Raw genomic sequence first — 72,089 nt, 5'->3', positions numbered from 1 at the left:
TCATAATTTACTAAATCTCATATGGGTTTGAAGCAACATGAGGGTGAGTAAGAGATGACAGAATTTCCCTTTTGGGGTGATCTATTCCTTAAACATGATTTTCCAGCAGGAAAGCGTTGCTCCATCACTGCAGCACTTCTACAAGGGAATTTGCACACAACTAATTAATTGCTGAATATTTCCTGTTTGCAGGCTGTGTTTAAATCTCCAGTCATTTCACATGGACGGCCCTTTCTGGAGTCTGCCATATTTACTATCATTGTGCTGCTCCCGGCAGTCAAGCAGTCATTCGCTCACTCGAAATCCCCTAGGCCTCGTATGGAGCTAATCCAATCTCCTCCACCATGCTGTCACAGCTGTGAGAGGGAGTGGACCAGCAGATGATGGTGAAGCAACAGAGCATCCACCAAACTAACACCTGCGCTCACCATGTCACAGTGTACACCTGCTCCACGAACAATTACAGCGGGCATTACAGCATGGAGAGCCACTCCAGTGATGGACCTTTGCACATCATGGATAATTACAAAAGGAGTGATTCATGGAACGATATGACTCTTGTACCCTGTGCAACTCAAGAAACGTGTGAAGTCATAATGGGAGAAACAGAGACCCCATTAACACCTGGTTTCAACATTCATCTCTGGTGATCCGCTTACAAGTGGTCAGCGCTAAATACAGGTACAAAACGGGTCAAAAACATTTGAGTCAGAAATGCATGTTAATTCTAATGCATCCTGATGCGTCCCAGACAACAGTGAATGACCGCCTACTTGCCAATCAATCATCTATTGCTCTTAAACAGGGGTTGTAAAGCTGAAGTATGTAAATTTCTGCACCACTAGCAGCACCAAACGGAATTGCAAAAATACGTATACATTGTTTTCAGACAGCTTTCTCAAATACTCCCAGAGGTGGGTAGAGTAGCAAAAAACTGTACTCAAGTAAAAGTACAATTACTTTAAAAAAAATAATTACTCAAGTAGAAGTAAAAGTACTAACATAAATAATTACTTGAGTAAGAGTAAGAAAGTATCCAATTAAAAGAGTACTCAAGTAGTAACTCATTACATATTAGACGTTTACTCCCCTATATTCCATTACATAATACACATTGAACATGTATTACAGAATTATTATTATTATTATTATTATTAATGGAAATTCTGTCATCATTCACCATCATGTTGTTCCAAACCCATATGACTTTCTTTCTTCCATGCAACACAATAAAGAGATATTAGAAAGAATGTTTGCATGAGTCACTATTTACTTTCAGTGAATGTTTTTTTTCTCCATATTTTGAAAGTGAATGGTGAGCGAGACTGTCAGTCCCTAACATTCTGTCTAACATATTTTGTGTTCCACATAATACAAAGCGTCACACTGGTTTGGAACAACATGAGGGTAGGGAAATTATGACAGAATATTAAATTATGGCTTTAAAATGTTGCCACCCATTCACTTGCATTGTATGGACCTACAGAGCTGAGAAATACTTCTAAAAATCTTCATATGAGTTCAGCAGATGAAAGTCATACACATCTGGGGTGGCATGAGGGTAAGTAAATAATGAGAATTGTAATTTTTGGGTGAACTATCCCTTTAAGGGCTCTTGTCAGATCTGGATGAATTTATTAATGAGAAGAGAGGTTTGGAAACATTTCTAGTAATTATTACAGTGAAAACGTGAAAATGTCCCACAAGGACATTATATATAATGCTGAAATATAAACCAAAGCAAGATCATGTTATATGAATGCCTACTTCAGCTATTTAATAGCTTTTAAAGTCCTGTGTGGATTCTTATTTCAATGTAGTTACAGTTTTCAGTGTTGAAAGAATTTAGATCATAACATGTAGAGAGGCAAAACATACAGATACATTTTAAAATGTATTCTTTATTTGATAAAATGTGTTTACTCTTTATATTAACACACAGTATATATTAAAAATGGCAATCAGAATGAAGATTTATTGTATTAATATATTATTTAATAAGAATAACAAGTAAGGCCCAAATATTTTAAAATTTCATATGTGACATTTCTGCAACAGCCCCAGAGCTCTGGCACTTGGTGTATACGTCAGCATCCGAATCACTCACTCATTTCGTTCACTCACTGCCGAGATATAGTGCACTAACTGCCATTCACTATATAGGAAATAGTGAATGATTGAACACCGCCACTCTCTTCGCCATACAATCGCCTCGCGACAGCACATCTCACACGCGCGTGCCCCGTGCACCTGGCTGTGCACGTGCAGAAATGCTGTCTGTTCGCACTCCAGTTGTCAATCACGCGAATGGCAGAGCAATATTAATTTATTTACACTCAACTTGGATGTTTACATGGATTTATACAGTTAATCCGCCTGAAGTAGCTGCGATAATTTCCAGTACCCCCGCAAGGGCGCAGGGTAAATGCGTAAATACTGCTCATGACATGCGGGACGTGGGACAAAGCGCACTGATATATTGCTGCACTGATTTAAAAATGTACACTTAAAAACTGATGTCATAAGAGCCCGGTTACATTATCACCCTCAAGTACTCAATAAAAATAACAACAACAAAAAAGTTTGTTAAAAGCATCACATTTGTGGTGATATGAAAATTTAAATGTATTTGGGAGAAATGGTGCAGCAATTTTTTCGTACTTTCAATATGCACAAATTTAGTCACGAATTCAGACACTCTCCTCAAATCTGATGCATTTGTAATGCATGTTACTATCAGGTGTAAACAGTAATCTGTTTTGGCTGACCACTTGTGATTAGCTCACCCAACACAGATTTTCAAGTTTCAGATAGTGTGAGATATTGATATCGTTGGATTTCTCCAACTCAATGAACCTCTGAAAAGAATTGTATGAACATAAAAAAGAGAAAGTTCTTGAAAAATGAGTGCTGCTGGTGGACAGATGCAGGCAATAAAACTGTTCAACCAGCCATGTCGTAAGTTCTGCAACTGAGACTCTTGTGGCCCTCTTTAGAATTGATACGTTGACTGTATGCAGTTTTCTGGAAGAGCTCATGAGTTGCTGCTGCTCAATGACTCACTGAGACAGCTCCACAGACCCCAGTGAGACTTATATAGAGGAAAATGGGAGTACATTATTTTGTCTGTGTACTTCAAAATTTGTCAGCTTGTTAGAGAGACAGATGAACCATTATGGAAACATGTTAAAATGAGTTATATATCACAAAGCTAAGCAGAAAACACATGTAAGAGATATGTCTTCTTGACACATGGTTCCTGTTCTGATTTCAAAACAGACAGAAATCTGTTAAACCATTTTGCCATGAAAATAGCATAGACCTTAATCAGGGTAGAGACATGCACCAAAATAAGGCTATGAGGGACAGAATTACAGTTCCTGTTGTGTAAAAGGGTGTACTAGGATGTCAATAGTTTCGCTGACAAAACTTTTAAAAACACCAATTTCCAGTAGACTAAAAACTTCAGAAAAACTTGGGTTGTGAAAATTAGACATGACTTATGACCTACAGACAGTACTACATATTTTATGCACTGTACTTTCCTCCTACACATCCTCATTTTCATTAGTGTCAAATTAAATTCTAAATTAAACTACCCTGACTGAAATCTATGGTAAGACAAGCTTTTTAAATCTATTACAGTGTCCATGAGTGTTTGTACATCAGAAACAATCACAGCCCTGCCAGAAAACAGCTGAACTAGTCAGGCTGGTGTGGTTTGCTGGTTTTAGAGGGGTTTTAGGCTAGGAGAATAGGCCAGCTATACAAGCTGAAGATCAGGTTGGGCAGCCAGCTTAAGCCAGCTGGTTGATCACCTAAACCAAATGGGAGACCAGCTGAAGACCAGCTTGGCCAGGCTAAAAGACCAGCTTTACCAGCTTAAACCTGCAAAGACCAGCAAGCTAGCTGGCCAGCCACCTAAACGAGGTGAGCACCAGTTTGGCCAAGCTGAGAGACCAGCTGAATATCAACTTGGCCAACCTAAGCGACCAGCTACACCAGCAAATTAGCTGGTTAACCGCCTAAACCAGCTGCACACCAGTTTGGCCAGGCTAAGAGACCAGCTAAACCTTAAACCAGCTATACCTTATATTTCTTAAACCAGTAAAGACCAGCCTTTTTAGCAGGGAAAACTAATTTTGTATGTACAGTTACTACTTTTAACTGCTATCCACTCTCTACTTAAGCATCTCAGCTGTTTGGGAAATAATCATGGTAATGACCTTCTCACTGATATTTCTCTTTGACACTTATTTTTCTCCTGGCACATTGTTTTATGTGTTGCCAGGGTACCCAGGTGTGCAGCCTGAAGAGCCCAGCTGTGTGTGCTCAAGCTTCAGTGTTTTTAATCAGAGAAAACCTCCCACTGTCACAGTCTGTCACAGCCCACAGGAACCTCAGCAAGGCGTGCAAGTGAAGAGCTTTCCTCGACATGCATCACTGCCACAGGCTGGGATATGAGTACTTTCCAACTCTCACCAAAAGTTTACAGGCAGCAGCCCACTTCAGTCACAATGGTGGAGTTTTTCAAGATATACTGTATATATAGAGAGTTTTAGCATAAGCTGTGGCTGCTGTCTTGGTTGGAATTGTATTTTAGGTCGAATGCATTAGGTACTGCAATGACACACTAGAATTTCTGTGTTTAAAAGACTTACATGGCTGGTCATCAGCATGTTTTGTATTATGAATGCTGGTCCCAACCATAGGATGCTGGTGTGCTGGTGTCCCTAACATGCTGCTTAATTTGCTTAACGATACTGCCTTGTTCAACCAGCTTTTCCATAAAAGATCATACTGGTATACCAGCTTAACCAGCTTCACAAGTTTTACTAGTGAACAGCATGGCTATGATGGTCCATCAAGAGTCCATCAAGACCAATAAACCAGCCTGGACCAGCAAGGATGTTTTTTTCCCCCAGCAGACAGACAGACAGACAGACAAATAGATAGATAGACAGATAGATAGATAGATGTAAAAACAGCATGCCTATTCCACCAGCTACACCAGCACCCAACTAGCACAAACCAGCTAAAACCAGCATAAGCCAGTATAGACCAGCATGGAATTTGATGCTAGTCCAGGCTAATCTTATCAGCAGGGTTGTTTTCGATAGAGGGATGTAAAAAATAGTATGGCTATTCCACCAGCTAGACCAGCAACAAACCAGCATAAACCAGCCTGAACCAGCATGGAAACTGAAACTGATCTAAGATGATCTTGTCATCTGGGTTGTTTTCAGTAGAGCAAGATAATTGAGGTTTATTTCATGCCAAGCAGTTCTCTAATAAAGGTAATAACTATCTTTAGAAATAACGTGAAATGTAGACAGTCTCCAAAGATTATTGATATGAGGGACAATAATAATCTGTCCTTAACTCTAGAAGTCTGTTCGCTTGAATTCTGACATTTGATTTTATGCAAAGAAATTATATTATAGTAGTAATAAATAACTTTAAAAATTTCCTCAAACTCTGACATTTTCCAGATGGAAATGATATTCCAAAGCTGGCGGGGGCAGCAGAGATCATGCTTCTCCACATCGATAGATGGCAGTACAGCGTCTAACACCACTGTCGTATCGGTACTTAAAGTACACAAAGAAGAGCAATGCTAACGCTAGCTAGAGAACTATGCCCCTTTAAGCTGTTCTTTTCCTCAGGGTTGTTTTTAATAGAGGGATGTAAAGACAGCATGGCGATACTAACCAACACAAACCAGTCTGGACCAGCATAGAAACTGATGCTGGTCTAACCTGATCTTTCTTTTTTTTTTTTTTTTTTTTGATAAAGGTGTATAAAAACAGCATGGTTGATCCACCAACTACACCAGCACTGCCCAGCATAAATCAGCCTGGAGCAGCATGGAAATTGATGCTGGCTTAAGCTGGTCTTTGTTAATTAGAATGGAAATTGATGCTGGTATAAGATGATCTTTTCAGCAGGGTTGTTTTTGATAAAGGGATATAAATATTGTATGGGTATTCCACCAGCTAGACCTACACCAAACCAGCACTAACCAACAAAAACCAGCCTGGGCCAGCATGGAAATTGATGCTGGTCTAACCTGATATTTTCAGCAGGGTTGTTTGTGAAAGAGGGATTTAAAAACAGCATGGTTGTTCTACCAGCTAGACCAGCACCAAACCAGCACTAACCAACTTAAACCAGCCTGGACCAGCATGGAAGTTGATGCTAGTCTAAGATGATCTTTTCAGCAAGGTTGTTTGTGTGTAAAAAAAAAAAAAAAAAAGCATAGCTAGATCATCACCAAACAATCACTGCTCAGCATAAACCAGCCTGGAAGTTGATGCTGGTCTAAGTTAACCTTTGCAGCAGGGTTGTATGTAAATGATAACCATTGATCCAGTTATACACGTCATAGAGTGTATGCCACAGAGGGCCTTTACATTTGTACCACAGTTCTTAATAATGAAGCCAGTGACCAGAACAATGACGGTTGTGTGTGGTCTCCCACTCTGCCTTTTAAACTCATATGCCCCTTCAGTATATATCTCCTCTTTTCTCATTCTCTCTCACTCTATCTCTCCTTTCTTTTCGTGTGCTCAGCATTCATAGAGCTCAGTGGTGCGAAACTGGAAATCTATTTGAAATTCAACCTCCGCACTCCATGTTGTGTTGGAATGACCCATTATTTCACACTAGGGCAAACTGTGCGAATTCATAAATATAAATAAGCAGCTTCACACCCCTGCCTCTCAAAGCAGCACGCCACACACAAAGAAGGCCTGATGAATTCAATCACGGAGTGAAAAATACTGGGGCAATTATACAGAGGGCATGTGATGGGCAAGGGGCGACTGTAACTCACTTCGCCCACCAGACCTGTGGGGCGAGAGTTAGAACTTGATATTTTATTCAAATTTAAGCATCTTTAAATCATATCAGGTGTGGGTTGCAACTTCACCAGCGGAGAAGTTTGAAGTCAATTAAGGGTAAGGTGTCTCCTACTGTTAAGCTTTATCTTTGTTTAAGTGTGGAAGAAAACAACTTAAATTAGCATAAAATGTAAAATAACTTATTTTTGAAGTTTAAAAATAGCTAGAAGCTGTGTAAATTTGTACCTATGACATTGACAGTGCAGAGACAATTAGCTAGTAATTTCTGTAGGCAAAGAGTGGGGACGATATCAAATTGTTAATTCCGTCACGCGTTATGACAACATCAGAATTTTAAATAATCACATTTGTCTGCCAGTAAGAAGAATGTGCCCAAAATTCATCACTCCCCAACAGCTGCAGAATGGTCATTTGATTTGTCACTCAGGGTATTTGAATAAACTACAATCAGTTAATGTTGGAAAAATCCATTAGTGAAATATGCCAATCTAATTATGCGCGGGGATGGCGAATTAGCGGGTTGTCCTGGTAGCAGATTACCTCGTGCATAGACACATCTTGACTCATCATATTGCACATTAAATCTAAAGTAATGTAACTTACAAAGGTCAAGCTGTTTTGCCTGATAACACTCATATTCTGCACATAAATTATGATTCTCTGTGGCCAAAACAATTATGGGTCTCTCTCTTTCAGTCCTTCCTTAGTCAAAGTATGTGTGTGTATATACACGCACCAGCCACTTTATTAGGTACACCTGTACATCTACTTATTCATGCAATTATCTAATCAGCCAATTGTGTGGTAGCAGTGTAATGTATAAAATCATGCAGATATGGTTCTGGAGCTTCAGTTAATGTTCACATCAACCATCAGAATGGGGGAAAAAATGCGATCTTAGTGATTTCAACCGTGGCATGATTGTTGGTGCCAGACCGGCTGGTTTGAGTATTTCTGTAACTGCTGATCTCCTGGGATTTTAATGCACAATAGTTTTTAGAGTGTAAAGAGAATGGTGCGAAAAACAAAAAACATCCAGCAAGCGGCTGTTCAGTGGGCGAAAAGGCTTGTTAATGAAAGAGGTCAGAGGAGAATGGTCAGACTGGTCCAAGCTGACAGGAAGGTGACAGTAACCCAAACAAACACGTGTTACAACTATTCTATGCTGAAAAGCATTTCTGAATGTACAAGATGTCGAACATTGATGTGGATGGGCTACAGCAGCAGAAGATCCCTACAGGTACCTCTACTGTCAGCTTAGAAAAGGAAACTAAGGCTGCAATGGGCACAGGCTCACCAAAACTGGACAGTAGACAATTGGAAAAACATCACCTGGTCTGATAAATCTGGATTTCTGCTGAGGTACACAAATGGTAGGCTGCAGCCTCAGTTTTCTGTTCTTGGCTGACAGAAGTTGAACCCAGCGTGGTCTTCTGCTGTTGTAGCCCATCCGCCTCAAGGTTCTACATGTTGTGCATTCTGAAATGCTATTCTGCTCACTACAATTGTACAGAGTGGTTATCTGAGTTACCGTAGCCTTTCTGTCAGCTCCAACAAGTCTGGCCATTCTCTGTTGACCTCTCTCATCAACAAGGCATTTTCATCCACAGAATTGCCACTCACTGGTTGTTTTTTGTTTTTCACACCATTCTCTGTACACTCTAGAGGCACGTGAAAATCCCAGGAGATCAGCAGGTTTAGAAATACTCAAACCAGCCCATCTGGCACCAACAATCATGCCAAGGTCGAAATCACTGAGATCACATTTTTTTCCCCATTCTGATGGTTGATGTGAAAATTAACTGAATCTCCTGACCCATATCTGCATGATTTTATAACATTACACTGCTGCCACACGATTGGCTGATTAGATAATTGCATGAATACATAGATGTACAGGTGTACCTAATAAAGTGGCTGGTGAGTGTATGTGTGTAAACAGTGGCTGAGCACAGATCATGGAATGTGTTGAAACAGTGAGAAGCATCAAAACTGTTAAGTCCTGTTTAGCTTGAAGTTAAACACACCCACAGGCAAATGGTGTACAAATTTGGTGTTTCACAATGACATTGGAACATTGTTACTAATGTGCTAATTAACATGTCTGAAATGAAATAACAACCCACTATTTTTGCAGTGAATCCCAAGCGTTCTGTAAAAACAGTTACAAAACAGTTGGAGACCTGTGGAACATACTACTATACTGTGTTGTGTATCTAATACTCTGATTTATCATTGGCCTTTACATAGTTTTAATAAAGCAGCAGTTATAGATTGACAGATGGATGGACAGACAGACAGAGAGATACAAAGATAGATAGTTAGAGCCAACACTGAATAATACACAAGAGGAGGTGGTGTAAGAGTACTGTGAGGAGTGCAATCTAAATCAGTAAAATATAAAGGGAGGTTCCTGAGTAATCGGAGATTTCATTTACAGTATGTGTATGTATGTACAGTATGTGTGAGTTTGTGTGCCTGCGAATGACTGAAGAAACACAGTGAGACAGAAATGTCTGCATCTCTTACATCAGTAGAAAGGCTAAGTAAATGCCTCAGACCATATCATGAAACAATCTGCACAGCCGTCCAGCCAGACCAAAGCAAGCGTTTCAGCAAAGCAGCATGAAATAGGGCTGGGGTCAATGGGAAATTTATTTTCTGTGCTGAATCTACTGAAATGCCAACTCTCTTCAAAGAGTCACACTGAGGAGGAGTGGGGTTTGTCTTGTCTGTTCATCACAGATAGTCTCTGTCAGGGGATGTGTGAGAGAGGACTCAAAAGCAGAGGTAACAGTTTGATTGGATTTATTAATCAAACACAAAAGGTTCTTCAACAAAGCAAAGTCAAGCCCGGGCGATCTTTCTCCCCCAAGACACAGGCAGAGGCCAAGTAATCCTCCTCCACATGAACTGGGCACCGAACTGGCAAAGGTGGTGGCAAACGTGAACAGAAGGTAACTCCACTTCTGAAACTAAACGACAGCCAGCTCCAACTGCACAAGAGTTCACAGTTAACATAGACAGTAAACAATACCTTCATGCTTGACAGTAACAAACACAACAATGATCCGATATCGGATATTACACATGCAGGGATTTAAATAAGTGGGCAACAAACAAGGGGCAGGTGTCGCTCACAGCTGTAGGTTGTAATGATCAGAGTTCCCATGGAAACGCTGATTCAGCACGCCAGCGGCACCTGAAACACATAAGGGCAAAACGTAAACACGCTTTGACAAAAACAGACAGGGAAAGATGATGCCACGGTCCTCATCAGGCGAATCACATAACCTGGCAAGGTGCCAGGACTGTGACATCACCGGAGAGCGCACAGCGGTAACACGCACATGGCGGTCCCAAACAACCAGACCTGTGCGCTCACACAAAGGGGGTACACACAACACTGAGGCAGGCCGATACTGCCACGTCCCATCAGGCAGAACCCCAACCTGACAAGGTGACCGAACCATGACAGTCTCGGGAGAGGGCTATAGAGTTGATAGCTGGAAGAAAGGAGAGAAAACCAGATACGAGAGCAACATGATTAAAGATTAAAAACCCAACATCCTGGGCCCTCACCTTTTTTAATTATTAAATGCTACATTTACATTCTTCTATACCAGTGTTTCCTATGTTAGTCTTACTTACACCCGCAGCCCCATCAGTAAGGCTACATTGACAATAAACCAGAAATATGTTCCTTTTAACTCATAATTTACATGATAAATTGAAGTTGATCCTTACAGGTATAGTTCAGCCAAAAATAAAGATTCTGTAATCATTTACTCACCTTTATGTTTTCCAAACTCTTAACACTTACTGTGGAACACAAAAGGAGTTGTTTCTTTATTCTATACAGTGACAGTGAGTGTTAACTGAGGCTGTAAGTCCCTATCATGCAGCCTAATATATAATTTTGTGTTCTATGCAAGATATTATGTCATACAAGTTTGGAACAACATGAGGGTGTCTAAATGATACCACAATTTTCCTTTTTGGATGAAGTAACCCCTTAATATTATAAAAATGGCCATTATGACAATGATTTGTACCTTTAAACTAAAAACAATCAATACTTTGGGTGAAAAACAGACTCACTATGTACCTTCCGCTTACTTTAATATAACACCCAAGCTAGTTTGTCACAAATTTTGACAGTTCTAGGGGTGCAGAAACGTGAAATATAAAATGTCACCTATTAGCGAATCAAACCCATTACATGCACATTTTATTTTATTTCCTTAAAACGAAAATAAATGTGTTAAGGCAGTAACTACCAAAACAAAATATAAAATCACAAGATTATTTGCAATTTATTATTATTAAGTTATCATTATTAAAGATTAACTTTTGATAGCCCAAATATCACCCTAAAATAATAATTAGGGCCATCAATAATGTAAAGTTTTTTAATCAAATGAATTACATTAGATGCTGACTGATAAATTAAATCATAACAAATCACATACATCAATCTTTGTTGAGAAAGGCCCCAAAGTAAAGAATTCAATATCAAATAACCAAAACATTTATAAATATGGTAAAACTTTACAAAAAGGTTCCATTCGTTTACATTAGTTAATGCATTAGGTATCATGAACAATGAATAAAATATTTTTACAGAATTTATTCATCTTTGTTAATACTAGTTAGTAAAAATACAATTGTTCATTGTTAGTTCAAGTTAGTTCATAGTACATTAACTGATGTTAACATATACAACTTTTGATTTAAAAAAATATATTACTATATGTTGAAATTAACATTAACCAAGATTAATAAATGTTGTATAAGTATTGTACATTGTTAGTTCATGTTAACTAATGTAACCTTATTGTAAAATGTTACCAATATAATATATAATACATTTAATAATTGTGGCAGTCGTAAAAGCATTGATTAGATAACACAAAAAATGGCTTTACAAGTCAATAATAAAATAAGTTTTAGAGGTTTGAAAAAAAAAAAAAAAAGAAATCAACATCTTAGCAGATACCCAATTGAACCCCCTTAAAATACCCGCTGGAACACACGTACCCCTTGGTTGAAAATCACTGTTCTGGCCTGCTGAGTTACTCTTGCTGAAATCCACTCTATAACACTACTCCAAATATAGTTTGGTTAAACTCGACACTTGGACATTACGAGCTGGCAACTGTATGAGTCTGCTCCCTGAATAACACTTTGTCAGGATTGCCTGTGGCTCTTCATCGATTTATTTGTGAGCTGTACGAGAGCCCATAGTGTACTGCAAGCGGCGAGACCGATCAGAAATGACTTGCAAAGAGTTTAAAGGATGTATAGAAATTTTTGAAGACTGAATACCAACTCCAATAATCAAGAGAGGTCTTTTATTTGTTTTATGAGCATTGATTGAATGGGGTGGGGGTGGGGAGGTGGGGGGGTTGAGAGAAAAGAAAAATCATTTTTCAATTTTCTCTGTGACGGAATTTAATTAGACTGTGTATGAGACAGACAATAGTATAATATTCAGCAGGAATGATTAATTTGAAATATGAAGTATGATTCATTTGCAGTCATTCTCATTTTACGGCCCTGTTCATGAATGGTATTCACTTACAGATTTGTGCTTTCTCTAACAGACAAAATAGAAGAAGAAAGAGAACATATGCTGGATTTGTTATTATAATTACACATAAGAGATGCTAATGACAGCATTGCAGATCAGGAAAATGCCTTGGGGGTACAAAACACAGCCAGTAAAATTGCCACTAAAAGCTGGCGCTGACAACATAAGCTATGCAGGCCCTACATTGTTCAACATATATCTGCCTTCTCCTGTCCCAAACTGAATGTGATGGTCTTTGAATCAAGAGCTTGGAACCAAATTCAAATTGCGAGCACCTTTCATCCCAGGGGGCATTCGCTGTGGGTGAGATCCTGTGAAGGAATGTTTCCAGCTGCTCATGAATTCATTATTCACTCTGTCACCTCCTCCAGGTGCTGCAGAGATATGGCACTCGTTGACATTCTGGAGCCGAGGTGCACCATCAATTCAGTAGACCTCTGAGCGGCTTGCCAAAGGAGAGAAGACTTCATACGATATTGAAGATGGGTAAGAAGGAGTTGGTATGGTTCACTCACCTTGTTATAACCTGACCAGGGGCCATGGCTTCCTCCTGGGAGCCATTGTGAGCTTCTGTCACATGCACTATGAAAACTATAAATGCATAAGGCCGGATATGTTGGTGAGAGAGGGCTTGCAGAACAGTACAGGAATTATGAGAGCACAGTCAAGGTCACGAAGCAGACATGTTCAGTGCCAACGAGACAAGGGATCTATAGAGGACCGTATATGAAGGACACATGTTGAAATTGCAGCGGGCTGAGATGTTGACATATGCTGCATGCATGTCAAGGAGGAAGCAAATGAGATAAAAAAGAATGGCAATGCACACACATGGATAACATAAGCTTGCACAGAAATAATCTCTGCCTCACATTTTAGTCTCGCACAGCCATAGTAAAAGGCAAAAGGTCTGCTTGACATCGCAGTTTATTCTGGTAATAAACAGCCCCATTTAGACTATAATGTTTTTAGCCACTTTTCCACCATTGGGGTGAACATTTCTTTTTGTGCAACCCTGCCATTTTGAATCGATCTGGTCTCGTTGGTACAGTTTCTTTTCCATCATGGTACAGCGAATCGTGCTCATGGGGAAATGCTACTGGAACCGTTACTCACCGTGCTCTGAACCGTTCCGGCCTGATGGTGAAGTGCTTTCTGTGTGCTGTTTAGGGGCAGGATTATCTGAAATAAATTACACCACAATATACTGACCGACGGGAAAATTTTTTATTTAAATAAATGCACTGTAGTCTACATGAACGGTTGTAGAGAGAAAACAAGGAAAACAGCAGGAAAAAGTGTACAGACTTCTAGTATAGATCAGAATCTGCACCCATTCAAAAGTTAGTTCAAAGTATTTCACACACATCCTCGGAAAACAAAGCGGAATATACACTCACTGAGCACTTTATTAGGAACAGCTGTACACCTGCTTATTCATGCGATTATCGAATCAGCCAATCACGTGGCAGCAGTGCAATGCATAAAATCATGCATATACAGTTCAGGAGCTTCAGTTAATGTTCATATCAACCATTATAATCGGGAAAAAATGTGATCTCAGTGATTTTGACCGTGGCATGATTGTTGGTGCCAGATGGGCTGGTTTGAGTATTTCTGTAACTGCTGATCTCCTGAGATTTTCACGAACAACAGTCTCTAGAGTTTACTCAGAATGGTGCCAAAAACAAAAAACATCCAGTGAGCGGCAGTTCTGCGGATGGAAATGCCTTGTTGATGAGAGAGGTCAACGGAGAATGGCAAGACTCAGATAACTCAGATAACCACTCTATACAATTGTAGTGAGCAGAATATCATCTCACAATGCACAACATGTCGAACCTTGAGGCGGATGGGCTACAACAGCAGAAGACCACGTCTGGTACATTACTAGGACCATAGTGTTCCTAATAAAGTGCTCAGTGAGTGTACAGTTCTGCTAGTGGATCTAGTTAACTTGCTAATAAGTCAGTCAAATCAAACTCTTAATATCTTTCCCAGATTTGATGGCACAAACCTGGAAAACGTTGGCAAATCCAGAGATTATTTTATTCTTAAGTGCTCATTGTATCAACCTTGTAAACACGACTTTGTTTCCAGGAGGACTGATGAAACACTGCATGCCCTTATAAAGGAAGCATAAGATCAGCCAATCAGATGCGAGCTTGCCATATTGAGAAAGTATTTTCCATTTTTGTGTGGAAAACTGAGGCTGACACTAGCCACACATCTACCTCAAATCAGACAACATCCATTCCTTTTTATAAGTGCATTATATGAATATATAGCACTATTTTATGATACAATTCTAATACTCCTAAGGCATATTCATTTTTCATCAGGATTTATGAGTACTCAGCAGAGAGAACATATTAGAGCATTTTGACTGGCACAAGCATTTTGTTTTTATTACGCTGTCAAAATGTCTGATGACTCAAAAGTGTGATGAGTTTCCTATCTGCTGGATATATGCATTCATAAAACAAACCATTTCCTTTCAATGTTTAATGTCCATTATTTGTATTTCTTTCAGGCAGAACATTAATTCCACATTTCAACTTACAAAGATTCATTGGTCAACATTACAAGAAGCACACGGTTAACTGTCAGACAGGATATGGGTAGCCTACAATGAGGAAATCATCATGGCATAAAGGAAATTTTCTAATGCATTTTCTTTGGACGTTTAAATGATTCTCTCTATACTCGCTGGCCACTCATCAGTCACTATGTTGATTGATAACACAGTCATGCTGCTCTCCTTCATCCAAAAGAAAAAAAAAAAAACATTCAGCTAATACTATGTAATTTCCTCAGGCTTTTTGCTTCTAAACAGAAGAAATGGGTATGAATGAGCTCAGCATCTCTGTGGGTGATGGCAGAAGGAAGCTGCGCAGACTAATTGGATGGCCAACTGTAGGATGGAGCCGCAATGGACTTTGGACTGGGTTCTCAGATGGAGTACTGCACTCATGAGGTGTTTCTAGACAGTGACAACAGCCTTAAAGCTCATACAATAACTTCTCCCTTAGCAGTCATTTATATTAACCTCTGTTGCTAAGCTGCAAAGTCATCTCAGGGCAGTGAATGCCAATGGTGGGTTATGGTTTTTAGCTGTTGTGCCCTGGGTGTGAGTTAAATTACTACTTCTGGATATTAACAATTCCTTTTTCCTAGACCTATTACAAAAGTTTTGTTCTCAGGTTTCCTGCACTTTAATAACTTTCTCAAGATTAGTACATTTTATATTCCATTCATGTTGCTCCAACTCATGACCTCTGTATTCACCATCTCTCCAAGGACCAATGAAAAAACTAAACTGTTATCAATTAGATTTAAAGCAAAGAAAAATACCATTTAAAAGTTATTCAGAAACTTAAATAAACCCTAGAAAGATAATTTCAGGAAAATGTTCTTAGTGAAAAGCCATTGGTGTTTTACATATACATGGCAAGTGATCTGTGAAGTACCTGAGGAGCACATATCTCTGTGACGATATGAAAACACTCAGAAGGGTTTCAAATCCCTTGAAAGTGTTATGAGCAACCCCAGGTCTTTCCTCTGACTGAAACAAATTTTCCAAAATACCAATAGGGAATCTATTTAAAGTACAATTTAAGACAGAAATGCGATTAAAATACAATGTTTAATTAGGTAAGTGGTCACCAGCAAATGCTGTGGCATGCAGTATGTAGTTTTGGAGGCTGGTTATCAGTATGGGATGCTGGCTTTCTAACTAGCTTAATTGCGCTGGTTGACCAGTATTTTTGCTGGTGAACAGCATGTCTATGCTGGTCCACCAGCTAGACCAGCACCAAACCAGCCATTCTGGTCTAAGCTGGTCTTTAAGTAGGGATATTCTGCTAAAACTCAAACCGGTCCTTCCTTCTTCCACAAAGCTTGTTTATCCTGCTGATCAGTTGTCTTCATCATGAAACCATCCACCTTTAAGCAGCCAAGACGAGTTGCACATTCCTTATCAAACTGAAAGGACAAGATGGAATTTTGTTCCAAGATTTTGAGATTTTGTCATAGGGGGAAAAGCATAATCCAGATCCCTTCAGTTTGATATACATACTGTATTTACTGTATCTGCACTCCCATATCACAAGAATCTGGTTACACTCTCTGAGGACAAAGAAATCATCGTCCTCCTTGAAAAGTACAGGAGAATGTAAGTCCTCATTATCTTCTCTGCTGCTTCTTAAAACTCTCCACATGTGGTCTAATCGTATTACCCCCTGCCTTATTACCTGTGGTATTAGACAGAACATAATTTCTGATGGTGGGCTTGGAACTTAATTCTGTTTTTCAGCATTAATCCTGAATAACAGGGGGTATCAGTGTTTTTCACCACTACAGATATTGCTTGTCAGTTGTTACTTTAATGTTTTTTATATTACACTTTAAGTAACACAGCAGGGTTTCAGTCTTTGAGTTAACCACAGTTGTTTCTGTGTGTGTTCATTGCAGCACCAACATATTGGTTCTCTTTGTTTTGTCACTATTTTAGAACAGTAGACAGGTGCTGTAAGAGACACATTTAGAAACTTTGAGACACTGACAAGTTACATGTAAAGAAAAAAAAAAAAGAAAAACATTACATGGAAACATTCCAATAGTGGCCATTCCAAAATACATTTTGAAAAGACCAGCTTACAAAAGGCATGAAATCCATGGCTGGTTCAGACTGACTGGTTAGCGCTGGTTTGGTGCTGGTCTGGCTGGTGGACTAGCATAGCCATTAGGGGTGAGCAAAAATATAGATTTTCCAATGTATCACGATCGTCATTTGAACAAAATTGATTCTTAAATCCCAAGATTGATCTTTTACTCTATGCGCAGCCCTCTACTACGATGAGAGGAAATTACTTGCATTTGCAACCGAATTTTGCGCTATGCCAATATAAATGTATTTATTTGGCAACTGGCGGGTAAATGTTTAGATTTCACTCAACAGTAATTGTGTAGTATAGTGGTGGAGTATTCAGCAGCGAGGTCCTTTCACTGCGTGTTGAGAGTAAAAGTTGTTCTGTGTAATGTGCGTCTAAAGATGAGATCCACACAATCCATTTGTCATTGAATAATGTCTCTTTTAATACCCTTTCTGTTCTTTACAGTCAGTAGCTGATCAACAAAAAAGAAACATTTACTTCTAATCATGCATAGCATGGTTGAGGTAAAGCCAGTCGAGACTCTTGTTAACATGCGCTCATTTACAGACGCTCTTTACCGAAATGCCGGATTTTCTTAAAAACCCATGTTTTTTCTTTAAGCACATGTTCAATAAATCAATGTAAATACTTGTTAATTAATTAAAACATTAAATAAACATGTAACAGGTAGCTCAGTGAGTAGAGACGCTGACTACCACCCCTGGAGTCACAAGTTCGAATCCATGGCGTGATGAGTGACTCCAGCCAGGTCTCCTAAGCAACCAAATTGGCCTGGTTGCTAGGGAGGGTAGAGTCACATGGGGTAACCTCCTGGTCGCCATAATGTGGTTCACTCTCGGTGGGGCACATGGTGAGTTGTGCATGGATGCCGTGTAGAGAATAGTGTAAAGCCTCCACATGCACTACATCTCTGTGGTAATGCGGTCAAAAAGCCACGTGATAAGATGCACGGGTTGACCGTCTCAGACACAACTGAGATTCATCCTCTGCCACCCGGATCACTACACCACCATGAGGACTTACAGCACATTGGGAATTGTGCATATAGTCTTTTTATTTTAAGGAAAAAAAAAAAAAAAGTAACAAAATATTATATTTGTATATAATATCATATTTATTGATTGAATATATGGATTAGTTCATTTTTAAAAAGCTAAAATATGACCAAAATGATAAAAAAACAACAACTAATAATTAGTAAAATTAATATTTTCTTAAATGTACTTAGTTTGATATATATACTATATTTCTCTGTATAATTAACAGTATTACCTCGGAGAAAATATCTTTCAAATGAATGAAAAGGGACATAATAACTGAAATATACCCATATGAATCGATATTGAATATAATTGTAATCTAATCGATTCTGGAAATCTGTATTAATACCCAGCCCTAATAGCCATGTTGTTTGCCAGCAATACCAAATGCAGGTTAAGGTGGTGGTGGACCAACATGGTCTTTCTGATGAAACTGGTGGACAAATGAGATCTTGGTCCATGGTTAAAGCTGAAGTGTGTAATTGCTGCACCACTTGCATACCAAATGGAATTGCACAAATAATCACTGTTTTCAGGCAGATTCCAGAACTTCCTCCATCTTCCATTGGTTATACAATCAGATAATCCCACTCTAACAGCCAATTGTGGCAGGCCAGGCAGGGCGGAGTGAGGACGGTGGGCAGCGAGGCCGAGGTGTGCACCTGGTGCGAATGATCTCGCCCAGCTGTGAGGCATGACATCATGAGTAGGCGGGGGATAAAGCCGGGAGCAAAGCTGCAGTCGGGAGAGAGATGCCGAGAATGAGAGATACCTTCAAGCTGTGTGTGATGTCATTATGTTTTCAGTCTAATGTGGTGTTTGGATTAATTTTCATTGAATGTGCATCCAGCTCCACCTTCCTCCATTCCCGAACGAACAGAGGACTTTCACACCAATGTTGTCGGGCTAGACAGGTCACTCAAACAAACAAGAGGAATTATTTGATAGAGCCACAGTGTCACACTTTTAGGTGAAATCAGCTTACAAATAGTATACTTATAGTTGACTCTGCATATTAAACTGTGACAGAATAAAGTATTTTAATAAGGGGAAAAAATGACACACACACACACACACACATCTACTTGAGATGCCTGGAGGGGATACCAGCACACTAGTCCCTCATACTGGGGACCAGTCACAACCAAAACATATGCTGGTGAGAGTGACATTTACCACAGGGTTCTTTACCACTGAGCTCTGCCAACAGTTTGGAACCAATTTTGTAACTGTTTTACAGTATTATTTTGCTTTTATTTTGTTTGAAGAATTGACTGCTTAGAATGGAAGATGAAATTGTCTTTCATATTTCCAAGGTGTGACAGAAATAAAGTGTAATGCATTTCTTTCGGTCACCGTCAATGTCAAACATTCGCTGAAAAGAACTCAAGGCAAAAATACAGACATTCAGAAGTAATCTAATAAGAAATTTCTACCTTAAGTAAAACAACTTTCAGTTATATGCTTTAGAAAGCAACAGAAACAAAAATGAAGAAAAAAAATGCCGTGGCCGTGGAGAACCTGACAGAGAGCTGACAGCAGCAAGCCAAAAGACTGGATGCTTCAGCACAAATCCAAAGGCACAATGGACTGGCAATTTAATGAAATAATGAAAAATTAATAGAAGTCGCTTCAGGTTATCATGCCTGAGCTCTAGCGGCTATATGATGAGGCAAGTTTCCAGAAAGGAAGCCGAGGCTGACTACAGGGGGAAAAGCGAGACGATAAGCAAAATTAAACTAATAGAGCCGCTCTGCTGTGAGCAGAATCCTGCTGCTTACCGCTGCATTAATTGGTCTGACCTTCCACTCATTACTGCCAGTGTGTTTTAGCAAACCAGCATTAAACAGCCCCTCAGCAATAACATGTAATCTAATATGCAACATACATGCAAATTGGTAGGGGTAATATTAATTGGGATGTATCCAAAACATGAAGGTTTGAAATAACAAAATATCTCAAAAGCTATTGTATGACTTAAGAGTAGAATTGTAAGGAATTGTTATTGATTGATTCCTTACATTTATATAGCGCTTTTCTAAGCACTTGACATAGTATAGGGGAAATCTCCTCAACCACCACCAGTGTGCAGCACTGATTATTGATTATTGCAGCGTGAAACCACCAGTCTGATGTAATAAAGATCAGAGTGTTTCAGTACACTCTAAACACACTTGAAGTTTCAGATATTGTGGTTAAGTTCAATCTAATTTTATCAAACAAACTACAACTGAATTAATGTATATCCTGCATATACTGAGAACTGCATACTGTCAGCCAACAGAAGACCAGCACTCAGATGGCATAAAACAGCATTAATGATGTCAAAACGTATTATTACTTCAAAGCATTCATGCTTTATGATGTGTTTTCATATCACATAAACCTGGTGAGGCAGGATGTCTCCACAGTCGTCTAACACTCAGAGTATCGAAGCCTGGGTCCTCTAATGTCAACAAACCTCGACCGACAACACAGCGGGATGCGGGAGTCAGCCAGCGAACAGGCCAAACATGATATTACTCAAATTCACTATACGATAAAGATTAGAAAGAAAACAGACAGATGTGTTTTCTGATTCCCAGCCCCTGTCATAACAGTGCTCACACATGGAGAGATTCAATCCAGTCTTATTCATTTAATTTGAGAGCAGCCAAAGCTGGGCTTGATTACCTCTCTATACACATCACCTTAGCTCACAATCCAGGAAGGGTTATTTGTGCATGAATTCACTTACATACTACACTGCATAAACCTTTCATAGTATATTAGAAGGTAGTCATAACTGTGGCAATGATCCCCACAGAGGACGTTAACTGCTCCAACTGGAACGAAATGGCTAACGGTTCTGATAACACTAAGTAATTTGAGTGGCATTTCAGAGTGTGTCCATAGCTGTTCATTACATGGCAGACAAATTACTTCAAATGTATACCTAATCTTCAGCATGTTCAACTTCTCTAGAATAAAATTTAAACAGAGGGAAACTTGCATGATATACACAATAAAAAGCAGCACTTGTACAATATATACCTATAGTTGTACAAAATACAGTGGCTCACCAGACTAAAAAACATGTATAAACGTCATTGTCTGAGATAACAAAATATCAAACCCAGTGTATTTATTTTTAAGAAAGTTAGCACAAGCTCACTTTTAAAAATACACACCAAAAAAGCTAATTTTGTCACTCTCTGGTTGTCAAACATTAGTGGAACATGTCCACAGTTTATATGATGAACTACACCTGTGGTTACTCTGCTAGGACACCTGTGTGAACTTGAGACTTCATACTGTACATCCACTTAAAATAACCTTGAGACTAGTTGGTTAAATGTAATTTAAAAAAATGACTAGGTAAAGTGAAGTTAGTTCTGAGAAAAAAGATCTAGCATCATTTGTTTCAGATGCCACTTATTTTGATTTTTTTTATATCTATTGTGATTAAATTCATACATTTTAAGTGGATAGTTCACCCAAAAATGAAAATCCTCACATTTACTCACCCTCATGCCATCCCAGAGGTGTATGACTTTCTTCCTTCAGTTCTGTAGGTCCTTTCAATGCAAGTGAAGGGTGACCAGACTTTTGAAGCTCCAAAAATCACATAAAGGCAGACTCCAATGGTTTAATATGTGTCTTATGAAGAGATGCAATTGCTTTCGGGATGAAACAGATGAATATTTAAATCCTTTTTTTACTATAAATCTCTACTATCACTTTCAGAATGTGAAAGTGAAGATTTATAGTAAAAAAGGACTTAAATAATCATCTGTTTCTCACCCACACCTATCATATCACTTCTAAAGACATAGATTTAACCAATGGAATCATACCAATTACTTTTTTGCTGCCTTTATTTGATTTTTGAGCTTGAAAGGTCCGGTCACCCTTCACTTTCATTGAATGGACCTACAGAGCTGAGATTTTCTTCTAAAAAAAAAAGGTTATACACATCTGGGATGTGCATGAGGGTGAGTAAATCATGAGAGTTTTCATTTGTGGGTGACTTATCCCTCAAAACCAGCATTACACTCTGCCTAGTAACCTATACTGTATATATGCCTGCATTAGATAATTCATGGTTCATAACACAATGTTAAAAGTGACACATGAATGCATTGAGAGAATGTATTTATTTGCTCACTGTATATTGTGAAGATGTAACGATGCACAGCATGAAGAACATTACAGAAATCTCTTAAAAATTATTTATTCATGCCTAATTCTAATGGAGAACTGCTGTGGGGAAAATTTATAGACATGTGATTAAGCCTTGAACATAGACATTTTAAATGCCAATGCATAACAAGACAAGGACTTGACACATCCGGTCTGAAAAATTAGCCTCCTCATTAGCAAAATAAGAGAGCTGACATGATGAAGTGTTATATTTAAAAAATTGTTTTATTGTTTCATTTTAACAACTGGACTGACATTTATCAAAAGGTCACAGACTAAAGTGCAGTACTGAAAATTCAAGGACAGTCAGAGGACAAGAAGAATTTATAATTTGACATTAAATGCATGAAATGTTCTAGTTTTGCCAACAAACCACACCTATATATCCACAATGCTCTGTGTGAGGAAGTCAAACAAGGTCTCTTCATATTTTCTCTCCACCGCTCTCTCTTTTGCTTACACGCCAATGCTGGACACGGCAACAGGCTACTCCGCATTAAATTCAGTAATGACCAGAGACGGTCAACACCACTTATGGAGCCCACAGGCATCCTAACAAGTCCATGCATTGTTATCATCCATCTGCTAAACTGACCCAGAGAGCAGCTCTGTCAAAAGATAAACCCTAATTACTTCGGCTATCAGTCTTCCTCTGTTTGTCCACATTCTCCTGGGTTTTACTATTCAATCTAATTGAACAAAGGCAGCACATGTAAAGGCCATAAATATGTCCTCTGAGAACATACTTGGACCTAATGGTGAACTAAACAGCTCCCTTGTAGCTCTTTAAGTTCTAAACAGCCAAAACTGGAAGATAATGAGAATAAAGGATGCCTTCAATCTAAATCCAGCGAGCTTTAATGTAGAGATGCAACTCCGTATAATGTTTTTGAATTCAGTCATATGGGCAAACAATCACGGTAATGTGAGATCTAATGGCCCATCCAGTGAAGGTTCGTTACGGTGTAATTTTTTGCAGCAAAGTGAGGCCAGGCAGATAAAGATTATTTTATGTGTTAATTATCAAATTCATGGTCTCTATTCAGTGATGTACTATGTAATTATGTTCCAGCCAAGCTAAAAGTCACTTAAATTAATCTTTAATTTATCTAAAAAAAGCACAGAATTAAAGCAAATAAAACTTCAAACTGATCTAGAAAGTCTATGATATAATTTTTAATTGAAACAATTAAGTCGGACTCAGCTCGACTGCAAATCAGGGCTGTAGTGTAATCCAACCTTTTTCAAATGAAAAAGTATTAGTGTGGAGGTGGCTTCTGTTCTTAGAAAAACTGCACACTAGAGCTGACTTTAAGGCCACTTCCACACAAATCAATTTTTGTTTGAAAACACACTGATTTTGGTAGCACTTTATTTTACAGTGCTGTTCTACATTTATGTACCATATAATTACAACAACTATAGTAATTACTAGGTACTAACCTTAAACCTAATCCTAACCTTAACCCATATTAAGTTCATATAGTTACTGAATATTACTCAGTTCTTTCTTGGGTAAGTAAACTGTAAATATACTGAAAGAACACACACTGTAAAAGAGTGCAACCTTGATTTTGCTACGTTTACACTTATCCACTTATTCTAAATGTTTCGAAGATGCCTTCAATTACTGCATTGCATTCATTGGAAAACGATGTTAGAAAAGTGAGTTTTCAAACTAAAACAGATTAGTGTGGATGTGGCTTGGAGAGATTAGGTAAGACAACACGATCTAGGTCTTGCTTAGGTACCAAGTACTTGGGTTTAAGTATGTAATGGTTCAAATCATGCCTCTCCTTTATTACGACCACTATTAAATCAATTGTCTGTCTTATGATGATGGACAAAATGTCAGAGCTCTAATAATCAGCTGGAAAACAATGACTCTACACCCGCTCTTCATAATTCACCGAATCATCCAAAAACACTTTACATCAAACCGTGTCATGCATGGTCCCTTCCGTTGGGAGGTAGAGTACCCATACTGGAACGAGCCAGTCCCTGATAAGCTTTCATTAATGCTAAGCGGTTCAGTGGGGTTTGTCAAGCAGGGGATGAAATGCGATCAGATGCAATTAGGCATCAGGAGAACTCCAGTAATTGTATCATTTTTATCATCAGCATTCTTTATAGCTCCGCGTCTCTGAAAAGCAAGAGTCTGCAAATTACTGCATTAGAGCCAGTACTCATCTCGTGGCCTGCATACTGCTAGCTTATTAAAGTACCGTCAGTGCAGCCACTTAGCAGGCAGAGCTGATGAATCACCAGCTAATCACCTCCCTTTGCCCTGCTCTATCTCCATACAACCTCCATCTACTTCTCTGAACATTTCAAACATTTCTCTATTTTACCTTTTAGCATCTTGCCCTGCACATTGTACCGTGCGGCACCAAACCGCGAATGGCTCAAAATCATGTGTAAAAGTTGAAGTTAATGACTGTTTCACCACAGTGGCAACTACTTTAAGGAAAAGTGCACACAAAAATTAAAATTCTGTCATCATTTACTCACACTCATGTGATTTCAAACTCATATGACTCATTTTATTCTGTGTAACAGAAAAAAAGAATTTTTAAACAATCCACTTGTCGCTCTTTTCTGTGCCAACACAATGAATGGGGACTGGAGCTTTTAAACTTCTAAAATGATGCAAAAGCAACAAAAATCTCTTAAAAATTGTACATATAGCTTACACTGGTAAACCAAGTAAATGGTACACTGTATTCCTAGTCATACAATAGCTTTTCTGGCAAGGGCCAGATAGAAATTCAAGTCATTATTCGCTGAAAATCTTGACATCCTTCCTGGCTCCCCTTGGCGCATTCATGAGAATTTATTAGAGGAGTGATTTTCGATTCATGAATTGCTCTCTTTAGTTAGATCTTTGAACCGGTTCACAATATGACCTGAATGTTTTATTCACAACGATCCAGTTCTCAAGTTAACAGCTCACTGGAGGGGAAGATTATCAGTGAATAAGGACTTAAAATCTGTCTGATTCTCATCCAAAGCTATCGTATGGCTTCAGAAGACTTAGAATAATTGCACAAATCATATTGATCATACTTTCATTTTGCTTTTTCAACCTTTTTGAACCTTAAACACTACAGTCCCCATTTATTGTAATTGCATGGAAATGAGCATCCTGAAATATCTCCTTTTAAGCTCCACAGAGGAAAGTCATATGGATCTGGAATGACATATGGGTGAGTTAATAATGGGTGAACTACTCTGAGTATACTAAACATAATGACAAGTTACATTGTATCTTAATGTAAAATAGAATGCTTCTTATCGCATCCCAAGTGGTCAACTAAACACCGTCCCCACAAGGGGTTGAGGGCGCCAGAGAAACCCAGTCTGAATGGTGACTCATAACGTTTATGAAAATAGGCAGCATGGAGACCTGGAGAGAGGAAATGAGATTTCCTCAGTCTGTCACCGGATAGACAGGGTCGCTGAGAGGAGAGCAGGGTTATGCTTTATGAAGCTTTCTTTTTCACCAGCTTTCATCGCTCATGTGTCATTATTTAAAGAGTTCATAACAACTGCAGCTTCTAAATCTAACATCCCATGGACTGCTCTCTCTCACTTACAGTAATCATTGGGTCATTGGTTTAAATCCAACCAACTGTAGAATAAATCTTCAGTTGTTTAACATCTTCACAAGAGTTATAAACAATAGAATTAAAGCTAACAAAAGCCAGTCAACAGGATTTTCACTTTCTTCCTCCGTTTCGTCTTTGCTGCCGCAATTCAATGCAACAATGTGTTAAATTTAAAGTACACAGGAAAGCAAAAATCATCCCACACAAAAACTGCCTGAATTCCCATCATTTAATGCAGCATAAAATACCTTTTATTTTCATTTCCTTCCCGTCAGAGGAAAGCACTATGATGTTATTTCTACAGTTGACTTTTCCTTTGGATTTCTGTTAGTGGATGAATACCACTTTTTTTTTTTTTTGAGTGAAATTAGCTCAACGTGCAATGGCTGCAGGTGCTAGCTCCCACTGACAATGACAGTCCATTTCATCTTATGCAGCCCCACAGTACAACTCCCGCACGTTGCTTGCCGTGGATGAAAGAATAATTTTCAGTGGCTATCAATTTGCTCCAAGCTCTGCACAGTAAACACACCACTAAAAGGCTCTTGAAAAGTCAAAAGCAAATCTGAATCAATCTGTTAGTTTGCCCTGTGTATGGAAAATATAAATTTCCAGGTTCAAAGCAGTGGGCTATTTTTAAGTGCATTTCTCCTCAACAAATAACAATGTCGTGGTTTTCTATTATCGAAAACATAACATAAAATGCTACTGGTCAAGCAGTTAGTGGCTTTACAGTGCTTTTCTTTATTACAGACATGCAATAAAGCCAGAATCAACCATAAAAATGATCTGTACTCCTTTAAATTGTTAAGAATATCAAAAGAAATGCTTCTACTTAGATGATGTAATGTCTAAGGCATCATTTTTTTTTGTTGCTTCTGTATTTTTCTAAACGAGTACAATAAGTTAATGTTCTTGCAGCAAAGAGAATGATCATATAATCCACCCACAACCTAAGCAACATACTTTTATATTATGTTTACTTGCATTGACATAGAAAACTTAATTACCCCACTGTTCAACAGTGATGACTAGGAAAATAACTGCAACATTCTGTTTTAATGCCAAGCTACACATCTTTGCACATCCATTTACATTGACATCCAATGTTTTATATAGCTGTGGATAATGTGTGTGAAACACTTACGTCTGGAATTTGATTAAAACAAAACAGTTTATATTAACGTCTTTAAATTGATTATGAGCTTGCAAACACTACCTCACTAAGAACTTTAACACATTGTTTATCATGATTTTACATGTGATTTTGTGTGAACACTCCATGTGACTTGACAATAAAACAGCACATGCAATATGAAGACATCATCAGTCATGTCTCGTTTAATAAATCTAAAGTTTATAGTTTGAAGATTGCTTACATTTTGCGTGCTGTAATGTCAAACAAAAGAAAACTACATTTGACTTCAGCTAAGCCACAGGATTGAGCAAACCCTCAAAAAAAAAAAAAAAAAAAAAAAAAAAAAGAGCAAAAGATAAACAACCTAAATCAGTTTTGCTTTGCTGAATACCAAAATGATGGGGAATTAACATCAGATCTTCAGTCATTAAAAGAAAATGACCCATTATGTGCCAATGTAGCTTTGCACATTCACAGAGACAAAGAAACAACTCGAGTGAAAGTTCATTTCTTTCTCATTATCATGTCCAAACCTGTACAGTGATTTTTCTCATTTCAGCAAATGAAACATTTGTGCAGATGTGTTGCATGTCAATATTCATTTATAGAGATATCCTTCTTCACAAGAACAATGTAATGCAACAGACCTGAAACATCTGTCTGAAACATCTGTGTTTGTTATGTAAATTGAAAGGAAGTTTCTGATGGTCTCATAACAGAAGAGTGATTACCACCTATCCTCAGTGTGCTCATATTCTCCATTTTTGTCTGACAGCAGTCTGGTTTCTCATAAGTACTCTCATTTGATCTAAACAAACAACTACAGCCCTCCACTATTTCACCATGTAGAAATCATATATCGCTTATTCAAAGTGACAATGGTTACACCACACAGACTTCCCTATTTCAGATGATAAATGAATCAACCACATTAGCACAACATAACCTGAATCATTTACTCATTCAGTCATTTATTCGCCAATGTTCTGCCTGGCTTCAAAAATAAAATGAGTTTTAGTGCTGATGTCCTTTTTATGCTTAAGCTCAAATGGTTCTTACCAGGGTCAGAAATTAACCAAGGCTTGGGACAAATGCCACCAATAGTGACAATGTCTCATATTTAAAATGTGGGGGGGGGAAATTCCCCATGTGGAGGTAACTGTTTTCAACCTTTTATCTACTGAAACATTTGATATATTTCATAATATTCTATTCTAGTTGAAAGTAGGTTATAAATGTTATATATATATATATATATATATATATATACACACACACACATATATATACACACACACACACACACACACACACACACACACACACAGTGAATAAAATCTCCTAACAAGGCCACGTCAAGGTCCGGGTAGATTAGATGGTAAGTGAACAATCAGTTCCAGTAGTCAACGTGTTGAATGCTGGAGAAATGGGCAGAAGTAAAGACCTGAGCGGGTCAGAGCATCTCTGAAACAGCAAGGCTTGTGGAGTGCTCCCAGTCAGCAGCGGCGAGTACCTACCAACAGTGGTCCAAGGAGGGACAAGCCACATACCGGTGACAGGGTGTTGGGTGCCCAAGGCTGATCGATGCACGAGGGCAACAAAGGCTACTCCACCTGGTCTGAACTGACAGAAGGTCTACTGTGCCACAAGTCACACATTTTTTTTTTAATGATGGTAATGGGAGGAGTGCATCACACCCTGCTGCAAATGGAGCTGCATAGCCGCAGACCGGTCAGAGTGCCCATGATGACCCCTGTCCACTGTCGAAAACACCTACGTTGGGCAAGCAAGTGTCTGTACTGGACCTTGGAAGGTTGCCATGGTCCGATGAGTCCCGTTTCTTTTGCATCACATGGATGGCCATGTAAGTTTGCGCCATTTACCTGGGAAAGTAATGGCACCAGGATGCAGTGTGGGAAGACGACAAGCCAGTAGAGGGAGTGTGATGGTCTGGGCAATGTTCTGCTGGGAAACCCTGGGTCCTGCAATCCATGTGGATCAATTTGACACGTGCCACCAACCTAAACATTGTTGCAGACCAGGTTCAACCCTTCATGGCAATGGTATTCCCTGATGGCAGTGGCCCCTTGCAGCAGGATAATGTGCCCTGCAACACTGCACACATTGTTCTGGAATGGTTTGAGGAACATTATCTCAATCCGATTGAGCATCTGTGGGATGTGCTGGACCAACAAGTCCAATCCATGGAAGCTCCACCTCGCAACTTACAGGACTTGAAGGATCTGCTGCTAATGTCTTGGTGCCATTTACCACAGGACACCTTCAGGGGTCTTGTAGAATCCATGCCTCGGCACTCTTTTGGCGTCACGCGGAAGACCAATAGCATATTAGGCAGATGGTTTTAATGTTTTGGCTAATTGATGTGCGTGTGTGTAATTATATATATATATATATATATTATTATTTATATAAAAAAATTTATGATAGATTATAGCCACTAATGTTCCAATTGAAATGTATTTTAAATTAAATGAAATCAACTAGTTCAAGGAATGACAATTTACATGTTTTTATATGGTTATAAAAATTTGCCATCATAAAAGGGCAAAAAAACAAAAACAAAACAAAAAGGAACAGCATAATTCTCTATTAATTCTAATAGTAACAATAAGTTGTCCAGTAACTAAATTATAGGTTTCTGTGGAACAATAATGGGGTTTCCCAATCTTTGGGCGTTTTCAAACCGGGATGGGCGTTTTTCAAATATCCAATGAAAGTAGGGAATCTCAATGTAGTAATCAGTGGGTGTTTCTTTTTATTTTTTGAGGGATTTTCTTCCCAAATTTGGCATGCCCAATTCCCAATGCTCTCCAAGTCCTCGTGGTGGCGTAGTGACTCGCTTCAATCCGGGTGGTGGAGGAGGAATTGCAGTTGCCTCCGCTTCTGAGACAGTCAGTCCGCACATCTTATTACGTGGCTTGTTGAGTGCGTTACCGTGGAGACTTAGCGCATGGAGGCTCACGCTATTCTCTGCGGCATCCACGCACAACTCACCACATGCCCCACCGAGAGCAAGAACCACATTATAGCGACCACAAGGGGTTAACCCAAAATGACTCTACCCATCCTAGCAACCGGGCCAATTGGTTGCTTAAGAAGCCTGACTGGAGTCACTCAGCACTCCCTGGTTTCGAACTTGCGAATCCAGGTGTGGAAGTCAACGTATTTACTTGCCGAGCTACCAAGGCCCCCCATCAGTGGGTGTTTCTAAACCAGGATGGGCATTCCTCAACTATCCAATGAAAGTAGGGAACCTCAATGTAGTAGACAAATCAAGTAAAGCAGCTGAAAAACACCCATCCCAATTTGAAAACACCAACTGATTGGGAAATGCCCATTTTTGTTCTGCAGAGACACAAGTCTACATTAATGCTTTAGTGATTTCTCTGTGAATGTGTCATTGTAATTCCTTCAGCCAGAACTCAAACAGTAAAGGCTCGGCTACCAGAGGAAAATCAATGAATGTAATTTTCAAATGTGTTGATGCCAAACATGGATGTGCAAACAGCCTCTGAGCCTCCATTTGAAAAGGAATAAAAATGGCATTAAGCAGCTGCAATTTTGCATAGGCTTGTTTGACGAACATTAACTTAAACTTTCCAAGAAGTCAAAGGCAGCAGTCAAAGGCACTGCTATGTTCTTCCCCCTCGGACCGAGCGGTAATTACTACTGCATCCCAAGCCACATCACATACAAAACAGAGAGAGAGAGGGGCAGAGAGCTGTAATACAAGCTGCTGTCACACTACTAATTTCAATTAAACAGTCATAATTTGCAAGAGCCATACTCTCCTATGAATTCCCATTTACTTTGTTTACCTGCAGTGGCTAAGAGACACACACACAGCTGCACATGGGCAAACACATTCTCAGAGACACCATACACATCAATACCCATACATTTCATATGCTCAGTCCCTTCTTTTGCTGTTTGCGCACTATTTAGAATACGACTTTAATCCAAAGTAATTTACAGTACACTAATTGTACAGGTACAGTCCCTCTGGCGTAACCTGGGGTTAAGTGCCTAACTCAAAGCAACAATGGTGATAAATCAGCCATCTCATATCAATAGTTCTCCAGTTCCAAGGGAATGGGATTGGTTTAGAGTCTCACCAGGTAGCCTAATTCATGCCTAGTTAATGTCCCTATACTACCAGTTGAAAACATTTGGACAGATGACTGAAGGTTTTAGGCAAAAAAAATATATATATATTACAGATTCTGTAGGAATTCCTTTAGGAAACTATTTAAAAAATTGCAAAATTAAAGAAAAGGCAACCAACAAGTGTTCAGCATAAGGTTGGGAACAGAGAATCGATTCTTTGAGTCAATCGCAAAACATACAGTGCAACCAGTGTAGTTTGATTCCAAATTAATTACCATTACTAGCCCGTTCTTTTTAGGCCATGTCCACATGAATACACTTGTTTGAAAACACCTTTTTTTTTGGCCTTCCGTCCACACTTAAACAGCATTTTTGACAGCGAAAACTGAGCTTTTCTTAAATGCTCTCCCAATTGGATAAATTTGAAAATGCCGTCTTCATGTTTCTGGACAGTGGAAACGGACATCTGAAAATGATGATGTCTTTGTTGTCATGTGGCACAGTCATGCGATCCATTCAACCCAAAACAATCAAGATGGCGGCCCATCTTGTAGCAGCGTTATTGTGCCTGCTATTCACTTTGATAGTGCTGTTAAAGATAAACGTTTCTTTGTACAACCTTCACATAGCATTCCTTCAAATACGACGGTGAGTTTACTCGCAATTGCATTTCAGACCGTACATGGAATAGCAATTTTTTTGCATGTGCAGTAAGGGGATTTAATATTTTATATACATTTCAGTGTGGACTAGAAACTTTTGGAAAACTTTTGAAAACAGCAGTGTGAACGGAGAGAGTTTCATTTTCAAAACCAGTGTTTTAAAAATTTATCCAGATTCATGTGGACGTAGTAAAAAAGTGAAACAAAAGAATTTAAAACTTCCAAACAAATGACTCATCAGCCAGTTGTTTTTAGAAAATCAAAAACTTGAATTGCACAGCATTCATTTTACCATGTCCAACTCAGACTTTAATCAGAGTAATTGATTAAACTGGTTGTTCATGTGTGTAGAAGATACTTGAGTTTTGTTGCAATTAGTGGTATTTAAAATAATCTGTTATATAGAAATCGTACATTTGGTAACAGACTGTTGAGGGCAGCAAAAACAGTAAGAATCTAAATTTTTATTTTTCAAAATTGTCTTCCTCAAAAGTACCAATAATCATGAATGAAATCGTTCAAGAACCTAAATCGTTAAGGGGAACTAAAATCGAAAGCAGAAAAGTCAAATTTCTGATGATTCCCATCCTTAGTCCAGCATATATGGGAGCTCCTTCAATACTGTTAAGAGCATCCCAAGTGTCACCTCATGAGAGAATACCCTAATCTAAGCAATCAAGGCAAAGAGTGGCTGCACTGTATAAGCTAAATATAAGATTTTTTTTTTTTTTTTTTTAAATTGACACTACATAACTGCCCTACTTCCACTATTGTTCTAAAATGTAGGAAATTGTTAAAAACAAAAAATGAGAGGGGCCTGGGTAGCTCAGTGGTAAAATACACTGGCTACCACCCCTGGAGTTCGCTAGTTCGAATCCCAGGGCGTGCTGAGTGACTCCAGCCAGGTCTCCTAAGCAACTGGTTGCTAGGGAGGGTAGAGTCACATGGGGGTAACCTCCTCGTGGTCGCTATAATGTGGTTTGTTCTCGGTGGGGCGCATGGTGAATTGAGCGTGGTTGCCGCGGTGGATGGCGTGAAGCCTCCACACGCGCTATGTCTCCGTGGCAACGCGCTCAAGCCACGTGATAAGATGCGCAGGTTGACTGTCTCAGACGCAGAGGCAACTGGGATTTGTCCTCCGCCACCTGGACTGAGGCGAATCACTATGCGACCACGAGGACTTACAGCGCATTGGGAATTGGGCATTCCAAATTGGGAGAAAATGGTAGTGCATATGAGCAAACATCCTGCCAAAGTTATGGATTCTTGCTCAAGTATTTATTCTCTTCACCATTCCTGCCACATTCTTTACAGGTCAACTGGCTTACATAAGCCTGCCAATCGGCCACACCTTCTTTTGATTTTGTGGAAAAACACTTTGCATCTCTCATTTCAGAAACACTAGGGAAGTCCAAATCTACAAATCTACTGAAGTGGCAAGTCATTGCGGCCCACTGAGATCTGGAGATTAAGGCCCACCATAGATGGTCTGCATAACAAATTTTCCCAATCAGACAAATCAGCATCGGTTTGCCATATCTATATGCTTCTTACTCACAAAGATATGAGATAGATACCCAATCACCTCTAAGGTGCATTTGGGGATGCAAAAAAGGTTGTTGGTGATGCACTTCTGATGTCTATCTTAAAAGGAAGACAGGAAAGAAACCACAAAAGTATTCAGTCCACCTGTTCGTATTGCAACAAACTTTCAAAACGCTGTTGAAAAGAACAGCACTGCTGGTCACAAGCATATGTTGTGTTTCAGATGCTGGTGTACTGGAGTCCCTTAAACAGCAAGACTAACTTGGTCAAACAGCATCATCAGAAAGACCATGCTGGCTGACCAGCATCATCAGAAAGACCATGCTGGCTGACCAGCATTTTTTGGCTATGCAGGGCAACCAGCTAGACCAGCATAAACCAACCTGGATAAGCATGGAAATTCACGCTGGTCTAAGCTGGTCTTTTCAACAGGGTATTGTACATTTCAACAATGCTACAAGATTGACTTTACATAATCTAAACAAGCAACCTCCATATTAGATAATGCTCCTCTAAAAGACCTTAAATATGTAAGCTTCACATTTGCTGATATAAACTACAGTTCCTCACCACCACGGTCTTATGTTTTCAATCACAAAGTATTAGCAGTGCTTTTTTCAGTCAGAACAACCTTCTCTGCATTAGAAAACCTGATTCAGGTATTCCACGTCTGAGCTCGGCACAAGTATACGGCCGCTATGTTTTCACGAACAAAATAAAGGTAAACCAATGTAATGCCTCTATAATGCCCCCAAGCCTCGAAAGGGATTTATAGGGCAGGTGTCAACCCCACCACCCACTAGAACCATAACAATGACCTTTACATTTCATGGAACTTCGGGTATGGCCTCAGGATGCTGATAATAACAAATGTAAGACAGATATATTCCATTCCCTCCGGCCAAACCAGTTATAAATATGCATGCACCAAACAAACAGTCCTTGAACTTTAGCGCACATATTGTGTGTTGCTAAAATCATTTCTCAAATGTCATATACATACCTTCACATGCCTTGTATTTGCAGAACATTTCTTAAAGGGATAGTTCTCCAAAAATTAAACTTCTGTCATCTTTTACTCATCCTCTTAAAAATGGAAGCATTAGGCAGAATGTTAGCCTCTGTCAACATTTTCTTTCATTGCATCTTTTTCCATACAATCACTTGCTCCATGCCAGTAAGAACTTGTAAACTATGCCTCTACCTTGGAATTTCTATGGAACCAAATACGTCATGCATGTGATAAATGTGCCATAGTTAGCTATTTCTGACAGTAAACACATTGAGTCCTTAAGGGCTATCTGGGTCTCTACTGTACAGAAAGCATGAATTAATTAAACACAGTCTCACAGTGTGCTGTTTGGAGTACACCGCCATAACCTGTCAGGGCCATGTTGTATCACACCTCAGGGAGATCAACAGTAGACTAACACAAAATCATCTAAGGGCATTTATCCACATTCAGTAAGTTAGATGATGTGGCAGGGCTCGGGTAGGTCATACCACATGCTGTCTGTGACCTGAAAAGACAGAAACCAAACATGTTGTACATGCGATCACCAGGAACCTGCCGAGCTGTAAATTAAGAAAGGCTCATGGGTGTTTTAATGAAAGAGAATAAGTCATTTAAACACTGTTCCTTGATTATTTTAAAACAATCCTAAAATATCTAGACATGACCAACTGTCTGGTGCTGGAATATTAATATTTTGATTTGTCATCAGTGGAACAAATGTTCCTGCCAAGGTAGTCATTTTCATCGCAATGACAGTGAAATGATAAAAACCATAAAGAATAGAGATGTCGTATTTAAGTATTTCAGGTTCAAACGCAGCCATGGAAACGGGAGCAGGAGCAAAGGTCACATTTGTCACAGAGACGGGAAGATACACAGATCTTGCTTTTTTTTTTTTCTCTCCTCTTCATTTCCACACACACAGATCTTTCTCTAACTATAAATAACAGTTTGACTGAAGATAACTGTCTGCTGATTCTAATAAGTTTTTTTATTATTATTATTAAGTGATTTCACCAACTCTAAATTTAAGTGTGAATTGACTTTTAAAAAAAAAATATTTGGACTACACTGGAGAAGAAAAAAAAAAAAAAAAGTGTAATGTGCATGACAGTCACAACCCCCCCAAAAAATAAATGTTATCAAACAGATTCCAGAAAACTCCCCCCATCTATCAAACAGGGTTGATAGTGCCAGTTACACTTTTAAGTGAAATTAACCTACAAATAACTTAGTTGACTACATAAGGGATACAAGAAAAGAATTTTAACATGGAAAAAAAATGACATCCATTAAACTAGATTAATTTTTAGATAAGGTAAATACTTAAGCAAATTTAAAGACAAGACAGCTTTCTTACCCCGTTGGAAAAGTTTTTTTTCCTTCATTTTAAACAAATTTAATACATTACATTTTAAGAATAATCTAATAGTAAATTTAGTGAGGCTTATACTTCAAACAAGAAAAAACTATTTACCAATGGAGTAAGGAAAATTAACAAGTAACAACATCCTGTTTTAAAAGGTTTAAATATTTTTATTGGAAAAGAAAAAAAAAAAAAAAAAGTTACACTTGCATAGTGTAAGTGTGCTGCATCTTAAGACTGAATTTTTAATGCCTGTAATTCTATATTTTCTATCAATATCGACATCTCATGCATATGTTAATTACCCACAGCAATAATGAATCTTGCTTGCTGCTTAACTACACTTAACGTAGTAGACCCAATCGATACCAAGATGGCCAAATTGTGATAGATGCACTCTGTGCTGACACAGTGCTCTAAACTCTGTAGGGTAGAGAGTAAAGAGGTCCCTTAGCAGCTGAATAAATAATGAGCATGGGTACTGTTCATTGGCCCCCTCCCTCTCTGCAGGGCAGATACGACCCTTGTCTTAATAACTCAAGAGCCCTGATTGATTAGCTCCTTATTATTAATAGATAAGGGTTAAGACTTTGATACGACCGGCCTGTTTGAAAATACACATCACACATATTATTAAAGTTATTAAAATAGTACAAAATATATGCAGTGCTGCAAGCTTACTAAATTAAGCACAAATATAGTCAAAAATAGCATTCGTGTCTTTTGGTAAATCATTCAGTTTGGTTGAATTTCTTTAACCACTAAAGTGTGAGATAAATGAAATTGAGCCCCAAAAGCACAATGTAGTTTATCAGACTCCATTTCCTTTGTCTCTGCATTACATGCTCTTCAGGATTCAAGGTTGCTTACAGCTCTAGCCTTAAGGCCCTGATCAATATGTTGGGTTTGCCTCTTTGAAATACACAACTACTTATAAGGGAGTCTAACCTTGAGACACCTAAAAAAAAAAAAAAATAGGAAATGAGAGAGAACCTGGGCTTCTAGTACAGTGGTCCAATAGTGTCCAATCACAATGCAGGAACCCTGGGAAGCCACAAATTTAATGAGCTAGAGCAGCGTTTCCCAACTGGGGTGCCACAGCACTCTGGGATGCCATCTGGCAAAATCAGGGTTGCCATGTGAAAAATCCTTCAAACATTTACAAAATCCAAAAATGCTTATGAAATATAAAAAATAAAAAATAAAAATCATACATTTCTCAATAGTAACAACAATAAATAATATTCTGCGTCTCTCTCGCATTGAGCCAAGGTAGCACATGCGAGCAACGTTTATAATCAACTGAGCTGTCCACACAGCAAGCGTGCAACATTTGAGCGATCTAGTTTTGCCTTGTCACATCGTGGTGCTCACTCATATTACAGCTCCTTTGACAACAGAAAAGGCAGAAATAGCAAAGATTCTTTGTGTATAATGCTACCAGAACAGCTGCAGGGTGTAGAGAAATGCTCTCTCAAAACAGACTACTTCATCCTGTTAAACACCAAATACATCTCATCTCCATCTGACCTATACAGATATTTTCTCTGCCTTGTGAATCAGTCAATTTGATAAGCAGGCCTGTATCAAATAACATCATAAAACTATTAATAAATCAATGCCCTCCAGTTTAAAGTTGATTAAATCCACTGAAAATTGACAGATGAAATCCTGAAAAAGGGGACCTTGCTGCTAAATTAGTTATGTTTATTGAAAATAGTTAATTTGTATAATAAAGATGGATAATTAGATATTATTTTGAATATTATGCATGTATATTATTTAAGGGATACCACTTTTAAAGGAATTATTGATCACAAAATTAAAATACTGATCACTCACCTTCATGTTTTTGCAAACCCATATGGCTTTTTTTCCCCCCATCTGTGGAACTCCAAAAAGGAGATGTTCGGCAGAATGTTAATCTCAGTCACCATTCACTTTCATTCATAATTTTTTTCCATACAGTGAAAGTGAATGGTGACTGAGACTAACATTCATCCTAACATCTCCTTGTGTTCTGCAGAAGAAAGAAATGATTTTGGGCTTGAAACTACATATGGTCAAGTAATCATGACAGAATTTCCATTTAACTACCTGTTAAAGTATTTGTTAAAAAGGTATTTGCCAAGAACAATATAAATGTAAGTCAGTACATGATTGTATGTCTTCCTGGAAAAGAAGTGACTGAATAGAAGGGACAAAAATGTAGGTTGTACACTTAAGAAAAACACATTCCATCTGAATAAAACTAGAGGTAAGAATTGAGATCCCAGTAAGATTTAGATGAGATTGTTAAATTTGGGATCTTTTAGTATAACAAGTTTTAGTAACTTAGTTTTAGTAGCTCTCAGGGGAAAGCGCATCTGAGAAATCTTGCGCAATAACCTTTTTTGTGCACGCAAGAACACTTGTATACCATAATTAGTGAATGCGAGACCCAAAGTGAGTTTGTGCTTTTTCACTGAAATGTTTTTGTTGTTTTTGCAGACAGTAAAACTTAAACTACAAAAGTAGGGCTAAAGGGTCGTTCACATTAGGATCCGAGCATGCAAAATATTTCGGACACCACAACAGTCCAGGAAATGATCTCACGCACATCTTCTATTGGTCACATCAATTCTCATCTTCCAGATTCACAGGTCAGAGTTCACCAAATTTTAGTATGCAGCAGAATGCAAACTTTCTTTGCATGAGCTTGTGTTTTCAGTCTCCCGTGTACAGACACATTTGAATGGGAATGAAGAGTGTGACCACCCCTTAAGACTTTTAATGACAGCTTAGTTCAGATCATCTCAGATTGCTTACAGGACCTGCGATAACACCAAGCAAAAGAGCCCCACTGAATATGAAGGAGAACAAGATTTCACTTGTTTAAGATTTACCTTAACATTTGTTCAGGCCAAATAAACACCAAAGGTGCCAATGAGTTTTTTGGTGTTATTAATTCAGTTGAATTTAGTATAACTCTTTAGGGCCTGAGGCCAGCAATCAATCACCATTTTTTTTCTATGCCCCAATGAATCTTTATTAATTCAAAATGGTTTACATTTAATTACAGCCATACACAGTTCACAGTCTCCCCAATAGCCCCTTGAGGACAGAGGGAAAGAGAACAGAAAAGCTGGTGGGCCTAACGTGAAACTATAAGATACTAAGCCAAGATTAGGTGTCGAAAATATTGTGTACACACATCCGTCCAATATCACTGCTTTATCCATCTGGATTCACTCTGTCAGCTACAATGAGCTCATGCCTGTGTGTTACACAAGCTCAACAAACTATGTACAGAGAAAAACAGCCCTGAGAATGCAGAGAGAACGCTTAAGCCTAACATTTACAATCACCACAGTGTTAACCCAGCCACGGGAATTTGGCCCAATCCCCTATAAAAACAACAGACTCTTCAAAGTCTTAAACAGAGTGTATCATATGACTATACTAAGACAAGATTCTTAAAGCTCAAAAGATAAGAGTGTAAGAGCAATCAAGGGAGACTGTAGAGGACAAAAATGATTTTGGCAGATGTAAGATGTTCTCACAACTGTCCATTTCCTCAATGAGGAATTTAAATTCACTTCACTTCTTTGGTGTGCTGGTATAAAAAATTAAAAAAAAACCTCTACACAACTGGCCCAGGACAGGGCTTCCATTTCTTTTGTGGGAGATTGGCAGTATTGTCTAGCGAACTGCCAAAATCTATAGTGATGCACAGCAAGGGAGGAGGAAACGGCTCACTGTAAATTTAATTTCCCTTCACTGTATGTCTAGCAGTGTGACATTCTATCACCACCAAAAGCACTGTGACCTTATGAAGGAAACTTGTCAACCCACAAAAATAAAAAAAGACTGCCTGACATCAAAGAGTAAGAATTTGCTTTTTTTTTTTTTTAGTACATTTTTCAAACAGTGGGTTACACAGGGTGTCAGCGATTCACTTTTAAGACGTCTCTCCACTGCTTAGTGTAGTGTGCAATACAATCTTATACAGTCACATGGGAACTAGGGAGGAATAACCTACCAAAAGTAAAACGACAAGGATCCGATTTCAGTTTTTCTATAGGGTATACAGCCCTCAGGTGGTCAAATAAAGTACTGCTTAGTGAAAAGCTGCAAACAAAGTCTATATGGACTTCAGTCCAGTGTAGCCTGTAATTTTCACAAGCATCATTTCAGGCCTACTGAGTATATAACCAAATTTACCCTCTTAAGTTCTTTTTGGACTTTCTGTTCACAGATCTTGGTCTTATCAGCTCTGCATATCACATTTGTAGAAATGCATAAAGATCCTTCAAGGGGTCCCCTGAACTAAACTGAACTTTGAGGTTCACCTTGATTCTTAATGCAGAAAGTAAAATTTCAGCTCCTGTCTAATACCAAAATGTCATTTGTTGCCACCTTCATTAGATACGATATGACCACACATGGGGCTGATGTGGAATTAGAATTATGATTGAGGAACTGCCATTTTCACATCTTAATTTACTCTCATAACATCCAGAGCCAAACTCATTTCATCCCAAGCATACACAAAAAAAAAAAAAAAATGAAAGTAAATATAGCAGGAAAGAAAAGTATTTTCTAAATTGAATAAGTTTAAGCATGAACTTGAAAATAAGTACATTCTACATTTGTTCTCAATTCAAACATGTAAAAATTAATGCACTTGCTTAAATATTAAGATTGTTTCTCTTTACAATGCATCATCTACAGTCGTTAAATAGAAAACCTTGTCATAATTATTTGCTAATTTGAGTAAATTTCACATTTGCCTTTGCACACTACTCATGCAAAGCAGCTTTATCTTAGCATAAAGTTTTCCTTATTATACTATGGGCAATAAAGTGTTCAGTATGAGTAAATGCATTAATTAGTTTGCTTTATTTTAGAACAAACTTTCTACAACCAATTGAAATATTAAATCCAAAAAAAAAAAAAAAAGTTACACTATTGGAACGAAAAAGCTGGATCAACGCAAACAAACATCTTTGCATATTTTTTATTTTTGCTCATTTCAAGTGCACTTTGCCCATTTCAGTGTTACCCTCTGTTCTGCAACCAGATTGAACTTCTCACTCTGGATAAGTACTAGGACAGTGCAGGGAAATCCTCTGGATCATCTGGGTTTGGAGCCTTAGGAAACACAAAATCATTTAGCCCCAAACCATTTCTAAATGCATAGTCTCTCACACTACAATAATATTCAACAGTTACAATACTTACCTTGCAAAGTACTTTTAAACTACAAGCCTTGCATTTCACAGGGCTGTGTATTGGTTGCATCAGAAATGAATGCCCCAAACAATTCAAACTTACCACTTCATATTTTTGTGGAGGAGATCTCTGGGATGGCATGGAAGGTGCCACACGGCCACGACCACCTCTCCCACCACGAGAGGGCCGAGCCAGGCTGCCAAAGTTGATTTCCAACTGACATGTGATGTCATTGGCCGGGCGGCGGAAAACCACATCCTCATCGTCAATGCCATTATGTTGTTTCTAAAAAAAGAATGATGTGAAGTGTATATACAGTAGCTGTTCAGAAGTTATGAAATTAATCCCTCCAAAAGTTAAAGGAACTTTCTTGCTGGAAAAAAATAACCCACACAGCACAAGTTTTGTAAGAGCTGATCTGTTTCTACCGAAAGATATAGACCTGTGCCCTGCTCCACCTCATTCTGTACCCATTAATATGCTTCAATAAAATGAACATTAAAAACAGATTAAAATCTGTATGATCGAGATCTGCATTCAGCAAATGACTCCGTACCTCAAGGAATTTGGACTTATGGATCACCACGGCCTTGGACGGCATAGCGGAGTCTGCCTTACGGATATTTAGCTCTGCCTTGGGCCTGCTTTGCTCCTGTAGGGCCTTCCACTCATCCAGTGTCATCTCTATGGCAACCTCAATCACGTTCTCAGTCTCCGAAGGTCTGCAGGAGACAAGGAAGCATAAAAAACTACCCATTACAAACCATGAGCAGAAGTTCTAAATTTATGAAGTCAAAATTGTATTCACTGTCAGGCATCATGTGCATTACAAGATATTCCCTGCAGCTGTGTAAAATGGACCTGTTTTCTCCATCAGTCTCTACGGCCTCGGGGGTCTCATCGGTTTCGCCCACCTCTTCACTTGGTGTCGCCTCTTCAATTTCACTACAGGACAAGGAAAATGACAACCACTTCAAATGAGACAGATCAATGTAATAACTTAATCCAAACCAGTGAGATCAGATACAAGTTTAGAACCTAGTATAAAAAGTAACTTCACCTTATATGGTCTCTCATAGAACCCCAGTTGCGAGATCCACTGCCACCACGCTTCTCTTCTGAGCGGACACTCCTGATTTAAAGTAAAGTCTTATTTACTATCAGAAATTGTGCACAGAAAGCGCTGGACTTAAAATACAAAGCAAGTTGTTAAACAAGGATTTTGCATCCCTATTGAATTTCCTTAAGGCCCATTCACACCGTCGGCGACGTCGCACAACACTATCCAATTCAGTTTCAATAAGTGCAGAGCGACTTCTAGCAACACTAACTGCAGTGACCTTTGGTGACAGAAGTCGCAGAGTCGAGCAACAAGACAAAGTCGAGAAAATTTTAACTTTATGCAACTGAAGAGCAACATAAGCCTAGTTTCCATCCACTTTATGCTATTTTGTTATCGACAAAGTGAAAGTGTGTAAAAAAAATAAAATAAAAATTGCGTAATTTGCCGTCTTTCCATTCAAATGACCTTTTATCGATAAAAATGGTGTGCGTGCTGACGTCATGCCTAAAAAACAGTCGCGTAAGTTTTGGTTTATCGCAAAAGAAATTTGCCATTAAGCCGTTTCCATACAGAAATGTGCGTCTATCTCTAATTGCGTACATTTTGCCTCCCAGATGTCCCTAATGTTTTGGTAAAAACATTTGGTGTCATGTTTGCAGATCAGATATATATGCCATTAAGATCAATCCATAATCACGTACAATAAATTGGCTTTCAAGGATGTATACCGTCGTCATGATTAACAAAGTTTAACGATTGGGGTAAATTGTCATGCGACGCTATATTTTTGCGTTAATGACAATTTTCTCAACAAAAAGTGCTTCCAAACCAGTTTATCGCAACATCTGAAGTATCTACACAGAATTTATGCGCTAGAGTTAAACAGAAAAATATTATGTCGACACTTGTGAAATTTTAGCGATAATTTGCGCTTCCATCGGCTATATTTTGATGCGCTAAAACTTTTTGCAAAAAATCCTTTGATGGAAACGTAGTCATTCATGAGCGACTACCAGTGAGAGAAGACAGTGGAGCTCAAGTCATCCTTCTCCAAGCAGCGAGTGTGCGAGATACTCAAAAGCACACAAGATGGAGAAGTTTCTGTGAGTGATTTCACTGTTCTCATTTATCTCTTATCATATACATTAATATAGCCTAATAAAAATGATGCGTGGAAACCATGTTGGCATTCCGAGTGAGTTTGTTCATGATATGATGCATAAAGCACTGCTGCAGATTATATAAAAACACTGTCCCCTGCAAAATGTTAATTTTTAGATGCAACAGAACTGGTTTTTCAAATTAGAATGATATTCGTTTTACCGGCAGTACAATCTTTAATCAGAATTTCCAAAACTACTACTACGCCAGATGTGTGGTCAACCAATAACATTAAAAGTGACAAAACATTAAAAATGCCCACCAGCAACACAGATCGCAGAGTGTAACGACACCAAGCGACAATGTAATTTGCAGTGTGGACGGGGCATTGGTCCATTCACTTAAACCTCACCCTGTCATTCCAAAAAGTACACTAGATTCCAACTCCTCTGAAGCCATAGTATAGTTTTGTGAAAGTGTTTCAGTGAATAATGAGTTAACCCTTTCGCAAGTGAGTTTTTCCTGTACTGACTTACAGTACGGCTTTAAACTTTTTTTTTTTTGTGATTTTCTGAATGTTTAACTTAAAAAAAATTAAGATATTGGGATGTTGAAAAAACTATTTGAGCAGCCGAGTGGTTCGATCGTATGTGCAAAAGGGTTACATTTCGATCTGTTCATCACAAAAAGCCAATGTACTGCTTCAGAAGACTTTGAATATAACAGATGAGTTGCATGGAGTACTTTTATAATACTTTAGTTGTAAAGATTTCAAATTTCTCCTTTTGTATTCCATGTAAAAACAACTTCAAATGGGTTTGGATCAACATCAAGGTTAGTAACAATGGCAATGAAAATTATTTTTTGGGTGAACTATTCCTTAAATATGACAGCAATTGACCACTGCTCACGTTCTGTCACTGCCACTATGTCTTTCAAACTCCCGCTTTCCTCTCTGATCAAATCCGTCACTGGATCTTGGATATCCTGGGCCTCTGGCTCCTCGTCCTCTTCCTGTACCTCTTCCTCTACCAGCCCTGTCCAACACATCATCCACAGGCCTACAGAGAGGAAGATAAATTAAGGCGAATGTACATTAATTCAGGCAGGGTTATAAATAAAAGACAAGTCAATTTATTAGTAGAGAAGAGATTTTTACCTCTCAACTGAAAAACTGAGGGGGGTGTCACCATCACTGTGTTTGCGCTCCAAAGTCCCACGTCTCTCTACTCGCTCCTCAACCTCCCCACGAGCAAGACACACTTGGACTACAAATTTAGTTGGATTAAAATACATACAACAAACAGATCTACAAATTACTTAATGGGATAGGTCAAGGAAAATTAAAATGGTCTTCATTTACTCACCCTCATGTTTTTCCAAACCCATTTCCTCCATGAAACGCGAAAGGAAATGTTAGGCAGAACGTTAGCCTCAATCACCATTCACTTTCATTGTACGGAGAACAATAATTATGCAATGAAAATGGTGAGGGAAGCTAACATTCAGCCAAAAATCTCCTTTTGTGTTCCACAAAGTCATACATGTCTGCATGCAAGAGTATAATTTATTTTTTCAACACTTTACAAAACTGAATTTTTATTTTACTCACCCTTATGTTCCAAACCCAAACAAATTTCTTCAGTAGAACACAAAAGCAGATGCTAGGCAGAATATTAAGTGTCACCATTCACTTTAATTGTACGGGGGAGGATGTGCAACAAAAGAGAATGGTGACTGAGGCTTTTTGGTGTTACATTTATTAAAAAAAAAAAAATAAAAAATTTTAAAAATTCATAAAAAAACATGATGGTGAGTAAATGACAACAATAGTTTACTTGAAGTGACATTTCGACAGTTATGTGCACACACACACACACACATAACGGAATACATGTAATGGGATTACATATTTAAAATATAGGTAACTATTCCACTGCAGTTATAATTTAAATCATTGGTATTTAGAATAGTTATATTCAAAAATAATTACTATGCATTTTATTGTCATTTGTTTCATTTAATATTTAGTCCTTTCAGATGGAAAACATTTATACATATAAATGATGCGATCCAAAGTGCATTTGAACAGCAGTGAGACACTTTCTTATGATGTGTTACATTCATACGAGCAGACAAAGAAGTTTGGAGCACAAGAAACAGAAATAAACCTTGTGTAAATTGTCAGCTTTATGCTAAGCTAAAATGCTATTTCTAGCCAGTTTACATGCACATGTTACCAGACACGATCATATTTTATCATCAAGAAAATTCACGTTGGATCATAATTTCTTTTTTCTAGTAAGACCTTTGATATTAGGGAAAAAATCATATTCCTGATACTAATTTTTGTATTGTTAAAATAAGATCAATTTGATTTATCTTGTTTCAGAAACAACACTGCATAAGATATTTAGGTTTTTCAGAGAATGTATTTTTAACATGTGTATTTTGTCTTACTGTACTGGCAGAATTTTTATAGTTAAAACAAGTGAAAAAATCTACCAGTACTGAAGTAATCCAAAGTATTTAGAATACGTTACTGACCTTGAGTAATCTAACGAAATACGTTACAAATTACATTTTACAGCATGTATTCTGTAATCTAGAATACATTTCAAAAGTAACCCTCCCAACCCTGTGTGTGTGTGTGTGTGTGTGTGAGTGTGTGTGTGTGTGTGTGTATAACAAATTCAACTAACACAGATTTAAACAATTACCTGATTAAATGTTACTCATCACTAATTATCAAAGACATGTTTTTTTTTAACCTACCTTGTCCACCTCCACCTGCGGAAAAAACAATTTTTCTGTCCCTTTGAGACTCCTTTTTTCCAGTTTTCGTCGTGGTTGAAGTTTTCTTTTGCTCCTCTTTCTTTTTCTTTTGCCGTTTTTCCACCTGTGAGGCATATAAGATGTCAAAAGGGTCGGTCTCATCGTCGAGCAGATGGCCGAAACGATTAGTTACGGCACATCCATATTCCTCATCAGGAATCTCCTCCACTAACTCCTTCATCTTTCTTGCTTATTTCAAGCAAAGTGAAATAACCGACTTACAAACGACTTTCGATCATCGAAGGATCGCAAATATCGCAATTACCGCAGAACTAGGTTCTGCTTATCCCCCAAATAGACAAAAAGGTTGCGTTACAAAGCGCCCATAGATAGAAGTAAATCCCGAGAACAAATGAACATAACCGTCAGCTGTAACGTTCAGCTAATTGGGTGCAGGTAAACTTATAAGCAGCAACTAGTCTCCGCCCCGGAAGTCTGCTTCATTTTCAGAGTGCACTCATAAATATTAAGTTTTGATTAACCAACCAAATTGATTAAAAATTAAAGGAATATTTCGGTTACAATAAAAGTTAGGCTCCAAAGAACAGCATTTGCGGCATTATTTTGATTACCACAAAAATTATTTAGACTCGTCCTTCCTTTCCTTTAAAAAGAAAAGGCAAAAATCGAAGTTACAGTGACACATTTACAATGGAAGTGAAAGAGACCAACTTTTGGAGGGTTTGAAGGCAGAAATGTGAAGCTTATAATTTTTATAAAACCACTTATATTAATTATGTTAAAACTGTATTATTTGAGCTGTAACGTTGTTTAAATCTTCATTTTTACTGTCATTTTAGGGTTTGTTGACATTACATCGTCATGGCAACGAAGCTGTAAAATTGGCTTTAACTTTACACAGAAAAGGATAGTAAGTGATTTACACTAAAATCATGTTAACATGCATATTGTCTTGTGGCTATACTTTTGAAACAGTATTTTAACAGTATTGACTCACATTTACTTCCATTGTAAGTGCCTCACTGTAAACCATATTTTTTCTTTTTTTAAGGTGTTAGTCCAAATGATTTTTGTGGTAATCAATGTAATTCCGCAAATGCTGTCGATTAAGCTTAACTTGTATTGAACCCAGAATATTTCTTTTAACTGTTGGAATCTCTAAAGCCTAATCCATTTTATTGCCCCTATTTTGTGAGACTGAATATTTGTAAAAGATAACTTTGTGAACAAAACAATTATAAATCTATTATCATTCTATGATAAATTGTAACATTTGTGTATATTTCTGACATCTTGATGCCTTCCTCTATATACTGCCTGAGAAGGCAGCGTTTTTCAGGTTTTAACAGCCTTTAAATTTGACCAAAAAGTATCGCAAACTACAATAAGTATGCTTTAGTTAACATTAAATATCATAAACTATGTGAAGAAAACAAATACAACATTGTAAAGTGTTACCCAGGTATCTTAAGGCATAACTTTATAACAGCTTTCATGGTGGGAGAATACCTTTGACCCCCTAAAATCCTGCCTAGGTAGGCAGCTCACTAGGCTTTAATAAAATATATTTAATGTGCCAGTGCCACCTAGTGTCAATTACAAAAGAGAGAAAAAAACAGAGGTGGTTCTTCATGGTGTTTATTGCATTCACACACAACCATTGATTCCAGTCTTTCTTTGAAAATGTAATTGTTTACACCTTAAAAATGCAGAAGCATACAAACTCATTTAATTTTTAATTCCAGAAAAGACTCTACAGATCATTACAATGCTATGTTTTACATGATCTATTTCACATAGCCCTGAACATATGATCAGTTACATGTAGTACAGTGTATCCTTTGGTTTTGCAAAAAGGTAACTGCTACTGGTGAATTTACATGGCGTATTTACATTTATGTTGTTTCAGGTTTCTCTGATCCACAAACTTCTTTCCACAGCTCTCACAACTGAATGATTTCATACCAGTGTGTACCCTCTGATGGGTCCTCAGATGTACAGCCTGATTGAATGTCTTGCCACATACATCACAACTAAAAGGTCTCTCCCCCGTATGGATTCTCATGTGCATTTGAATACTGCTTGCATACCCAAAGCTCTTTCCACATATGTCACAACTGTAAGGCTTTTCTTTTGTGTGAACCCTTTGGTGAACTGTGAGGGCAGCTTGTGAATAGAATTTCTTTTGACAATGATCACAGCTGAACTTCTTCAGCAAAGGACTGACTAGTCTTTCATGATGCTTCTCTCCTGTATGTACAAGCATGTGTTGATTAAGAGAACTGGGGAAGATGAAAGCCTTATTACATATCGAACAGACATAATCTCTTCTTCCTATGTGAATGATTCGCTTGTGCCTTTTCATGTAGTCCGAACTGGTAAATCCTTTCCCACAAACATCACAAAGAAACGGTTTGCTCGAAGTGTGTTTGTGCGTATGAATTTTTAGAGCATACGCTGTGGTGTACCTCTTCAAACATATAGGACAACCATACAGCTTCACTCCTGTGTGACCTGCTCGGTGTCTGTTGAGATTTCCAGAGGTGGCAAACTTCTTGTCACATATGTCGCACACATATCGTTTTTCCCTCGTATGCACGAGCATATGCGCTTGCAAATGTTTACGAGCGCTGAATCGCTTGTCGCAGAGTTCACATCCAAATTCGTACGTTTTCTCAATGTGACTCTTCTGGTGATTTTTCAGATATCTCTCACAACTATAAAATGCACCACATATCTCGCAGCAGTACGGCTTCACTCCAGTGTGCAGCGTTTGGTGATCAAGCATGTTTTGTTTAATTTTGAACTGTTTGTCACATACAGGGCAGTTGTAGAGCTTTTCGAGTGCTCTGCACCTGTGTCTACTGAATGAACGCTTGCCAGGAAAAATCTTCTGACAGTTTAGGCAAGTAACTGTCTTCTCTGCTGTGTGCAGACGCTTGTGCTTCTCCAAAGAGGCCTGAAATACGAACGACTTGGAACATATATCACATCTGAATAACTGAGCTCCAGTGTGTTTTGCTACATGTCTGATGAGGCAGTTCCTCATGGTAAAACGCTTATCACAGTAGGAACACTTGTAATGTTTAACATGAGCCCGAACATGGTTAATGAACTTCCACCTTAGTTCAAAACACTTCCCACAGGTTTTGCATCGGAACAAACCATCATTCAATTGCTTGATTATATCCATGTTGGAAGTGATGTTAGGCTGATTGTTGGTGTTCTCGATGATAATATTTAAACCTTGCATAAGTGATTCGTTTGCATTCTGACTGGTTTCAAAGACATCATAAGATTCGTCTTCGTAGTTATTTTGGAGAATGCCTGTTAGGATAAGAACAGAGTATATTTCAGAAAAACTCATTTGAAAGGTAACTGTTGATTATTATTAGTTTAATACAAATATTGGCAGAAATGTCTTTAAAGGTGCACTCAGTAATTTTTCCCTCATTTTAAAAAGTTTTACTAATAAAAAAATTATAAGTAATTTGGAAAAATATATACACTGACATGAGATAAAGAGTCAAATCAGTGGTCTAATAGACCAAAAATTTGGCGATATCACCGCCTACATCACAAATGTAAGTGGTGGCAAAAAGACTGGTGTGAACAGTAAACCAAAAATGAAGTTAGAAGACCCAACTGTCTTCAAAAAGTTAGATCTCAACTTTAAAACATAACTGGACCGGAAGAGCCCCAAAAGAAAACTGGCCCCAGAGCCCTTGCTAGCCATAATCCACCCCTGAATAGTTTAGCTGAAAATATTTCTTTATTTATGATGGCTGTGTCGTACTTTTGCTTAATCGATGATTATAATTAGCTGTGTTACTAGAAATAGTGTACCTAACCCTAGCTAGCTTTGAAACTAATAGCAAATTTTTGTCTATACTTTCATTTATAATTGGTTATTATCCATGCTGCTAGATGTCAGTATAAAGTCCAAGAGAACTGCCAAATCAGGCGCAACATTAACAAAAAATTTACTGAGTGCACCTTTAAGCATTGCATTGTCATCCATTTGTCTTACTTTGAGTGGTCACTTCAATTGTTTCCAGGGATGGATTGACAGCATCACATGTTTCAAGCTGCACAATGAATTCTTCATGTAGAGTTTCAAACTCAATATTCAACTCTGGATTTGTATGAAATCTCTGGTGTTTCATTAAGCATTTCATCATTTTGAAAGTATTCCCACATGTTAGACAATTAAAAGGTCTTTCTTTGTGTAAAGCATTGTGAATGTCCAACAAGGCCACGTCATTGAATGATATTCCACAGGTGTCACAAATGAAAGGCTCCTGTCTCTCTTCTGCAGCCACATTTGTGCTTGTAGAAGGTTGGCTCTCACCTGAACTCCCCAACAGAATTACTGCCTGTGCAAAGGAAATCTGTTGGTACTGATTATTTGCTGCATGTCCAGAGTCAACATCATGATGCTCTGTTTCCACTTCATCGTCATCATTGTTTGTTTCAGGTTCCAAAGACACACTGTTTTCAGGCTCAGATGATGCTGCTTGACTATCTGTGAGAACACAGAGATGTCAAATCATTAATATACACACAGTGGGATCCAAAAGTCTGAAACCACAATGAAAATCTGTAATTCACAATATGGCATGGTCTCAAATGCCTTATTGTTTTTATAAAATGGTTACAACATAATAAAATAAAAAGCTGCATTTAATTTTAAGCAACATATCGAATAACAGTAAATTATATTGAAATACTGTTTAGGGACACAAGGTATAGTCATTAAAAAAAATCATTTATGACCACACGTCTATTCATCAGATTGGCAAGATGCTGGCTGTCAGCATTGTAAGGGCAGATATCTGGAGCAACAGCTTTTTAGTCATCTTTTTTTATAAATCCATCTCTACCAAATACAGATAAATAACCAGTTACATTTTGAGATCTTTGGAAAGCTTACTTCTACTGTCTGCCTACAAGTTATATTTGTCAAACTCAAGACCTTGGATTCAAGTTAGTGATTTAGCATAAAAGCTTAAGCTACCGTTTGACTTGTCTTGTTTTGAAAGCTGCAACTTTGCTGTAGCTTCCAGTACTTGAGCCGTGATGCGATCATAAATCAGCTTTACCATGGTCTCTACAGTTGCTTTACTCAACATCTCCATGAATGCTGCAAACTCCTTCTGAGAAGCAAAACAGATTGTTAGATGACTCGTTAATTGCGTGAACCTATTGAAAATATCTGCATGACAAGTACATGGTTTAATTAGATTGACACTTTTGCTTATACTCTATTCTATTGTTTTATTATCTGTGTGTCTGTCAAAACACCTACAATCTGCAATGTGGTATATGAAATATATATATGGTCACATATTATTACCAAAACAGGTTACAAAAGCTCAGTATAAATTAGCCTAATAGGCAAGCCCAGTTAACATATGTACTATGTTTCTATCTATTCTATTATATTATGTATTTGAAATAGATTATTTATGCTGTGCCTCATTATGATTTTAATACATTTATGCGAAACGGTATTTACAAGACAAGCAACAGTTCACCAACTTATAGCCAGAAGCTTGTTATATAAAGTAATTTACATTGCATACATTTTTCTGCGCTAGAACTTACAGTTTTGGCTTGATTCGCCTGCTTGAGTTTGTTTTTGTTGACAGCTCCGCCCTTGTTGCTCTTCAACTGCTCTGATAAGACAGTGAAGTCAGAGAGATGTTTGCTCAACTCCGACACCACACTTTCAACTAAAACCCCCATAACGGAGGAAAGCAGCTCGTGGATTGCTGCCGTCATGGTCGGGGATGATTAGCCAGCACTTTAGGAGCAATGCATGACATAAATGCACGTACAAAGTTCCTTAGCTAGTCCGAGCCATTTTTCTTCTTCTTCTTCTTCTTCTTCTTCTTCTTCTTCTTCTTGCTGTTTTACGGCGGTTTGCAAACCAGCCATTTTCTTGTTTGTGGCGGGCGAAAAAAAAAAACGGAAGGAAATGTATCTCTAAAACCCAAATACCGGGAATATATTTTGACAAAATAATACTTCCACCTACAGGATTGGAGTACGTAGTACGCTTTGCTCAAGTAATGTATCAACTACACTGTAAAGTTAAAATTCTATTGTTTTCAATGAGAAGTTTGAGCTTTCATTCTGTACTGGAGGTATTAAACCTTCATATGAAGTCCATATTAATTAGCATAATATTTATTTTATATTCTTATATATTTATTTCTTATAATGTATATTGAGTGTTCCTCCTGTACTGAAGGTATTAACCCTTTAAGCTCTGAATGTGTTTTTAAAGATTTCCTGTTTAGTGGCATGACCAAAATTAAAGGCTTGTAACAAAAAAAACAAAACAAAAAAGTAAATTGTTTGTTATCATTTTAAAGAAAACTTTCACATTTTTTAATGACAAAGAGTATGATAAATTCTGAAACTCTCAGCATAAGAAACTGCTACAACTAATAACAACTAATTACACATGTAAATACAACAATGATTAAAGGTATGCTCTCTCCAAAGCATGCAGGCATGAGTAATGAGATCTCATTCAGTTCCATTCTGTGTCATTTGAGCCATCATTGAGTCTGTGTCATGTACTTGGCGCCATCTGCTGGTGGTCATATGTAATTAGAGTGAACAATCCTCCCTGCCCATATTTAGATGACTTCCACCTCCTGTCTGAAGAAGATATCCATACAAACATGGTTCCTCCTGTACAAGTCTCCCCTCTTATCAAGGTATGTTTAATATTAATCGACAATGATTTTTCCTTGCACCATAACTCTCAGATCTGAATCCTAATATATTGGTTTAGCATTCCATGATGCTGGACAACGTACTATATTATTTCCAATTAAGTCATCTGATCCATGAAAGCTAACATGTTTTTAGCCAGATAGCACATTATGTGCTGTGTGCACACTGTGCTTCTGTGGATTATCTAATGATCTATGCATCCGATTACATTGTATGTGGGCTCGTGCTAATGATAATCACCTCCTCAAAATAATGGAATGTGATATTTTCTGTTCTGTTTATTTTTCTAGAAGTTATAAGCAAAACGTGGCATATAGGCAGCACCTGTTTACATGTAACATGCACCTGTATGTCAAAGACATATACTAAGCTATTACTCACTATATTTTTGTCTCTGAGTAAAACAACAACATATGACATGGCTATTTGATCAGTTTAATGTTTTTATTGATTACAATAATATATACAGTGCAAAATTAGTAATAAATTATCAAAACGGAACTTCTGATTTGTCTGCAAATTTTAAAGCCCTTGTTCAGTTTTGGTCATAATGCCTACATGCATTGTAAATTACAGCTTCTAAACTTTAAAACGATACCGATTTTGTGTTGGTCAAGGCTGTAGTTATTAATATTTTGATAATGAATATATATATATATATATATATATATATATATATATATATATATATATATACCTATATATAAAATGTAATATAATATAATATAATATACTGTATTACTCCTCTAGAAAATGTATTACAAGTTGTGAAGTTGAAAATTAATACAATTATGAATAAAAGAAATATCTGGGGATACAAATAATTTCATCCTATTTTGTGTAAAAATCATGAAGTAACAATTTAATAATAGTAATAATAGTGGTGGTTGATTTTTTGTTTATTTAATGGAAACAAGACAAGAACATCTCTTGGAATTTAACAAAAATGTATATAATATAGTAATACTTCTGAGGAACTGAACTGAAGAATATTTGTCTTCTGTTTTACAATAAACAAATGGTTCATACAAAGCTACAAAATGTTGGTGACTTAAAAAACTTATAAAGTCAACTCAGTCTATTTGTAAATATAAATTATGTCCATTTTCCATAGATTAATTTGTTCCATTGTGGGTGACAGTGTTCACAAAGAATAAACTCAATTATCTGTAGATTCTGCCTCAGCTGCTTGGCTCTCAGGCTGTGGGCTCTGAGGAACAGGACTCTGTGGAGTGGAATTCTTGACAGCAGGAGTGTACGTAATGGGAATCACTCTCTCATTACCGGTAGATGTAGCTTCTTTAGGTGCTTGTATCTGTAGCTGGCCATTACGCAAAGCACAGGTCACTGCCTCAGGATTAATACCTTCAGGAAGGTCAAACTCTTGCCTGAATTCTTGGCATCTACACAAGTATGATCCATTCCCATCATCTTGCATCTTCTCTGTTTTTCCGCTCACCCGCAACTTCCTGCCCACTTGTTTGACAGACAGCTCCTCTGGAGAAAAATCCTTTGTGTCTAATGTCAGTGCATAGTGGATTCCTTCCTTTCCAAGTTGGAATGAGATGGGTTTGAAAGTTGTCATGGGTGAAACATGGTCAATCTCATTGAAAATCCTTTGATGCAGGCATTCCATGAACTCCAGGTTGTTCCTCATCTCCTGCATGTGTCTCATCATTTCTCGTTCAATCTGAAAGAAAAGAGGTCTCGTCTCTGGCCAGAGACTGCGCACTGGCCAGTGGAAGTCCATGAATGGTCTAAGATGAGGTTGAAATGTGCTTGGGCAAAGCATCTTCACTGGATATTCGGTGATGTGTTCAGCTGGTCGAATCTTCTGAGCTACTGCCCCAGTAAACAAGCCACGGTGTTTTTATATGCTGCCTCAGAATGTTCCAGTAACAGTCCTTTATTAGCACTGCAGTGTGTGTTAGCCTGTAGAGGGCTGCTATGACAGAGCAGTTGTGGTCATATTCCAAAACAAGTATTTTTGTGATCCATCTGTTAAATACCAGAGAAGTACATCACTGTTCTCTTTACAGTGACCACTCTAGCTGTCTAATGGGTCTGAATTACTTTCTATTAACAGAAGAGGTTAATCCACAAGATAATACAACCTTTTCTATTCATACTTTTTGTGTTTTTTTGGACTATAACAGGATATCACTCATTGAAAATAACTAAATAATATCCAAAATAGTAATAGATAAAATAATGGTAATAATAAATAAAATTGTGGGAATACGCTCAATGGTTACCGAAATGTGTGTCTCATTCAGAAGTGATCGTCCCTATGCCCTGTTCGCTTCAAAGACTTTACCATCCACTGTGAGAGCTTTGGAGGACTGAAAGGTGTGTAAAAATTATGTTTATTCGGAATTCACCTTATAAGTCATTTTTGTTGGAAATTCTGTTTGAAGCGAACTTACAGCAAGGCTATCGTGATTGTTCTTCCTTTGAAGTGCCCTTCAGAGGCTGATTTATCCCATTTGGAATACAGGGAATGACACATAGGGTTTCATGTTTTCTTTCTGTGTCAGAGCTTACATCATATTCTATCTGACATGTTTAAATTTAACTTATGAGCATTCCAACATGCTTTCTAATCCAACGGGATTCTGAAACTGACTCCTATGTTGGCAGTGTCTCTAGCAACATCACTTCCTGAAATAGATTCATAAATTCAACTCAAGTGGAAACAAATAATAGATCCTAAAATACTTGGACTTTCTGAATATTTTATCTATACAAATACAAACAAATGGTATTGTCTGGTGGAGACTGATGCCTAATATGTATGATGCCTAAATATGATAAAGATTAACAATGACCTATCTTTTCACACTTGTCAGTGTTTTTTTTTTTATTTTTATTTTATTATTTTTTTTACAGTACATAAAGATTAGGTGAAAATTGTAAATATTCCCTTTTATATTAATAGATTTTAAATACAAATTTAATGTTTGAAAAAATACGTATATATATATATATATATATATATATATATATATATATATATATATATATATATATGTGTGTGATTATTATTTTTTTTTTACATTTTTATATATGGCGATATTTTTGTCAACTACCCTAATACTGTGTAGTGACTGTTGTGTGAGACAAGTCTGTAGAGTATGCCTCTGATAAATCAGATCTGAGCTAACAGCACTCTTGACTTCCTCTCCTGTCTGAAGAAGATATCCATACAAACATGGTTCCTCCTGTACAAGTCTCCCCTCTTATCAAGGTATGTTTAATATTAATCGACAATGATTTTTCCTTGCACCATAACTCTCAACAAACGTGTAATTTCTATTTAGATACATATTTTACTCTTTGTTAGTTTACATAGGCGACCTTCAATTATCCTAAGTAGTGCTAAATGTGTAGCCTAGCTTAGCTTAGCATAGTTTGCATTGGTCAGCCCATAGCTGTTGAGCTAATCGTGTTAGCCAGCTAGCCTATCCATAGCAATGCAAGGTCAGTCAATAATGCTAACTGCAAGTAAAGTGCACGATGGTTTCCACGACGTGCTGAATAGAAAGTTAACCAGTGAATGAACGTTTCAAGTATATTGTTTGTGAATAAACTGTTTATTTGCATGTTATTGTCCAAGAGTTTGACCTTAGCTTGAGCTCATCTTGTTAACTTGGTATCCGGGGTCATTCTAAACAGTGTATAGATAAACAGTGAAACAGTTTTTATTTTATGTTCAGTGTTGGTCTTAATATTTAGTAAAGAATTGTCTTTGTCCTTAGAAAGTTCGTCAGCAAACAAGCTAGCATTTTGACATGATATCTTCTTTCTCTTATTTCAGACAGCAAGATGGTCAGCCTTGCTGATTGGTTTAATCTATGGGAAACAGAGATATGGTAAGTACTATGTATGGTGACGTATTATTTTAAATACACTGGAGTTCAAATGTCTGAAACCACTAGTAAAAGTTTTGCTATTTGCATTTTTCTAACTGAATAAAACACAACCAAAAAAACTAAAACAAACGTGACTATTTGCACCCAGATGTAAATAGCACCTGCCACACAGCGCGGCTGTATGCACCCCAATAATGTATTGGAGACATACAAACTTATGACAAACTTCATTTTAGGTGGTGTGGGGTGTAACGCTGGTTAGACTGTGCCTTTTCAACCCGGGTTCGATTCTGCGTTTGTCGCACTCTTTTTTCCCATTCTGTTTCCTGTCTCCACTCTTAATATTTTCTTTAATACTACTTATAATAACACATAAGAATTTATATAAAGGTAGTTTTAATATAGTAATACTGCAGTAAAAATGTTTTTTAAGTGGAAACCATAGATTTTATGCAATTAACCATGGTGCTTCTACAGTAATATGGTCTTAATATAGTAACCATGTTTAATTTTGTGGTTACTTTGATTTTACTACAAAATACCATGGTGATACTGTGGTTACTGTAGTAAAACCATGATTAATTTGTGGAAAGGAAGGTAAGGATTAGGTTTAGGGGTAGGAGTTGGTGTAGTGTAACTGTGGCACTCTAAATAAACACAAACACAGCTGCAGTGATGCCGCTATACCGAATGTTAGTATTTCATAAGGGGTGTAAATAGTACCTGACCCTATTTGCACTGGGGTTTAAAGAGCATCTACCTAAAAAATGTAATTACAAATGATACTATCATCAGCACAACTATCTAAGTTAAAAGTTTAATTTTAAAATTAAACCAAAAGTTTGTGCAAAACCTGTTGATCCATGCTATGATTTAAAAATGTCCCAAAGAGCATCATGTGTGCTTTATTGTGCTTCAATCTGACCTTTTGTATAGTGGTCGCTAAATTGCATATCTGAATAATAGCCTAGAAAGTGTACAGATTAGTAAGTATTTCTCATTCATTTTATGTCATACTGTTTCTTTGTTTTAAATTGGGCTGAATCCTTCAACTTGGTTTATTTTAGTTTATTATTTAAGTTTAAATTAAAGGTGCATTCAGTAATTTTTGTCTTTGTGTCATCTTGGACTTGTGCTGCCTTCACGTGCTATCAGAATTATCGTAAATACGACTTTCCCACTCAGAAGTTGCACATGAATGACCCTTCAAGTCATAATTACGATTGGGGAAACTCAGAGATAATTTTGATACCAGAGTTTCCGACATGGGAGGAGTCCTAAACTTTCAACAAGGTGGAGGAGAGTACAGTTTCTGTAGTGAATGACAGGTTTTATTAATGTTTCTAAATACAGTTAATTGTTAGCACTTACCGTTTTGGTCATATTCATTTATGTGTATCAGCAACCATTTGATGCACGTTTTACATTTTTACATTGAAAAAATAGCTTGTATTTGATCAAAATTACATTATCGTCAGCAAGCTGAGTAATATTTTTTATGGTGTCAAAATAAAAGTTCCTCTAGAAATATATATGAATGAAAGTTTTTTTCCGGCAACAAAGGACTTGAACGCGACGTACTCATAATTACCACTTCAGAAGTGGGAAATAGGATAATTCCGATAGCACATGAAGGCAGCATTACACTGACACCTAGCAGCTTGGATGCAGCATAATTTAAAATCAATAATTTTCAGTTTCAGATGCCATTGTAGAAATTTAGTATTCACATTCAGCCATGATTACTTTAATCAATGAGTGAAAGTATCAAATAACAGGATGAATACTGAGATTAAGTGAGTAGTATTTGGCTGGTCATGTGATTCTTATATGGCAGCCCCCATGTGCGGACCCTCTCAGTGTAGAATAAAACAGCTTTTATAAGGTTACTGATATGACTGGAGTCTTCATTATAATGTGAGTGGTCATGATTTCCTACATATATTGCAAAATTACAATTAATGTCTTTAGGAGTGCACCTTTAAATTAGATTTTGTATCCCAAATTGTCACTTTGGTCTCACACCATTGTATGCCTTAACCCTTGTTGACATTTGCAGGCCTTTAATGTAAATTGTGCAGGATATCGGGGTGCCTTGTTTTCAGCCTTGATAAAGTTGTGCTTCTACTGTATTTTTCAATCCAACTGCTCACTAGATTATCTAAAACCCATTGCTGCTGAAGAAAGAAGGGTTGAGGAGGAGGAGAAGAAAGTTAGGGAAGAGCAAGAGCGGATTTACAAACAACTTGCTGAAGGTCTGTAACCCCCTCTATCACATCTTGGGTGCTTCTCATTTCCTAAATTGTGCAACCTCGTTTCCTCGCTCCTCCGTCCTCGAGCCTGTGACCCCGAAAACTAATCAAAGTCTGCCATCATGAAGGATGTATCAGTTCTCTAAATGCACTGTGAGGAGGTAAGGACAGAGGATGGAGGAAGTTTCCCAAGGATGCTTGAGTGAGGAAACACAGGAGCATCCTATGCGGAAGACTTTTTGGTCGAAGCACCAGACGCATGTATTAATTCTCCTCCTACTTCACATCTGACACAATAATTTTAATTCATGTATCACCTTTGCAGTTTAAACCATAATTTACATACTTCAAAAGGGCATCTTGAATTATTTTTATTTATTATGAATATATTAATAATAACGTTTCAATAACATAGCGTAAAGCACACAGAGGTACTGCAGCTGCGCAAAAACGCATCAGTGAGCAGGACATTTCATTTTATAAGTACGTCTTGCTTTGATTCCTCCATCCTCGTTTCCAATCCTTGGATCCTTTCCTCATTTCCTAAGAGGGTGGAGCTAGGAAGCAAGGAAAGGAAATGAGGATGCACAATTTTAGAAATGAGAAGCACCCTTTAACTGTTCTTTGTGTATTAGGTTATACAACTCTTAATTTGCATCCCTTAATGTTTGTATTTAAAATGAACAAAACTGAAGTAAAGGGAAGATACAGTAATGTTGAAATGTGTGCTCTCAACATGATGTAAGGATTTGGTCTGTTTTTATTTATTTAGTATGAGATCAACAGCAATGGTTTTTTAACATCAGATTCTAACTATGTGAAATTTAACTTTGCGACCAAAGTTGGCTTCAGTCTCCATAAGAATTCAAATTGTTATTCATGGAAAAGGAATTTTAGGGAATGTATTGCATAGTGGATTATGATTCACACTCACAGAAAGTTATCAAAGCTCATTCACACTCACGGAAAGTTATCAAAGCTCATTCACACTCACGGAAAGTTATCAAAGCTCAGAATGTGTGGCCAAACTTTGTGATGCATTTAATGCAGGATGTTTTCTTGATCTTAATTATTTAAGCATTTTTTAAATATCTACATTTATCTCTCTTTACTTCAACAGCCAACTCTGACACCATTCTGAAGTAACTCTCCAAGATGTATCCATTCCAACAATGCTCTGAAATGAATTTCTAGGACAGTCAACTTATCTATTTTTCAATAAAGACACAGGAAGTTTAAAAATGTCTTTTGCATGTGTTTTTTTTTTTAATTTTTTTTTTTTTATTCAGTTGTCAGTGTTCAGCTTATTCTGAGCACACAGACCTTCCTATCAAAATAAGGTGAAAAAGAATGCTTGATTTGATTAAACTGATGATTTAATTTGGTATTCTAATGTTTGAATGAACTCCTTTAGTCAGACTCGTGTGTGTCTAATAAAACAAGAGAATCTCTCTGGGTAAAATCTAATTATTTATTGTGGGGTTTATTCAGAATGTGTGGTGGACCATTTTCCCTTTTCTGCACCACCGTAGTGACATTTATAGAGGGTGGACAGTTGTATAACCTGACCATGGTTTAACATAAATCCCAGGATTTAGGTCAAGCCAATACTGTAAAGTGCTGATTTTGCACAAATGCTTCTTTGCTACTTAGCTGCAGTGCTACACTTCCTTTACTATTGAAATAAGCAAGAAAACTATTTGTTTAGAACACGTCTCAAATGCTTCAAATTATATACTAGGTTTCTGAAAGGGTCTCGGTTTCTTTGAGAATTGCCAATTTTGGAGAAAAATTTTAATAGAGACAAAGCATTGAAGAGTGAGCATCAAGTTTTAAATGTCTTGTAAGAATATTGTCAGATGATTTGTAGTAAAATGCAAATGTAAGTCTCTATCCTCTACAGATGACATCCAGACATTAGAAAAGGAAGGGTGGAAACTGCTGATATTTCAGATTGGATAAGAGGCTTTCTTAGCGAGTGAGTCATTCAGCAGAAAATACCACCATCTGTCTATACAAAAAAATAAAATAAAATCTCAAATTGGAAGAACTGTTTGTTATTGAGCATGCAGAAGTGAAGCTTAACAAGTTAACCAATTTAATTGGAATCACCCATACTTGATGCTGTATTGTGGATGATTTTAGAGCATCACATTTGATGATGCATCATGATTTTTTGTCAAAACATAATGAAACTTGCTCTGCAAGTGATTTAAATTTGTGACACACAAGCCTTATTACTGAGCCCTCATTTTCAGATCTGTCACATTGATATATCAATTTACTTTCCTACTGCTGGTCCTTCGCTACTTAAATTGAACCTTTTCTGGAATGCAAAATAGAAGCAGTATAATGATGTAGAGCATGTAGAATTTATTAAGTGTGCTAACAACACGCCTTTGTTGTATTTACTTACAAACTAGTTCTCTTTGTACCTCATACAATTTGTTGTATTTACACGATTAGATTCATAACTGACATCTACTGATGTTTATGGACAACCAGTGAAAGAGAAACACTTGCTTCCTATAAAAAGTATGCTCAAATCTGAATACCTTTCTGAATTTAATCACAGAAAACTTCTCATGGTTCCGTTGGTTCAGGTCAGCTGAGAATTCATTGGATGAATGGTATCAAGGCCACTGGAATTTGTTTTTTCTGTGAACGCATGTCCCAACAGTGGAGACACTGAGCAACGGGACTTTTCTCAGTAAAACACACCCACGACAGCACTTGATGTAAATAACGTCTGATGGACAATTGCATATTAACTTCCAGCTTATGTGAAAAAACAAAAACTATAAAAACAACTACAACTTTAAACCCAATGCCTTTCCAGTTTTTACATAAGCTGACCATCACTCAGGTGTACTCCCCGATCTACAGTCACTGAGCACTTTATTAGCAACAGCTGTACACCTACTTATTCATGTGATTATATAATCAGCCAATCATGTGGCAGCAGTGCAATCATAAAATCAGGCAGATACGGGTCAGGAGCTTCAGTTAATGTTCACATCAACCATCAGAATGGGGGAAATTTGATCGTGGCATGATTGTTGGTGCCAGACGGGCTGGTTTGAGTATTTTTTGTAACTGCTGATCTCCTGGGATTTTCATGCACAACAGTCTAGAGTTTTCTCAGAATGGTACCAAAAACATCCAGTGAGTGGCAGTTCTGTGTACAGAAATGCCTTGAGTAGGGAGGTCAATGGAGAATGGCCAGACTGGTTCGAGCTGACAGAAAAACTATGGTAACTCAGATAATCACTCGTGTACAATTGTAGTGAGCAGAATAGTATCTCAGAATGTACATGTCGAACTTTGAGGCGGATGGGCTACAACAGCAGACCACATCTGGAACTTTATTAGGACCATCGTGTTCCTAATAAAGTGCTCAGTGAGTGTATGTTTCCTATGAAATGCCATTACTGTTCACATTTAGCCAAATAAACCTCACATTTAGCAATTCGAAAGTTAGCTTCTCAGCTCTATAATGTGATCACTTTTAGAGGGTTAAAATGTAAACTTTACAACAAAAGTTTGTATCACACATAAAATTGACTTTTTGTTCCGATTCAGGGCAGGTAGTGACAAAAATGTAAAATAGAGTTACATTTATATATACAATAGAATATATTCTTTAAATTATGATTGATAAATCCCATGATTTAAATTCCACATATGGGCAAACTCACTGGACCTAGAAACATTGTTGCCATGGTTCTCCTTGACATTAACATAGCAACCAGTCACCAGTGAGTATAAACTATCCAGTACAGGCAAAATGTAAATATGGTGCTAATTTCTATGACTGGTTCAGAAAAATATTAAAATGTTTTTAGAACATTTCATTGTTATGATGAATCAAAACCATCTTTGAAGTAGTTGCAATATTCACCTCTTGACTTTTCTGTAGAACATTAAATACAAGTGAAATATAGCTGACTGCCAGTGGAAAATGCTTTTAACCCAACATCTTCGCGCCAAAGATACATCATGAAATAGTAATACTAACTTGAGGCAAGTTGAATTGCCTGAGCAGCCTTGTTACCAACAAGCTAACAGTTGGTCCTATATGGCTTGCTGATAACAAATGCTTTGATAGTGTTTGTCCAACACTCCAATTCTTTTTTTTTTTATTCCTTGTGTTCTTGTGTCCCAAGCTGCCTTGCCATTTGCCAAATTATGTTTCTCTAGCAGATTGAGCAGGTCTTGGATCCTGATTCTGATCCACTGGCGTTGTTGGCATTACCAGCTGTGAGAAACCACACATACACTCCAAATTAAAGAAATGCATCACACCATAACATAGCAGAGTGGGGTACATTGGTAAACTGACTGAAGAACTGTAACGGGTCTGATTAGAGTTTCCATGAAATTTAATACAGATGCATTGTACGTAAAAAAAAAAAAAAAAAAATTGATATACTGTAGATGAATGATACAATGTAAAGTTCAAACCTTTCTTGGCAGCTTCCTCCTGCTTGGCTTTAGCTGCCTCTTCTAATGCTTTTAATTTAGCCTCATATTCCTCCTGCCTCTCTTTCCAATGCATCCGGTTGTTAAGAATGCCATCATACATTGGCTGGATGGCGGTGTGGAAACGAGAGAATTCCTGTGGAAAATAAATAAGGAAAGTCAGTTAAGTAATTTTAAGTGACCAAAATATATTGTTTTTGACATAAATTTTTGGAAACATGAATTTGTCAGTCCCCTTCATCCAAATTGTACCTTGTATACAAAAGTACAGACAAAGTCGATAAAACCACACTGAAGCTTGGGCAATTCTGCGGCTTTGTTCCTGTCCATCATGGGCTAAGTAAAGTGAACAGACAGATGAGATATTAGCCTTTTAGATTGCTAATTTTACATCATGTTTTATTCTAGTTACACAAAGTACTCACAATAGGCTGTTGCTCAAGAACAGTCCTCTCAAGATCACCCTGCTCCCAGAATTCTGCTGCTACAGAGAGGGCAACCTAGGGTTGGGTGGTAGATAGATCCATTGCAGAAATTATACTTAAGCAGAAATTTGTATATTGCAGAGATGTACAGTTTAATTATTCTTTAGCTGACATCTCTTACCTTGCTTTGTACCTCCCATGGCTTAGTGATTGCTGAGAGGTCACAAGCTGTCATCATCATGGCCCTGGTCATTACATAAAAATATGATCAGAAAACAAAAAAATACCAAGTGTAGCTATAACTGGACATACTTACATTACTATTTCTTTCCTTGTTGTTTCAAGAGACATGAAGTCCACCCATTTCTTTTCCTCCTCATATGTCTCAGAGAGATCCACAATTTTCTGGAACATTGTCCTCTTTCTTTAAGTTAGAGACAGAGTTGAGTTGAGTAAGGTATTATATTGTATTTTAGCCAATATTCCTCAGTTTATCTTCAATTTAGTTTCATTCTTTAAAGAAACAGTTCACACACAAAAAAAATCTTTCAGTAATTACTCACTCTAATGTTGTCTCAAACACATACTGTATGCTGTTATTTTTTCCATTGAACACAGAAAAGAGAATTTTGAAAATTTTACACAGCTCTTTTCCATACAACTACATTTCATCGTGACCATGGCTGTTTAGCTTCAAAAAGAACAAAAACACAATAAAAGTAGTCCAAACTAATCTACATGTTATCTACATGGGTATGTCACATGTGTTGTAACATAACAGAGCAATTTGAATATGTAGTATAAAGAATGAGATTTGAGAGCTGCAGTCGAGCAGAAGATTTTCTGTGAATAAGGACCTAAAAGCTATCACGTGACTTCAAATGAAAACAGACTTTTGCAATTTTTATGGTGTTTTTCTCCTTTTTTGACCTTGACAGCCATGATCGCTATGAACTTTCGTTGTATAGACAACAGCTGCTTGAAGATTCTTCAGAAATTCTCCTTTTGTGCTCCACACAAAAAGTATAGGGTCTACAGATTTGGAACAAAATAGGGCTGAGTAAAAATGACTTTATTTATTTATTATTTGTTATTATTTATGGCGAACTAGTCCTTTAACTTTATTTCTTAAATATATGCTAATTCACCTAAAAAAACAGATCATAACATGCCAGTATTACATATTGTCATAACTTACTTGAAGTACAAGGCAAGATCAGTAGCAATAATGGCAATATCAATGAGGTGGATGACATGTTCCATTTGTCTTCTGTTGAGGTTTTGGAAGATGTTTAAGGACTAAGAAAAAATGTATATGTCAATATAAAATCAAATAAGCAGGCAAAGACTTAAAGTATATTTTGGGCAACTTGCTTATACCTCATCTGATAACAGAAATTTGCCAAATTCCAAGTGATGCCTCTCTAGAATGGAGGATCCATGCAGCTTGGCTAGAGGATTTTGGGACCTGATTACAAAACATACAAATATTAAAATGATGATGATGTTGATGATAATGACGATTTGAAATAGTAGCAATTGTAGAAGGAATAGTAGTAGTAGTTTACTGACTTGACTTGGTAGAGATTATTTGTGCCTCTGTGGTCTATATCATGCAGGAAGCCGGCAGTGATCATAGCCATCACCTCCAAATCTGTGTAATACCGCTTTAGTTTGCCTGTCTGGCTCCATAAAAATACAGATATTATTTTCTCATTCTAATTCTCTTTAAGATTTAGAGTATGTTATATATTAAAATGTAAAAATGGACTCATATTGTAATCTCTGCAGCACAATATCTGGTGTGAGTTTGGGGCGAGGCCACCTCATGTTTAAAAATTGTTTGAAAACTTTCAAATTTGCACATTTTGTTTGGTGGCACTAGTGGCACAGAAATTACACACTTCATCTTTAAATATTAACAAGTTAATTCAATTTGAATTTAGTTTGGACCCTGAGCAGGCTAAGCAGGTCATACCGTGAGTAATGTGAACATAGTTTGTCCAACGTTGAAGCCGTGGCGCCAGTTGTGATAGGTGATTTTCCTGTAGCCTTTGCTGACTGAGTACATGAATCTCACCAAAACCTAAGTAAAGAAGATAGCAGTCAATTTACATTTCAGTTCTGTGTAATTTCATGATAAAACAAATGCTACGTACAAAGCAGCTGTTTCCATCATCACAAAGTCATCACAAACAAGCAAGGGGCATTTACCTCCTGAGGGATCTGAAACTTTCTAACCACTCCAACTTCATAGTACATTTGGATCCCACACATTACAAGTTCCAATTCAGTGCAATCAAAGTCTGAGAAATGGAAGGCATAGATCTCAAACTTCTTTGGACCAGGCAGCTCTTGTTTCTGCATGAAAAACAACAGACGAACAAAAACAAAAGTCAGAAAATACATAACATTTTCAGAACATAAATGAACCAAGACAGAAGGAAAAAATATGGAAGTACATGAAATATGGATGTGAATTAGGAGCAGTCTGTTACAGCTGAAACTGCACAACATGAACATAATTATTCATATGCTGGTAAACATATGGGGAGAGTCACAGTAGACTTAATTGAAAACATCTGTTGTAATGCTATTGCTAATGGCCAACCAGCAAATATGACTGTCTGTGTCTGCATAATACATCTATCTGAGAAGTTCCAGGTCAACCTGTACACTGATTTCAAAACTCTTTACTTGAAAGGTGCACTCAGTAATTTTTGTGTACAGTTTGTTACAGGGGCCGATAAGGCAGTCGTCTTGGACTCATATTTCATGAGGGAAATATTACTGAGTGCATTTTTAATAAGATTATAAGAGATGCTGTTCGGTGTACCAGAATTTCCAAAAGCTCGTCCTCTTCGCAGTCTCTTGGCTCTTTTTGAAAATACTCTCTTGTTTTCTGGAACAGAACAAAAAGATGGTGACTCAAGAGCCTAATCAAAGTAAAAATGGGTTAATAGGTCGTTAATCAAAGAAGCACTTGCACTTACAAGGATATCTTGAATCTCATCATCTCGACATTTGACATGGTAAAGCACCATGTCCTGGGCAATATCCTTTCTGTTCTCCAGCTTATTCATTTTGTCGTAGGTGTCTGTGTTGAGGGCCGACCAGCCCAGAAACTGTGTCAAAGCCTGTCAAGACAGCAATGTATTGTTCCATGACACAAGAAGTCAGTGATCTTTGTACTCAATCAATACATGACATCTATCTATCTATCTATCTATCTTACCTCCATGAGTTGTTCATCATGGTCATCGAATGGTTTGCCATCCTTCCTGTTGTAGAAAGTTGCAACACCGACAATTTCTTCTTTTTTGTTGACAATTGGCAGACACAGCACATTCTTGATAGTCCATCCACTGTCATCCAGGGCCTCCGTCTACATAAACAGCAAAAGTCAAAGTTTATTTGTCAAGTCATTGTTGACAATGAAATGCATTTTTCTACAAGTCCACCGCTGAAGAAGGATTAAATATAAATAATTTATTTCATTAATAATAAATTATTTAAGAATTATTATTTCATTTTATTTAAGAAGAGTCCTAAATAAGTAAAAAAAAGAGAAAAGGTACAAAACAAAGGCACAAAACTTTAAGGTAATATAAATGTGTAATTGTTTTTTAAGAAAAAAAAAGCATATAAAAGGTACTATAAAACATATACAAGACAATATTAAGAAGTATGTGAAAATTCTAGGTTTGCGCAAATATTTTATTTAAAAAAAATAATTATATAAAAAGTAGCCATGAGTAAAATAAATTATAAAAATGTTGTAAAGTACAATAATGAAGAGACTAAAAACTATACGTTTTACATCAAAAGTGTAATTACTGCAAGGCAAGGGAACTTCAACGATTAAACATCTTGTTTTAGATAGCAATTGATATCTACCTGAAAGTTGAACATTTCCTCTGATGCTGCATTCATAATGTTGCAAATCTTGAACACACAATAAAAACAATAAACAAATTCATTTTTAAATTGCCATTTGTACATTTCCCAAAACAACCATGCAAAATTAATTCTCAAAGAAATTAAGAGTCACTTACAAGTCCACTCTCTGCAACATATGTGGGTAATCCACTTGCCAAAGCCCAGTGGTCTGCAGGAGGATTTCTGTGGAAAAAGAGATACGTAAGATATCTAAAGCATTCTTTGGAAATAGCAATCAGAAAAGGTGATCAGAAGAAAAAGAAGTCAAACGTACGGTATGACCTTGATGTCCTCTTTTCCATGCAAAATATAATCAATAACTTTGTAGAAAATTACTTCCTAAGTGGATAAAGATAAAAAAGATAAATATTTATTTTGCTTTTAAGAGACCTTAAAGGGATAATTCACCCAAAAATGAAAATTCTCTAACCATTTACTCACCCTCATGTCGTTCCAAACCAATATAACTTTCTTGTGTGGAACACAAGCTGCTCTTTGACAATGAAAGTGAATGGTGACCAGAGAAAGCCATGGTCACATTCTACTTTATTGTATGGAACAGAGCAGCTTGGACATAGCAATAAATGACTCTTTGTTTTGTGTTCCATGCAAGAAAGAAAGTCATACATGTTTGTATAACACAGGGGTAAGTAAATAATAAAATAATTTTCATTTTTGGATGAACAATGATACTCCATTTAATGTTAAAGGGATAGTTCAGCCAAAAATGAAACTTCTGTCACCATTTACTCACTCTCATGCCATCCTAGATGTATATGACTTTCTTTTTTCTGCTGAATGCAAACGAAGATTTTTAGAGGAATATCTCAGCTCTGTAGGTCCATACAATGCAAGTGAATGGTGACCAGAACTCCAAAAGCTCCAAAAAGTAGATAAAGTTAGCATAAAAGTAATCCATAACACTCCAGTGGTTTAACCCATGTCTTCTAAAGCAATCCAGTTGGTTTTGGGTGAGAACAGACCACAATATAACTTATTTTTCACTGTAGATCTTGCCATTGCAGTCTCTAGGCACGATCATAATTTTAAGCTTGATTACACTTCCTGGTGCTTGACGCATGCGCAGAGCACTAAATGACGCTATGGGAAGTGTAATCAAGCTTGAAATCATGATTTCTAAGGAGACTGCTGTCAAGATGTACAGTGAAAAAGGAGTGATATTTTGGTCTGTTTTCATCCAAAACTAACTGGACTGATTCAGAAGACATTGATTAAAACATTGATTACTTTTATGCTGACTTTATCTCCTTTTTGGAGCTTTTGGAGTTCTGGTCTCCATTAACTTGCATTGTGTGGACCTACAGAGCTGAGATATTCTTCTAAAAATCTTTGTTTGTGTTCAGCAGAAGAAAGAAAGTCATACACATCTGGGATGGCATGAGAGTGAGTAAACGTTGAGAGAATTTTCATTTATGGTTGAACTATCCCTTTAAATGTGAAACATGAAGCTTACCCTTCCATCCGGAGTTACAGGGCCAGAATACGGTGCCTGTTCTCCCATCAACACTGGCCAAACATCAAAAAACTCCTGCAGGAGAACAACCAATCAGTCTGACAAAGAGACAGAACAGATTGAAGCCTCTAAATTCAGTGTGATTCCATGATGGACGCACCTTTTCCTTTGTCATGTCCAGCAGGCCCACAGAGTACCTGTCACAGTTGAGGTAAGCTCGCACTGTGTACAAAGCTTTGTGAAACTGTCGTTCAATGTCTGTGAGCTCTTCAAACACCTTGTTAGCTGACCACAACAGCAGCTATGTATGAGATACATGAAAACATATAAAAAATTGTATCTTTATCTGTTTAATTGTAACTTATATTTTTTGCTGTGTATACAGACTGACCTGTCCTTTACGTGTTTCGCAGTTATGAAGGTAGCTCAGATGAAATATCTTCAGGTTCAGAGAGCCAACTTTCAGATACTTTAAAAACAGCTTTGAGAAAAGGAGACATATTTTGACTTTCTTTTAATATACTTTAAAAATGAACCAGTAAAATTGTTTTTTAGGTAACTAGCTATATACTTTGGGTAATGCTTTGTTGGTGGAGGCAGATTGTGTTGATATTGTTATAATTGGTGGAGGAAAGAAAAGGCAGAAAGGCAGATACAGACACTTGTAACTTACATCCTCATCTTCATCTGTGAAATGTGGTCCAGTGGTCTTGTTGACTGCCATGATGACACCTACTACATCCTTTCCATTCATGATGGGCGTGGCCAAAATGTTGTGTGTGGTGTATTCAGTGAGTTCATCAACAAATGAGCTGAAGTGACTATCCTAAAATGAAAGCAAAGTCACTTTTACCATTGTAGGACACAGATATTTGTATTTATCACTCACTAACATTGTATGGTATTATAGGGTCAAGCTGCAAAAGCAGCAAATTCTGTTAACAATAATTTATTTTTTAAATAAAATTAGAATGTGTGACTTTAATCCCAGGGGAATTGCATGCATGCCATTTTTAAAGACATTGTCCTGAAAACAAGGAAATGTACATGTTGAAAAATAGCAGAAGAATTAGTCAACCTTGAATAATGCTTAGTGCCTGTTTTAGACATTTAATTGTGGTGCTAAGTACATTCTAATGCACACCTGCAAACATTTATGTGGCAATTAATTATTGCTAATGGATTAATGCTTATTAGAACGTTAAATTAGGTGTTTTCATTCTTATTTAACAATGTAATTAATGATAAAAGAACAAATTAAAATCTGTAATGTAAAATTATGTAGCAACATCCATGACACGCTGTGCAAGTTTTTTGTGTGTAACTCAACTATGCAGAGTAAACTTGGTCTTTTAACGAGCCCTGTTGAATCCCATAAATAGCAGAGGCGAAATAATCCTTCATGCAAGAGATGGGTCATGGAATATTGAAATAAATGGATTACGTCAAGAGGATTTGCCAAGCCTTAAAATATGGACTGACCATACCAGCAGTTATGAAGATAATTTATAATAGTTTCTGATAGGCATAGTAAACAGATTTAATATTCATTTAAGTATGCCTTGCCTGGTCAATAGTTAGTTACCATGTACTTCTATGTACTTGGATGATTTAAGTACATATATTTGAATCTGAATAATTCTAAGCATGCTTCCTACCTGTGTGACATCCTTGACATTGATGGTCTTTTTGGTTTGAGCAACATATCCTACTATACCGATATCAAGAGGGAAGACAATCTCAGAATCTGGAGGCACCACACAGTCATCAAGCTCCGAATCTTTGTTAACATTGAAGAGTCGTGTTGCTAGCTCCGCCACACCATTCCGCTGTCGATACATGAAGAGGCTACATCGGTCGGCATGGATCAGAGCACTGATCCGCTTCAGAATCTTAAACATCACTTTCTCCATATTGACATTCTCCTGCATGTCTGTAATGAGATTGTAGAATATCGCTCCCTCCTCTACTGAGATTATGTCCTTAAAAGTATCCAGATCCACTTTGGACTCGGATATTTGCATGATTGAGGCAACAGCACCAGGCTTGAGCTTTTTGTCAAAGTAGCTCTTGGCAAAATCTGGATTTCCATCGAGGAACTTTTCCACGTCTTCCTTTTTGACACTCATCTTGGGTTTGGGATCTTCTGCCCCAGTCCCAGTACTAGCAGGTGACGATCAAGAAGTGAGAGTTCAAATGAGCTTTCAGGGGGAAAAATAAAATATTTACAGCATGTAATCCTCAAACTGTTGAGAAAAAGAGGAATCGTGAGATGAGACGCCTGCAACAGCAGGGGCAACCCGAGTCCAATCCAACTGTCATCAGCAAGGTGTTTTCCTAATAGTGTTGAAGGTGAACCAGGATCTGCTGTAGTAAAACTGATCAGGTGACCTGCATCAAAGCCTGAGCCAACAGCTGAAACTGATCGACGTCCTGCTCTTCACACTCTCTCTGTCCTGGGAGAAGTGATGCTCTTATTAATGAAAGTTTTAGAGTCAAAGATATGCAATCATTAAAGTATGTGTGTGGCAAATAGTTTCGTAAATTTGCTTTGTTCCTCTCCCAGAAGCCTGGCCTTTGTGGTACAAGCTCTTTAAGTTCTTATTAAAAACACACTCCTCATTACTAAGCCCTATTAAACCAGGCCACTAGCTGATTATCTCAGCACCCCAGTTGTCTTCTTAATGTGACTGCTACCAAGAGAGCAGTGAAAGGGCTCTCTTAAAGAACCTATGAAGATTTGTGAGTAAATAAATATGACTAAAAGTTCAGAGGTCCAGGACTGACAAAAAAAAAAAAAGAAAAAAAGAAAAGAAAATCTGACAAAATGGAAATTTAAAGGAATATTTCTGGTTCAATAGTTAACCTCAATCAACAGTAGTGGCATAATGTTTATTACCACAGA

At 37.5% G+C, this 72,089-nt stretch overlaps 4 protein-coding genes across 6 annotated transcripts; all 4 read right to left on the bottom strand.

Moving 5' to 3' along the window:
- Positions 1 to 40,824: 40,824 nt before the first annotated feature.
- Positions 40,825 to 46,305, bottom strand: LOC127428959 (intracellular hyaluronan-binding protein 4-like). Its single transcript, XM_051677655.1, has 8 exons — positions 45,970 to 46,305; positions 44,354 to 44,456; positions 44,106 to 44,255; positions 42,091 to 42,162; positions 41,892 to 41,975; positions 41,587 to 41,752; positions 41,133 to 41,315; positions 40,825 to 40,949 (listed from the first exon to the last, which is right to left on the bottom strand). The coding sequence occupies exons 1-8, from the start codon at positions 46,208 to 46,210 to the stop codon at positions 40,905 to 40,907; spliced, it is 1,044 nt and encodes a 347-aa protein (XP_051533615.1). The 5' UTR covers positions 46,211 to 46,305; the 3' UTR covers positions 40,825 to 40,904.
- A 1,313-nt stretch (positions 46,306 to 47,618) lies between these two features.
- LOC127429112 (zinc finger protein ZFP2-like) lies at positions 47,619 to 51,963 on the bottom strand. 2 transcript variants are annotated; one of them, XM_051677919.1, is made up of 4 exons: positions 51,598 to 51,963; positions 51,008 to 51,143; positions 50,021 to 50,515; positions 47,619 to 49,317 (listed from the first exon to the last, which is right to left on the bottom strand). In XM_051677919.1, the coding sequence occupies exons 1-4, from the start codon at positions 51,772 to 51,774 to the stop codon at positions 47,867 to 47,869; spliced, it is 2,259 nt and encodes a 752-aa protein (XP_051533879.1). In that variant the 5' UTR covers positions 51,775 to 51,963; the 3' UTR covers positions 47,619 to 47,866. The 2 variants fall into 2 exon arrangements, with proteins under 2 accessions (XP_051533879.1, XP_051533878.1); XM_051677918.1 differs by having other exon boundaries at positions 51,008 to 51,146; positions 51,598 to 51,962.
- A 1,671-nt stretch (positions 51,964 to 53,634) lies between these two features.
- Positions 53,635 to 54,581, bottom strand: LOC127428997 (heat shock protein beta-11-like). The gene has a single exon (XM_051677711.1). The coding sequence runs from the start codon at positions 54,530 to 54,532 to the stop codon at positions 53,900 to 53,902; it is 633 nt and encodes a 210-aa protein (XP_051533671.1). The 5' UTR covers positions 54,533 to 54,581; the 3' UTR covers positions 53,635 to 53,899.
- Positions 54,582 to 60,007: 5,426 nt separating this feature from the next.
- Positions 60,008 to 71,832, bottom strand: LOC127428996 (rod cGMP-specific 3',5'-cyclic phosphodiesterase subunit beta-like). 2 transcript variants are annotated; one of them, XM_051677709.1, is made up of 22 exons: positions 70,843 to 71,832; positions 69,858 to 70,010; positions 69,576 to 69,665; positions 69,345 to 69,485; positions 69,185 to 69,259; positions 67,985 to 68,049; positions 67,827 to 67,893; positions 67,669 to 67,716; positions 67,007 to 67,156; positions 66,765 to 66,908; positions 66,608 to 66,673; positions 65,986 to 66,132; positions 65,750 to 65,857; positions 65,344 to 65,453; positions 65,152 to 65,239; positions 64,970 to 65,070; positions 64,088 to 64,195; positions 63,953 to 64,016; positions 63,772 to 63,846; positions 63,599 to 63,682; positions 63,329 to 63,482; positions 60,008 to 63,122 (listed from the first exon to the last, which is right to left on the bottom strand). In XM_051677709.1, exons 1-22 carry the CDS (start codon positions 71,311 to 71,313, stop codon positions 63,061 to 63,063), a joined length of 2,571 nt encoding a protein of 856 aa, XP_051533669.1. In that variant the 5' UTR covers positions 71,314 to 71,832; the 3' UTR covers positions 60,008 to 63,060. The 2 variants fall into 2 exon arrangements, with proteins under 2 accessions (XP_051533669.1, XP_051533670.1); XM_051677710.1 differs by lacking the exons at positions 69,576 to 69,665; positions 69,858 to 70,010; positions 70,843 to 71,832 and having other exon boundaries at positions 69,185 to 69,256; positions 69,341 to 69,471.
- Between the last annotated feature and the right edge of the window lie 257 nt (positions 71,833 to 72,089).

The sequence above is a fragment of the Myxocyprinus asiaticus genome, chromosome 38, assembly GCF_019703515.2.
Source record: "Myxocyprinus asiaticus isolate MX2 ecotype Aquarium Trade chromosome 38, UBuf_Myxa_2, whole genome shotgun sequence".
In the NCBI taxonomy this organism is placed as follows: Eukaryota; Metazoa; Chordata; class Actinopteri; order Cypriniformes; family Catostomidae; genus Myxocyprinus; species Myxocyprinus asiaticus.
This window is presented reverse-complemented; position numbering and strand designations above follow the sequence as displayed.

Bases quoted from the DNA above. Each gene is read 5' to 3' on its own strand.
- LOC127428959 (XM_051677655.1), bottom strand. From the start codon at position 46,210: ATGAAGGAGTTAGTGGAGGAGATTCCTGATGAGGAATATGGATGTGCC. The intron at 41,753-41,891 runs GTCCATTTTACA...TGTCTCCTGCAG, and splicing joins GAGACTGATGGAGAAAACAG to ACCTTCGGAGACTGAGAACG. The intron at 41,316-41,586 runs GTACGGAGTCAT...TTCTTTTTTTAG, and splicing joins ATAAGTCCAAATTCCTTGAG to AAACAACATAATGGCATTGA.
- LOC127428997 (XM_051677711.1), bottom strand. From the start codon at position 54,532: ATGCTTTGCCCAAGCACATTTCAACCTCATCTTAGACCATTCATGGAC.
- LOC127428996 (XM_051677709.1), bottom strand. From the start codon at position 71,313: ATGAGTGTCAAAAAGGAAGACGTGGAAAAGTTCCTCGATGGAAATCCA. The intron at 69,486-69,575 runs GTCAGTCTGTAT...TCTCATACATAG, and splicing joins GCGAAACACGTAAAGGACAG to CTGCTGTTGTGGTCAGCTAA. The intron at 63,123-63,328 runs GTTTGAACTTTA...GGTTTCTCACAG, and splicing joins GGAGGAAGCTGCCAAGAAAG to CTGGTAATGCCAACAACGCC.
- LOC127429112 (XM_051677918.1), bottom strand. From the start codon at position 51,774: ATGACGGCAGCAATCCACGAGCTGCTTTCCTCCGTTATGGGGGTTTTA. The intron at 51,147-51,597 runs GTAAGTTCTAGC...TTTGCTTCTCAG, and splicing joins AGGCGAATCAAGCCAAAACT to AAGGAGTTTGCAGCATTCAT. The intron at 49,318-50,020 runs GTAAGACAAATG...TTATCCTAACAG, and splicing joins AATTGAAGTGACCACTCAAA to GCATTCTCCAAAATAACTAC.